The sequence below is a fragment of the Lepus europaeus genome, chromosome 10 (assembly GCF_033115175.1).
Source record: "Lepus europaeus isolate LE1 chromosome 10, mLepTim1.pri, whole genome shotgun sequence".
NCBI classification, from domain to species: Eukaryota; Metazoa; Chordata; class Mammalia; order Lagomorpha; family Leporidae; genus Lepus; species Lepus europaeus.
In genome coordinates, this window is record NC_084836.1 from 71,232,066 (window position 1) to 71,299,051 (window position 66,986).

A 66,986-nucleotide genomic window follows, 5' to 3' on the forward strand; every position below is an offset into this window, starting at 1 on the left:
CGGTACAATTCATGGCCCGCCTCAACTCTGTCTCCAGCACGTGGCTCCTTGCTGTCAGCATCCAGGCCTCTCCTCCGGAGATTGCACAGGTGTCTTGGGGCTAGACTTTCTCGTAAATCCTCTGTGCACCCATCTCACTCCCACTCCTGCCCTGTTCCTCTCCTGCTGCTGTTGTCTGGCTGCAAGCAGAGAGTGGAAGGGATGGTGCGGCCTTGGTGTGGGTGTGGTCTGGGTGAGCCAGGCAGCCCTTCCCCACTCTCCCTTTCTCAGGCTCTGAGAACAGACATCTTTCCTGCCTGCTGTTGTGCGGAGGGGACAGGATTCAGGCACATAAATTTGAGAGCCCCAAGCACCAGAACAAGATTTCAATTTTTATTCAGTGCTGCCTCCCCTGCCAATTTTTTTTTTTCCCTTCACTCCTTTTATTAATAAGTCATTATCCTCCAGGACAGAGCTTCTGTATGTATGTCACTCTCAACTACTCCAACCGGAATCCGCTTTGTCCAGCCCGTAGGTTCCAGTGTCACCCACTCACCTTAAAAGCAGAGGGCACTTTCCTCCTCCTGGGCTTCTAAAAGCCCTGCTTCGTGACAGCTTCATTTGCATATTAATAAATAGACATTCGGATGAGTATTTGGCACAGTGGTTAAGGTACCGCTTCGGTTCAAGTTTTTATTATTCAGCCGGGACCAGAACCCGGCGCCCATATGGGATGCCGGTGCTGCAGGCGGAGGATTAACCAAGTGAGCCACAGCGCCGGCCCCCTCAGCTCCACTTCTAATTCCAGCTTCCTGCTAAGGAGCTCCCTTGGAAGCATCAGGTGATGGCTCAGGTGCTTGGGTCCCTGCCACCTCTGTGGGAGACCTGGATTAAATTCCTGGCTTCTGGCTTAGGTCTGGCCCAGCCCTGGCTGTTGTGGGCATTTGGGAAGTGAGCCAACAGATGGGACATCTGTCCTCTCTGTCTCTCAGCCTTTCAAGCAAATGAAAATAAGTAAAACTTGAAAAAACTAAGACCTTCCAGAGCCACAACCGCTCATCAGATAATGACATTGGAGAGGCAGACATTTAGCGTAGCAGGTAAGATGCTGGTTAGGATGTGCATGGCCCACAGTGGAGTATTTGATAACCAGCTCCAGCTCCTGACTCGGTTCCTGCTGACGCAGACCCTGGGAGGCAACAAATGATGGCTCAAGGCTTTGGGTCCCTGCCACCTGAGTGGGAGACCCAGATGGAGTTCTCAGCTTCCAGGCCTTGGCTTGGCCCACACACCCAGTTCTTGCTGTTACACAAAGTCAAAATCCTTAACTTTCTTCACAGCCCTTTGTGACCTGAACTCCTCCTCCTTCTCTTCTTTTTAAGAGTTATTATTTCTTTGAAAGAACAATAGAGAGATGCAGATACACATCTGCCCTCTTAAAAAAAAGTAATAGAAAATAATTAATTTAAAAACAGGATAATGATAATTGAGAGTGCTTCAGCTAAATGGCAGGCCCCGAGCACCTAGGAAGAAGATAGCCCATTCCTCTCTGTCCTCAGTATTAAGTTTAGGCTGCCAGGAAGGAGTAGAGGGGTGCCCTCTTGTGGCAGTTGCTTAGAGCTTTGAGCTTCTTTGGGGGAACCCGGGATGAAGAGACTCACCTGGGAGAGAAAGGCTTTGCAAAGCCAGTTTATAGGACGAACAGCAACCCGGTCTTCCGCAGAGAACCTAAGAAGATCAGTGGGAGGGCTTAGATCGGCCCAGGTGAGATGCAGGGCATAATTATTCCCTGCGTTTCTTTGTATGTCTGTGTTGAGGTCTAAGGGCTGAAGGCCCTGAGAACGCCCTTGCACGCATCACTTCCAGTTCAGGCACCTCAATCGCTGAGAGAGCAGAAAGCAGACAACTCATTTTTAGTACCTTTTACATTTTTGGGCCCATGCTAAAAATGGGTCAGAGCACTGTGCTCGGGGAGGGGCCTAGGGTTCCATTTCTGGGATGCTCTGGAAACCTTGGGGTTCCAATCAGAGAATGGCAGTGTGGGAGGATACCTCTTCCTGTGCTGTTGCTAGCCCAGGGAGGCGTGTCTTCGGGTGGGCTGCTTTTCCAGCTCTGAAGGGGAATGAAGGCGGGAGGGCCAGATCCCAGCCCTGTTGTCTCACTTTAAATCTGTTTTTAAAATATTATTTATTTATTTGAAAGGGACAGTTACAGAGAGATCTTCCATCCGCTGCTTCACTCCCCAACTAGCCGCAAAAGCTGGAGCTGGGGCAGTCTGAAGCCGGGAGACAGGAGCTTCTTCCAGGTCTCCCACGTGGGTGCAGAGGCCCAGAGACTTTGGGTCATCTTCTGCTGCTTTCCTAGGCCATAGCAGAGAGCTGGATTGGAAGTGGAGCAGCTGGGACTCGAACCAGCGCCCATAAGGGATGCTGATGTCACAGGCAGAGGCTTGACCTGCTATGCCACAGCACCAGCCCCTCCAGACTTCTTAATAAAGAAGGACACTGTGGGCCTTTGGTTACCGATAGGAGGTGGGAGTCTCTGCCTCTGCCTGATCTTGCAGTGATGAGATGATGCCTTCTTGGTTAGAACAGCAAAAGGGGAAAAGTGCAGGAGGGAGGTAACAGCTGCATTCCTGGGAGAAAGTACATGAGGTATGTACATACCTCAGAACATCTAGTCAGGCCAGCACTGTGGCGTGGTGGGTAAAGCTGCCATATGCAGTGCTGGGATCCCATATGGGCACCAGTTCAAGTCCTGGCTGCTCTGCTTCTGATCTAGCTCTCTGCTATAGCCTGGGATAGCAGTAGAAGATGGCCCAAGCCGTTGTGGCCATTTGGGGAATGAATCATCAGATAGGAGATCTCTTTCTGTCTCTCTGTCTCTCTCTGCCTCTGCCTCTCTGCAACTCTGCCTTTCAAATAAATAAATAAATCTTTAAAAAAATCTAGTCAGCAGGGTATGGGTGCCCTTGAAAATGTGGCATGACATTTTTTAGTCCAGATTTGCATATATAACTGTTAACTCCTAGGCTTTTTATTTATTAACTTGCTACAAATATATTTTTAAAGACATTTATTTATTTGAAAGTCAAATTACACAGAGACTGAGGCAGAGAGAGGGAAATCTTCCGTCTGCTAGTTCACTCCTCAGATGGCCGCAACGGCTGGAATTGGGCTGATCTGATCTGAAGCCAGGAGCTTGCTCTGGGTCTCCCACGTGAGTACTGGAGCCCAAGGACTTGGGCCATCCTCTGCTGCTTTTTCCAGAAGTGGAGCAGCCGGGATTGAACTGGCGTCCATATGGGATGCCGACACTGCAGGTGGCGGCTTCACCTGCTACAACACAGCACTGGCCCCACAGATATATTTAAAACACAGAAAAAGCAGTAGCCTACTTCCTGTCTAGGACTTACTAGGCACAGAAACTTGATGAATGGATGGAGGAATAAACATCATTGTCCTTAACCAAACTGAGCACGGCTGTGGGGTGGGCGGGGAGGGGACTTTGTGATTCTTGGAAGCCAGGTGGCTGTTGCCTTCAAAAACGCCTTTGAGCGTAGAGGCTTTTCTCCTTGTGCCTCCAGCCAGGGTTGAGGTCCCCTGCTCTTCCCTAAGGGTCTCACCTTCCTGTCTCAGCATCCTCCAAGGAAAAAGCTCCTTCCCCGGTCCCTCCTGGTCCATATGGGCTGGTGCTGCCCCCTGTGGGTGGGCATTAGTTCTCTTAAATAGTTTTGTTCTTTATATTCCTGCTGCAGCCCACACCACCCTCCCCTTCAGGTTCCGAGCAAAGCCTCAGGCCTGGACAAGACAGTAACCTTCCACCTTTATGACACCATTCCGATCAGCTGATGCATCAGTGTGTCGTGCCCTGTCCCCACTCTGCTCAGAAATTTCCAGTGTGTTCCCGCTGCCTTGGTCTGCCATTCAGAGCTCTCTCCAGCTCCCTCAACTGTTTTGGCCAAATCCTATCTTTAACCAAATTGGTCCAATCATATTTTCCCTCTCCCTCACTTGTTTAAAAGCCCTCTCTAAGATCTAGTTCTAGTTTCACTTCCTCCACGAAGCTGCCCCTGACCTGGAGGTTAGAACCACAAGCAGTTTTTCTTCCTCCTCCCTGCCACCCCGTCCTCAACTCTGGCTTCTTCAGCTCTGTCAGCACAGCTCATTCAATACCACCCACACATTCTCTTGTTCATTCATCTAATTTAAAAATGATTTCTTCTTTTTTTTTGACAGGCAGAGTGGATAGTGAGAGAGAGAGAAAAAGGTCTTCCTTTTTGCCGTTGGTTCACCCTCCAATGGCCACTGCGGCCGGCGCATCATGCTGATCCGAAGGCAGGAGCCAGGTGCTTCTCCTGGTCTCCCATGGGGTGTAGGGCCCAAGCACTTGGGCCATCCTCCACTGCCTTCCTGGGCCATAGCAGAGAGCTGGCCTGGAAGAGGGGCAACTGGGATAGAATCCGGCGCCCCAACCGGGACTAGAACCCGGTGTGCTGGCGCCGCAAGGCGGAGGATTAGCCTGTTAAGTCACGGCGCCGGCCTAAAAATGATTTCTGTAACCAAAGTCCTTTTTAATGTAAAAGATCCAAACAAATCCACAGAGTAACCTGTGGTGCGTGTTCACCCTACCCTTGTCATTCCTCTCCCAAACCTCACCACCATCGGCTCTTACACGTACCTGAACACCTCAGAGGAGGGGTTCAAAAGTAAGTGGGCTCGAGGTCTGCATTGTGGTATAGCGGATTAAACTGCCACCTGCAGTGCTGGCATCCCAGATGGGCACTGCTCCACTTCCAATCCAGCTCCCTGTAATGTGCCTGGGAAAAGCAGCGGAAGATGGCCCAAGTGCTTGGGCCCCTGCACCCACGTGGGAGACCTGGATGAAGCTCCAGGATCTGGCTTAGCCCCACCCTGGTCATTGTGGTCATCTGGGGATTGAACCAGTGGATAGAAGCGCTCGCTCGCTCGCTCTCTCTCCCCTCTGCTGCTGCTGCTTCCTCCTCCTCCTCTCCCTTCCCCTACTTTCCCTTCCCTCCCTTCCCCTCCTCCTCCTCTGGTGGAAGATTCTCTCTCTCTCTCTCTCACTCTTTTCTCTAACTATCTTTCAAATAAATAAGTAAATATTTTTTTAAAAAGCAGATTGGCTCATATTACATGTATTGTTCTGCTACTTGCTTTATTAAGGGTATATGTATTTGTCTTAAAGATTTTCCATCTTATTATAGTTAGATTTTACAACTGTGACACGGGGACAGGGATTTCTGGAGTTCAGAAATAGCAGTGGTCACTCGCAGCTAAGGATCTCTCAGAACTAAAGAGGAGATGGTGTTTGTGCTTAGCCTGGAGGAAGCCTGACAGGTGGAAGAAGAGCCAGGGCAGAGATGGGGACACATCACACAGGTTCCTGGGCACCAGGTCACAGTCCAGGAACAGGAAGAGGATTCGGTTCAACTCAGAAACAGTCAGCGTGTGTGTGCCAGACACCACACTAGCAGTGAGCCTATAGAAATGAAACACTGGAGCTTCCTATCTTTAAAAGGCTTTCAGTGCAATGGAATAAAGACAAGTTAGGAAAAAAAAAAAAAAAATAGGGCCGGATGACAAGAGCTTTGAGTTGGGATAACAAGGAGTCGGAATTGTGTTCCTTGGGTAGTGTGGGTCCATGGTAGGCTATTTTTTTTTAAGCATTTTTATTTGAAAAGCAGAGTTATACAGAGAGAAAAAGAAAGAGATCTTCTATCTGGGCGCACTGCAATGGCCAGAGCTGGGCCTGGCTGAAGTCAGGAACCTAGAGCTTCATCTGGGTCTCCCACATGGGTGGCAGGTGCTCAACCTGCTGTGCCACACAGTGCCAGCTCCCATGATAAGGCTGTTTAATGGGCAGATTATACAGCAGCAATATACAGAATGGTCAAAAGTATGGAAAGACTGGGAAGGAAGGGCTTGTTACTTCAATAAGTTCATTTCTACCTCAGTTAAAAGGTTTCTGGGAGTTGGCGCTGTGGTATAGCAGGCTAGGCCATCACCTGCAATACCAGCATCCCATATGGGTGCTGGTTCGAGTCCCAGCTGCTGCTCTTCTGATCCAGCTCTCTGCTATGGCCTGGGAAAGCAGTAGAAGATGGCCCAAGTCCTTGGGCCCCTATACACATCTGGGAGACCCAGAAGAAGCTCCTGTCTCCTAGCTTCAGACTTGCCCAGCCCCAGCCAGTTGCAGCCATTTGGGGAGTGAACCAGTGGATGGAAGACTTCTCTCTGCCTCTGCCTCTCCCTCTCTCTAACTCCACCTTTCAAATAAATAAATCTTTTTCTTTTAAAGCGGTTTCTGGTGGGAGGCTCTCCAGTTACCAGGGACTTCCGTTTCTGTCTTTTTGCTTCACATCCTTACACACGGTTTCCGTCTTTGTGGTCACCTTGTGGTCTTTTAGTCACAGTTGCAGGTGCTAGAGCATAACTCACCCATCTTCTACATTCCAGGCAGCAGCAGAGAGGAAGGGAAGGTGCACACAGTAACGCTTCCCCTAGCTAATTAACCCTTTAAAGAGCTTTCTTGGAGGGCCAAGATGATACTTTCAACATGTGTGTTTATGGCTTATTGGCCAAAATGTAGTCGATGGTCATATCTAGTTTGAGAGAGACATGGAAATGTAGTTTTGTGTTCGTTTATTTTTTAAAAATTGATATTATAATTTGCATACAGTGAAATGTGCAAATATTACATGTATAGCTTGATAGGTTCTAGCAAATGGATACATCCGGGTAACTCACATCCCTCACAAGGTAGCATTCCAGGGGCTGGCACTGTGGCGTAGTAGGTTAAGCCTCCTCCTGTGATGCCCATATGGTTACCAGTTCATGTCCCAGCTGCACCACTTCCTATCCAGCTTCCTGCTAATGTGCCTGGGAAAACAGCTGAGGATGGCCCAAGTGCTTGGGCCCCTGCACCCATGTGGGAGACCTGGAAGAAGCTCCTGGCTCCTGGTTTCGGATCAGCTCAGCTCCAGCCATTGTGGCCATCTGGGGAGTAAACTGGCAGATGGAAGACCTTTCTGTCTCTTCCTCTCTCTATCTGTAACTCTGCCTCTCAAATAAATATTAACAACAACAAAAGACACAACAGAGTGATGACTGAGTAGTGGTAACTTTTGAGGGAGCAGAATCCAGATGTAAAGGCCTGAGTGATCAGTGAGGATTTAAATCATGCAGAGTGGGATCACCAGGGATAATTTTTAAGTCCTTGAGGCCAGCGTTGCTGCTGCTTGGAAGGCCAGCATCCCATATGGACACTGGTTTGAGTCCCAGCTGCTCCACTTCGAATCCAGCTCCCTGCTAATGGCCTGAGAGAGCAGTGGAAGATGGCCCAAGTCCTTGGTCCCCTGCACCCCCACGGGGGAGACCTGGAAGAAGCTCTCGGCTCCTGGCTTTGGTCTGCCCAAGCTCTGGCCATTGTGGCCATTTGGGAAGTGAACCAGCGGGTGGAAGATTGCTCTGTAACTCTGCCTTTCCAATAAATAAAATCTTTAAAAACTGCAGTGCTTGCACAGACACGCCCTCTTGTTAATGAAAGGGGAAAGGAATTGGCAGCCTCAGGGGAGATCAGGGATTCACCCTCATTGTACAAGAAAATAGGCTGTTGCCTTTTTCAGTTAGCTTTCCAAAGGCCAGAGTAGGACAGCTGCTGGCCTGCTTTCGGATAATACAACTTTTAAGAAATTCAAGCCGAAGAGGTGGAAGTGGGGAGAAGGATGGCAACTCTGATAATTGTGGGCACGGGGTGGGTCGACCAGGCCCTGCCAGGTAGGGCAGACACAGCAACGCACTTGGACTGAGTTTTGACTCCCTTTGGGCAAGTTCGCTTAACCTGAACGCCCTGCTCCCGAGCTGTAACCTCTCAGGGCTAGGCAGCAGTGAATGGCTCTGTTTTGCGGCCCCACCCCTCGTCGTCGTGGGACAGAACGGCTAACGGACGGGGGTCAGAATCTGCGACCTCCCGATCCGAGCGGCTAGGGGAGGGCCACCCGCCGCCCGCCCCGCGGCCTCCTCCCTCCAGGAGGTGGGGACTTAGTGGAGGAAGGGCTGTGGGAGGAGGAGGAGGAGGAGCTCGCGCTTCGCCGCCCGCCCGGTCCCGTCTGGCCTCGGCGCCGAGGGAACGCTGTCCCGGCGGCCGCAACGTTAGCAGCCTGTCCCGGCGCCCCGGTGCCTGCGCTGCGTCCAGCCATGACCCTGTGCCCCTCGCGCCTTCCGCTCCATCTGCTGCTGCTGCTGTGGCTCAGAGGGGCGGTGTGCCGGGCAGACGCCGGCTTCGAAACCGAAAGTCCCGTGCGGACCCTCCAAGTGGAGACCCTGGTGAGGCGGCGCTGGCCCCGGACCCCGAGAGCTGAGCTTGTGTGTGTGTGTGTGTGTGTTGGGGCGGGGGGAATGAAGGGGGCTTCAAAGAACTTGGGAACGGGGACCTGGGGGGAGAGCAAGTGCAGGGACCGAGTTGGGGGGGGGGGGAGGATGCTGGGTCTCGAGACCCAGAACGGGATCTTTGGAGGAGCTTCTGTGACCCCCGCAGTCCGGCCATAGGTGCAGCCCCCCGAGCCATGCGCGGAGCCCGCTGCTTTTGGAGACACGCTTCACATACACTACACGGTGAGGGGTCTCGGGGGAGGGGGGCGGGGGTGCCGGGGCGGAGCCTGGGAGGGGGCGGTGCCCTGCTGCAACACGTCAGCTTTGGCTTGGACACGTGGCAAGCGGTCGGGGAGAAGAAACTTGGGCTCCAGGGTCGTGGAGCACGTGGCGGCGGCGGGGTACGGGGGAAGGGGTGCTTCCCCCCCCCCGGCCCGTTCCCCCTCCTGCGTTTCCGCCAGTTCCTCCCGACACCGAGAAACGCAAGGTGGAGGGATCTCCGAGAAGTGCCAGCCCTTTGGGGCTTCCTGTTCCTTTCTGCCCCCGAGGGGAGCCGCTAGACTGCAGCGGTGGAGGAGGGGCCGCCGCTCCAGCGGTCCAGGTGTGTGTGGCCCGCCCCAGAGAGGGGGAGGTACCAGGTGTGTACTTGATGCTCTCGTCCCCCCAGGGCAGCTTGGTAGATGGACGCATAATTGACACCTCTCTGACCAGAGACCCCCTGATTATAGAACTTGGCCAAAAGCAGGTGATTCCAGGTACGTGACCCGTGCCTCCCATTCCCTCTTCATCCCTTAAGCTGCTCCGGAAATGCCCCCCCCCCCCCCAGGATGAGTGAGACCCCAGTGCTCCACCAGCTACCTTGCTTCTTTCTCTTATTTTACAGAGTAGGGGTGGGCATTGTGGTGCAGGGGTTGAATCGCTACCTGGGACGCCCCATGTCCCACGTCATAGTACCTGTTCTTACTCTTGGCAGATACGGCTTTGCATTAATGTGCCCGGGAGGCAGTGGACAGATGATGGCTCAAGTGCTTGGGTCCCTGCTGCCCATATGGGGGACCCGGATGGACTTCCAGGCCCCTGGCTTCAGGCTGGCCTAGCCGTGAGTGTTGCAGGTGTTTGGGAAGTGAGCCAGCAGGTAAAGGAGGCCTCTTTCTCTCTCTCTCTTTTTTTTTTTTTTTTTGACAGACAGAGTGGACAGTGAGAGAGAGAGTGACAGAGAGAAAGGTCTTCCTTTGCCGTTGGTTCACCCTCCAATGGCCGCCGCGGCCAGTGCGCTGTGGCTGGCGCACCGCGCTGATCCGAAGCCAGGAGCCAGGCTTCTCCTGGTCTCCCATGCGGGTGCAGGGCCCAAGCACTTGGGCCATCCTCCACTGCACTCCTGGGCCACAGCAGAGAGCTGGCCTGGAAGGGGAGCAACCGGGACAGAATCCGGTGCCCCGACCGGGACTAGAGCCCGGTGTGCCAGCGCCGCAAGGCGGAGGATTAGCCTATTGAGCCGTGGCGCCGGCCAGAAGTTTGTTTTTTAAATTAAACACTGGGGGCCAGCGCCGTGGCTTAACAGGCTAATCCTCCGCCTTGTGGCGCCGGCACACCAGGTTCTAGTCCCGGTTGGGGTGCCGGCCATCTCTCTCTCTTAAACGAGTTGAATGAATAATTCTTTTTTTTAAAAAAAAGATTTATTTATTTATTTATTTGAAAGGCAGAGTTACAGAGTGGCAGAGATAGAGAGAGAGGTCTTCCATCTGCTGGTTCACTCCCCAGATGGCCACAACAGCTGGAGCTGTGCTGATCCAACGCCAGGAGCTTCTTCTGGGTCTCCCACACAGGTGCAGGGGCCCAAGAACTTGGGCCATCTGCTACTGCTTTCCCAGGCCATAGCTAGATCGGAAGTGGAACAGCCAGAACTTGAACCAGCACCCATATGGGATGCCGGTGCTGCATACCGGGGCTTTCACCCACTGCGCCACAGCACCAGCCCTGTGAATAATTCTTTAAAAAAAAAAAAAAAAAAAAAGGCAGCCAGTGCCATGGCTCAACAGGCTAATCCTCCGCCTAGCGGCGCCGGCACAGCAGGTTCTAGTCCCGGTCGGGGCGCCGGATTCTGTCCCGGTTGCCCCCTTCCAGTCCAGCTCTCTGCTGTGGCCCAGGAGTGCAGTGGAGGATGGCCCAAGTGCTTGGGCCCTGCACCCTGTGGGAGACCAAGAGAAGCACCTGGCTCCTGGCTTCGGATCAGTGCGGTGCACCGGCCGCAGTGCGCCAGCCGTGGCGGCCATTGTGGGGTGAACCAATGGCAAAGGAAGACCTTTCTCTCTCTCTCTCTCTCTCTCTCTCTCTCACAGTCCACTCTGCCTGTCAAAAAAAAAAAAAAAAAAAGGCAGAGTGACACAGAGAATCTTTCCCCTGCAACTTCCCAAATGTTCCCCAGGGCTAGGGAAGCTGGGAGCCCAGGTAGGTGGCAGGCAGGGACCCAAGCACTTGGGCCATCAGTCACTGCCTCCCGGGAGCATTGGCAGGGAACTGGATTGGAAGCAGAGGAGTTAGTACTTGAACCTGGCACTCCGGTAAGAGACGTGGGCATGGCAAGCCCCAGGTCAACCACTGTGCCACGATGTCCATCCCCAAGCCCCACCTCTAATACTGCTGTTACCCACTCCTCAGTGGAAGCCAGGGGCTTGGGAAGTGAGGAAAAGCGCAATTGGAGGTCAAGCGGGAGTCTCTGAACCTCCTCCCCTGGCATTTGGGGATTGTGGATGGCTTCCGGTTCAGTTATGTCTTCTTCCTCAGGTCTGGAGCAAAGCCTTCTAGACATGTGTGTGGGGTGAGTATCTGGGCAGGGGCGGGCCTGGTTCTGCCTGTGCGTGGACAGAGGCTTTGTCTGCCACCCCTGTTCCCCAGTGAGGCAGGAGAATGTGGGAGAGAGGACCCTAGCTTTGCCTGGGCAGGTCCAGCCCCAGTGAAACCCCTGAGGGCATCTGGGTGTGGCTGGGGGGTTTGTTGGAGGAATGGAGGCCTGTGGGAAAGTTTGTGTTGGGGCGTGAATATGGAGAGGGTTGTGCTAGGAGAGCCTCAGCCGAGCCTGCTGGCCCGCCTTCCACTCGTGTTCCCTTCCCTAGAGAGAAGCGGAGAGCAATCATCCCGTCTCACTTGGCTTATGGGAAACGGGGCTTTCCACCATCTATCCCAGGTAATGTGGCGGGGTCTCTCTCCGGCCATCACGGTACCCAGTCCCGAAGAGCTGCAAGGAGCGACATGCTTTCTTGAGCTTGAGAAGGTCCAGGCTAAATTTGCTGGGCAGTACAAGAGTGGCTGTGACTCCTTCTGCAAGGGGGCTGTCTTTTTTCTTCGCAGCCTGCCAACAGGCTGGACACTCGTCACCTAGCCAGACCTCTGGCAGCTGGTATCTTTTTAGGAGAAAAAACAAAAACAAAAACACCTGCCTGGGCCGGCGCCGTGGCTTAACGGGCTAATCCCCGCCTTGCGGCACCAGCACACCGGGTTCTAGTCCCAGTTGGGGCACCGGATTCTATCCTGGTTGCTCCTCTTCCAGGCCAGCTCTCTGCTATGGCCCGGGAAGGCAGTGGAGGATGGCCTGAGTCCTTGGGCCCTGCACCTGCATGGGAGACCAGGAGAGGCACCTGGCTCCTGGCTTCGGATCGGCGAGATGTGCTGGCCACAGCGGCCATTGGAGGGTGAACCAACGGCAAAAAAGGAAGACCTTTTTCTCTGTCTCTCTCTCTCACTATCCACTCTGCCTGTCAAAAAAAAAAAAAAAAACACACCTGCCTGAGCCACGTGGGTCTGTGCCTGAACCACCCCTCCCAGAGCAGTCAAGTAATTCAAAAAGAAAAGCAGCCAAAAGCAACATTTTAAAACCAAGTTGGAAAAAAAAAAAAAAAAAAAAGTCAGGCTATCTCGTAATGTTAAAACCAGTCAAGATCACACTCACTTGCTACTAACTTTTCTTAAAGGACTGAAACCTGCAAAGCTTTCTCAAGATGCTTGTCTTTTGCCTTTGGTTATAACCGATGTTCTGTTAACTAAAATGGCTTGCACTCCACCAGCTGCTGGGGTCCTAACTCTTGTCCTAGTCCCAGCTTACAAGGAGGCCTGGCAAACAGGGTAAGGGGACCACAGAAACTGCTCTACCCAAGGCTCTGCAACCTCCCATCCCCGCGGCTGCTGCCCTGCCCACACAGTCCTGTTCCACCTGCTCCTCTTAAGCCACATTCTTTTCCCTCTCATGTTGAACATCCTATCTTCCTTGTAACCATCCTGAGTGTGCTCACTGGTGGGTGGATTTGAAAAAACATGAGTTATCGCTTCTAGGCCTTTTGGCTAAGATCAAGTGTAAAAAACAAACAAACAAAACAAAAAACCATGTCTAGTTTGAATCCAGTTAAAGCCCAGCAAAGATTCTGGCCCGTTCCCTGGTTGAAGTGGGGGCACAAAGGGTTCTGTCGCTTAGAAACGGAGAAGAGCCCATGCATGTCCTGGTTGCAGCCTTCCTCTGCCCTCACGCAGACCAGACACGTCCACAAGTGCGTCTGTCATGGGATGGCTCACGACTCCCCCTCTGCCTTTGCGCGTCTCAATCTTGCCAGCTTCTTTGGTTAGCTCTGCTGCGGCCCACCCTTCCTGTTTCCCTTCAGATTCGGAACCCTGCGCAAAACACTCAGAGATCCTAACCCTCACCTCCCCTCTGCCTCTCCAGCGGATGCAGTGGTGCAGTATGACGTCGAGCTGATTGCCCTGATCCGAGCCAACTACTGGCACAAGCTGGTGAAGGGTGTCTTGCCGCTGGTAGGCATGGCCATGGTGCCAGCCCTCCTGGGCCTCATTGGCTATCACCTGTACAAAAAGGCCAACACACCCAAAGTCTCCAAAAAGAAGCTCAAGGAAGAGAAGCGAAATAAGAGCAAAAAGAAATAAATAATGTCATTCAGAGAACAGCTTCTTCGCCTGATACTTCCTGGGGCTGTTTTTGTGAATGGGAATGAAGCAGGGAAAAAAAAAAGTGTTACGTTGGATCTTCCCTGGCCTGGGGGGTCGATGGCCGTCTTGGGTCCCCTCTCTGCCTGGCCTCCTCTTGTTGTCCTAACGCACCCCGAGGACCCAGCTGTGAATCTTCTAGGTCCTGCAGGAAGATTTTGGCTCCCATTGGTGCCCGACACCGAGCAGCAGTGTCACTGAGCGTCTGCTCGGGCCCAGAGTCCTCAGCACGGACTTCTCTGTCTAGTATGGCTCAGACGGCAGAGCTCACAGACATGGACGTTTTTAATAGCACAGTCCTCACGGCTCTGAGAGGGAGCACACGTGCGCGTGCACACACACATACACATACACGACTCAGGCTTGGGAAGAGACTTTTCTCCTGAGGGGGGGTCACAGGGTGTGGGCGATCACATGGGCTGCCTCGATGACATTGTAGGCGGCCGCAGGCTCTCTGTCAGGGGGCTGGAGCCCAGGTGCCGCTGGGGGCAGGTTGCTCTGGTGATTGACGATGAAGAGCGGGTTGAGCTGGCTCAGCACCTCATCGCTCACCGAGATGCCGTCCAAGTACTGCTTGAGCATCTCCCGCAGCTTCCCGTTGATCTCCAGGAGCCGCGCGCGCCGCTGCAGCAGGCTCAGTTTCTCCAGTTTCACCTTGTTGTACCTTTTCCAGAAGTTCTCCATCCCGACATAGTCTGCCATCACCTGGGGGGGGGGGGGGGGAGTCACAGGGACAGGCTGTGCGCAGGCTCCGCCATCTGTGGCTGACGCTGCCCAGTGTCCCGGACGCTGCCCAGTGCCCTGGCCGCCACCCCCACCCCAGCTCCTACCTCCACCAGCTCCTCGGTCAGCTCCTCTTGGTTCTGCTCCTCGATCTCCTGCTCCTGGGGAGTCAGCACGGATGAATAAAAAGGCAGCACCTTTTCTTCTTCCGTTTCGAATTTCCTACATATTTCAGCAAGTTTAAGGATCTTTTCGCCCTGGTGGGAGCCGGAAGGGGCTTGGTGTTAGGAAAGGGGGTGGAGTCGGCTCTTCTGCTTAAACCCAGGGGAAGGCAGCCTTACAGACACACCTCACGCAGGCTGCTTGCCCCTTGTCAGCACTATCTAAATAGCTCACTTTATACAATTAGGACATTATGGGACTGGTGTTGTGGCACAGCGGGGTTAACACCCTGGCCTGAAGCGCCAGCATCCCATATGGGCACCGGTTCGAGACCCGGCTGCTCCACTTCTGATCCAGCTTTCTGCTGTGGCCTGGGAAAGCAGTAGAAGATGGCCCAAGTGCTTGGGCCCCTGCATCCACGTGGGAGACCTAGAGGAGGCTCCTGGTTCTTGGCTTCGGATTGGCTCAGCTCCAGCCGTTGTGGCTATCTGGGGAGTGAACCAGTGGATGGAAGACCTGTGTCTCTCTCTGCTTCTCCTCTCTCTGTGTAAATAAATAAATAAATCTTTTTTTAAAAAAGTATATTACTAATTCATTTCATTTTCACTGTAACAGAGAAGCAAGGGACAAAGAAGGTGTTTCATTGTCTGCAACAACAGCATCCCATATGGGCATTGATTCTAGTCCTGGCTGCTCCATTTCCTACACAGCTCCCTGCTAATGACCTGGGAAAGCAGCAAAACAGTCCCAGGCTGCTAATAGGAAGCTGTATGGGAAGTGGAGCAGCCAGGACTAGAACCAGTGCCCATATGGGAGGATGAGGGGGCAGTGTTGCTGGCGGCAGCTTTATCTACTAAGCCACAGCACTGGTCCTTTTGTTTTGTTTTGTTTTGAAAGTGTTTCAAGTGTCTACTAGAGTAGGGAATAGAAGGAAGCCCTCTTCTAAACTCTCCCAAATCGCTTGCACCTTGCAGGAAATAAGCTTCCTTGGCTGTGTGCTGCCCCCCCCCCCCCCCCCCCCGCCCACACTCCCTACTCCCCCACCCCCACCCCTCACCCCTGTTACCTTATCCACGATCTTTCTCAGGGCCTTGAGGGTGGCGTTACTTTCCAGGGTTAGCTTCACTAAGTTCTCCTGGGCTATTTCCCTAGCCCGGGTCCTCTGGGCCTTAAGTTTCCGCAGTTGTACAAGGACCAGTTCCTTGTCACTACGGATGTACTGGTTCTGATCCTCACTCTCGCGGCTCTGCAGCAGGATCTTGCCTTTTGAAATGCTGATGGCCTCCTGGAGGAGAGGATGTGCCTGACCCCCGGCTTAGGGAGACAGGCCAGAGGGCAGCCCAGGGACTGAAATCAGAAGGCGTCATCTTTTCCCAAACTGAGGCCCACTGGCAACTGGCGCTGTGGCACGGCCGGTGAAGCCACGACCTGTGACACTGTTTACCCATATGAGCACCGGCTGGAGTCCTAACTGCTCCGCTTCTGATCCAACTCCCGCTAATGCACCTGAGATAAAAGCAGAAGATGCCGCTCCCCACCCCCATCCCCGAGAGCTTGGGCCCCTGGATGGAGTTCCTGGTGCCTGACTGCAACCTGGCCCAGCCCTGGCCGTCGTGGACATTTAGGGAGTGAACCTGCAGATGGAAGGCCTCTCCCTCTCTCCCTCTCTCCCTCTCTCCCTCTCTCCCTCTCTCCCTTTCTCTCCCTTTCTCTCCCTCTCTCTCCCCCTCTCTCTCCCTCTCTCTGTAACTCTGTCTTTCAAATAAATCTTAAGAAAGCAAAGGGGATAAAGGGGACGGTAGAGCACTGCTGTGTTGCTAACCTGCAGCTTCTGTATTTTCTTCATCTGAGCCTCAATCTCTTTCGAGCTCTTCTCATCCTTCACCTTCAGGGTCTCGAAGGCGATCTTCCGATCCTCAGTGGCGTCAGCGTAATTCTTGAGCGCGTCCTGGAATCTTTTCCACAGATCTTCCACTATGTTCTCCAGCTGCAGCCTTAGGAAATGCTTCTCTTCTAAATTCTAGGAAGCAGCCCCCAGACAGGCAAGGATTAGAATTGCCCTTTCATGGGGGCCAGATCTGTGGCATAGAGGGTAAGGCTGCCGCCTGCAGCGCTAGCATCCCATATGGGTGCTGGTTTGAGTCCTGGCTGCTCCACTTCCCATCCAGCTCTCTGCTACAGCCTGGGAAAGCAGTGGAAGATGGCCCAGGTCCTTGGGCCCCTGTACCCACATGGAGACCTGGAATAAGCTCCTGGCTCCTGACTTCGGATCAGCCAAGCTGTGGCTGTTGCAGTCATTTGGGGAATGAACCAATGGATGGAAGACCTCTTTCTCTCTCTCTTTTTCTCTGCCTTTCAAATAAATAAATAAATCTTTTTCTTTCTTTCTTTTCTTTTCTTTTTTTTTTTTTTTGACAGGCAGAGTAGACAGTGAGAGAGAGACAGAGAGAAAGGTCTTCCTTTTTGCCGTTGGTTCACCCCCCAATGGCCACTGTGGCCGGCACGCTGCAGCCGGTGCACCAAGCTGATCCGAAGCCAGGAGCCATGTGCTTCTCCTGGTCTCCCATGCGGGTGCAGGGACCCAAGCACTTGGGCCATCCTCCACTGCACTCCCAGGCCACAGCAGACAGCTGGACTGGAAAAGGAGCAACCGGGACAGAATCCGGTGCCCCGACTGGGACTAGAACCCGGGGTGCTGGTGCCGCAGGCGGAGGATTAGCCTAGTGAACCGCGGCGCTGGCCTAATAAATAAATCTTCAAAAAAATTTTAAAAGGCCGGCGCCGTGGCTCAACAGGCTAATCCTACGCCTAGTGGCACCGGCACACCGGGTTCTAGTTCCGGTTGGGGCGCCGGATTCTGTCCCGGTTGCTCCTCTTCCAGTCCAGCTCTCTGCTGTGGCCCGGGAGTGCAGTGGAGGATGGCCCAAGTGCTTGGGCCCTGCACCCCATGGGAGACCAGGATAAGCACCTGGCTCCTGGCTTCAGATCAGCGAGATGCGCTGTCCACAGCAGCCATTGGAGGGTGAACCAACGGCAAAAAGGAAGACCTTCCTCTCTCTCTCTCTCTCTCTCTCTCTCTCTATCCACTCTGTCAAAAAAAAAAAAAAAAAAAAAAAAGTACCTGGCTCCTGCCTTCGAATCAGCGCAGTGTGCCGGCCGCAGTGCGCCGGCTGCGGCGGCCATTGGAGGGTGAAACAACGGCAAAGGAAGACCTTTCTCTCTCTCTCTCTCTCTCTCTCACTATCCACTCTGCCTGTCAAAAAAAAAAAAAAAAAAAAAAAAAAACAAACAAACAAACAAACAAAACCACTGTGGGGTAAAATTGAAACAAATGACCCCACCCCCACCTCTAGGTCTGTAGGCTGGCTAAGTTTGCAGCCTCCAAGGTGGCTGCAAGCACTCTGGACCCAGGGGCAGGGGACCCATGTTCTCCTCTTGCTCTGCCACAAACCAGCAGCACGCCCTCTTGGCGGGTCAGTTTAACTCTTTGGGTCTTAGCTTCTTTGCCTGCAAATCACAGGGAGAAAGCCAGATGACCTCCTTGCTGCCCTTGTAGCTCCAAAATGCATTCCCTTGACATTCTAGAATGGTCTGCCCTCCTGGCCAAATGACTAGCAGCACCACGGAGGGGTGGAGGCGGGGGGAGGTCACCTGCAGCAGCAACAGTTTATCGCCTGCTTAGGCCGAAGGGGGCTTCTAGTGCTAGCCACCTTCGCTAAGTCTCTCACTTCTCTCCCGGCGCTTCCTCCTCCACTTGCCCCCTTTTCACCTTGTTTTTGAGGTCATCCCACATGCTCTGGAACTCCAGTTTGCTTTCATACTCGGAATCTATGTAGTTCTGCTCCATGGCCATGAAGACGTCCTGTAGGTAGTGGATCTCTTTCTCATGTTGTTCAAGAATTGTCTTCCTGTGGGGAAAGGAGAGGCTGTGAGGGGTAGAACATGTTGGACCTTGGACCAACAAGGACAACGTGCAGCAGTCGGGGATGCCATAAGGACTACACCGTGGGACAGATTCTATAGAACTGATGGGGGAGCCAGAAAGAATAACTAAGATGATTTTATTTTGGCTGCTGGATGGGAAGTGTCTACTCATATGGTACAAAAATCACAAAGTACCAAAGGCTGCAGTGAGAGCCTCTCCCCATCCCTGTCGCCTGCCAGATGTATTGGATTTCAACAGGTAAAAGTAGATCAGGGAGGGGCTGGTGCTGTGGCGCAGAGGGTTAACGCCCTGGCTTGCACTGCCAGCACCCCATATGGGTGCTGGTTCGAGACCTGGCTGCTCCACTTCTGATCCGGCTCTCTGCTATGGCCTGGGAAAGCAGTAGAAGATGGCCTAAGTCCTTGGGCCCCTGCACCTGTGTGGAAGACCTGGAAGAAACTCCTGGCTCCTGGCTTTGGATCAGCACAGCTCTGGCTGTTGCAGCCAATCGGGGAGTAAACCAGCAGATGGAAGACCTCTCTCTCTCTCTCTCTCTCTCTCTCTCTGCCTCTCCTCTCTGTGTAACTCTGACTTTCAAATTCATAAATAAATCTTAAAAAAAAAAAAAAAAAAGAGTAGACTAGTGAGGGCACATAGACGAGGGATGTGGCACAGGTAAGGGCAGGCTAGGGCCTCAGGCCTAAAACTGAGTTCACGGAGAAGGCACTAGGACCGTCTGAGAGCACGCCCTGGGTTCAGTCCCCCACCTTCGTTAGGCCTCCCCACCTTTCTGTCTCAAACTCCTTGGTTAGGGTCTCCAGCTCCATGACGTAGCTCTCCTCCAGGAGGCTCAGCCGGCGCCTCTGCAGGGCCAAGAGCTGGTCAATGTTGTGCAGGTGGCTGCGGAGGGCGTGGGCATACTGCTCCTCGGCTTCTGACAGGTCCTTTGCTAAGGACTGGAAGGAAGAGAGGGAGAGAGTCACCGCTCTGGCTGAGAAAATAAACGTGTACTCGGCTGGCCAGCCTGGCGGCACGATGGCATTTCCCCCTCAGTTCCTAATGCCAATTCTTCGGAGAGATTCAGACTCCTCTACTCTTTTTTTTTTTTTTTTTTTTTTTTGACAGGCAGAGTGGATAGTGAGAGAGAGAGACAGAGAGAAAGGTCTTCCTTTTTCCGTTGGTTCACCCCCCAAGTGGCTGCTACGGCTGGCGCGTTGCGGCCAGCACGCTGTGCCAATCCGAAGCCAGGAGCCAGGTGCTTCTCCTGGTCTCCCATGTGGGTGCAGGGCCCAAGCACTTGGGCCATCCTCCACTGCACTCCCTGGCCACAGCAGAGAGCTGGACTGGAAGAGGGGCAACTGGGACAGAACCGATGCCCCAACTGGGACTAGAGCCCGGAGTGCCGGTGCCGCAGGAGGATTAGCCTAGTGAGCCATGGCGCCGGCCCTCCTCTACTCTTGAACATAAAGCAAGAAGCCTAGGGCCGGTGCTGTGGCATAGTGGGTAAAGCCGTCACCTGCAGTGCGGGCATCCCATATGGGCGCCAGTTTGAGTCCCGGCTGTTCTACTTCTGATCCAGCTCTCTGCTATGACCTGGGAAAGCAGTAGAGGATGACCCAAGTTCTTGGGTCGCTGCACCTGCATGGGAGACCAGGAGGAAGCTCCTGGCTCCTGGCTTCGGATTGGTGCAGCTCTGGCTGTTGCAGCCAACTGGGGAGTAAACCAGCAGATGAAAGACCTCTCTTTCTCTCTCTCACACTCTCTCTCTCTCTCTCTGCCTCCCCTTCTCTCTCTGTGTAACTTTCAAATAAATAAATAAATCTTTAAAAAAAAAAAAAAAAGAAGAAGAAGAAGAAGAAGCCAGCCAGTGTCCTGTGGACAGTAAGCATTTACGCTGATTCGCTACCACTAAAGGGAACTGGTGGGGTGGGGGTGGGGGTGGGGGTGAGGGGTTCTTGGAGATCTGAGGCAGAAAATAAATTGAACCTGGACTAGAGTATCCTATCATATAAGACACCACCAAAAAAGCGATCTAGGACCAAGCAGGTCGTGTGGGAAGCATTCAGGGACCAACATGAAGTGGCTCACTGTGGAGGCTGTACCTTTCCCGAGACAAGCAAAGCTGGATCTCCCATCCCACAGTTTTGTGCAGGGTGATCTCGCCACTATCACCATCAGAAGGCTGAGTCTCCTCCATCCCCATGAACTGGGCAGACCCTGCGACTGCTAGAATCAACTGAGTATGGTGGCACTGCCCTTCGCTGGCCTAGCAACTTCTTCCTGCGCCTTCCAAGGCTTGCTCTTGGGATGCTCCCGCTAGAAGCCAGCCGTCCTGCTGTGAGGCACATGGAGGGGCCAGGTGAGAGCATTCTCAGCAGCCCCACCGACGGCAGAGTGAGCACCCAGCTCCTTGGCCATCCAGCTCAGTTAGGCCTTAAGTGACTGCAACTCCAACTGACATTTGACTGAAAACTTCTGGCTTAAGAGATCACAAGGGGCCGGCGCCACGGCTCACTAGGCTAATCCTCCAACTGTGGTGCCGCCACTCCAGGTTCTAGTCCCGGTCGGGGCGCCGGATTCTGTCCCGGTTGCTCCTCTTCCAGTCCAGCTCTCTGCTGTGGCCTGGGAGTGCAGTGGAGGATGGCCCAAGTGCTTGGGTCCTGCACCCGCATGGGAGACCAGGAGAAGCACGTGGCTCCGGGCTTTGGATCAGCGCGGTGCGCCGGCCGCAGCAGCCATTGGAGAGTGAACCAACGGAAAAAGGAAGACCTTTCTCTCTGTCTCTCTTTCACTATCTAACTCTGCCTGTCAAAAAAAAAAAAAAAAAAGAGAGAGAGAGAGATCACAAGGAAGAGCCATGCTGAGCTCGGCCAGCTGACAGAACCACCAGTGGTAACAAGAAGTTGTTTTAAGCCACTACTTTAGGAATGGTTTATTATGTAGCAATGGATACCTGGAACACTGCCACTAGCAAAAAGGATAGTTTGAATATCCATAAGATTTGGACTGCCACGGATTGAAAGGCAGCAATCATTTGATTAAAGTTCATAAGGGTACTTAAATCATTGACCATTGAAGGGTGTCAAACAGCCAAAACAACTAGTACATGAAGGGAAGAGAAAGCATCAAGCATTTCTTATATAAAACATACCTCTACGGGCTGGCACTGTGGTACAGCCAGTGAAGCTGCCACCTGCGGCTCTGGCATTCCATATGGGCGCCAGTTCGAGTCCCAGCTGCTCCACTTCCAATCCAGCTCCCTGTTAATGCATCTACTAATACAGCTGCTCCTGGATCCTGGCTTCGGATGGGCTCAGGTCTGGCCGTTGTGGCCATTTGGGGCATGAACCAGCGGATGGAAGACCTTTCTCTCTGTCTCTTCCTCTCACTGTCTATAACTCTACCTCTCAAATAAAATAAATAAAATCTTTAAGAAAAAAAAAAAAAGACTGATGAAAAGTGGCCACAATTCTAGATTGATGGCTTAGGCCAGGACCATTTCTTAGAGAGCAAGTGAGGATCGCTAACATTTGCACAATGTTGTAGGGGTTTTGTTTTTGTTTTTTTAATTGAATTTTACATTTTTATTTATTTGGAAAATCTCTTCCATCTGCTGGTTCATTTGCTCACAACAGCTGGGGCTGGGCCAAACCAAACAAAGCCAGGATCCAGGAACTCTATCCCAGTTTCTCATGGGGGTGGCAGGGACCCAAGTACTTGAGTCAGTCATCACCTGCTGCTTCCCAGGGTGCGTGTTAGCAGGAAGCTGGAATGAGCGAAGCTGGGACTCAGATCCAGGCATTCCCATACGGGATATAGGCATCCCAAGTGGCATCTTAGGGGCCGTGGCTACAGTGCCCTGGCCTACAGTGCCAGCATCCCATATGGGCACTGATTCGCGTCCCAGCTGCTCCACTTCCTATCCAGCTCCCTGCTAATGCATCTGGGAAAGCAGTGGAAGACGGCCCAGGGCCCCTGCACCTGTGTGGGAGACCTGGAAGAAGCTCCTGGCTCCTGGCTTCAGATCAGCTCCAGCTTAGGCTGATGCAGTTATATAAGGAGTAAACCAGTGGACAGAAGACCTCTCTTTCTCTGTCTCTACCTCTCTCTCTAACTCTGTCTTTCAAATAAATAAAATAAATCTTTAAAAAAAAATCTGGTGAGGTGAGGACTTCTGATGTATTACAATGGGTTCTGCAAACTCAGAGACTCTTAATGTACATTTCCTAAAACTGTTCAGAGCCTGCTGAATTTTCTCACTGGGGGACAGGCTGTGAAGGAGAGATGTGTGTGTTCTAGAGGTAATGCATACTTTCTCCTTACTTTAGGATTTTAAGATGGGAAAAAGGTTTTGTTGTTGTTGTTGTTTTTAACAGGTAGGATGTAAAAAGTAGAATGAAAGAGGGGATAGAGCACAATCCCTTAGAAGAAGAAAATGTGGTAGAATCCAGAACTCAAGAACCTCCTGAGGGGCCTCTGTTACGGTGTAGTGGGTTAAGCAGCTGCCTGGGACATCGGCATTCCATATTGGAGTCCCTGGTTCGAGTCCTGGCTACTCTGTACTTTTTTTATTTTTAAAGATTTATTTATTTATTTGAAAGTCAGAGTTACACAGAGAGAGAAGGAGAGGGAGAGGGAGAGGGAGAGGGAGAGGGAGAGGGAGAGGGAGAGAGAGGAGAGGAGAGGAGAGGAGAGGAGAGGCAAAGAGAGAGAAAGGTCTTCTATCCACTGGTTCACTCTCCAACTGGCTGCAATGGCCAGAGCTGCGCCAATCTGAAGCCAGGAGCCAGGAGCTTCTTCTGGGTCTCCCACGTGGGTGCAGGGGCCCAAGGACTTGGGCCATCTTCCACTGCTTTCCCAGGCCACAGCAGAGAGCTGGATTGGAAGTGAAGCAGCCAGGTCTCAAACCGGTGCCCATATGGGATGCCAGCGCTTCAGGTCAAGGTGTTAACCTGCTGCGCCACAGCACCTGCCCCTACTCTGTACTTTTGACCCAGCTTCCTGCTAATGGGCCTGGGATGCAGAGCAAGATGGTCCAAGTGCTTAGGGCCTTGCCACCCATGTGGGAGACCCCAATGGAGTTCTAGCTTTGGACTGGCCTAGGCCTGGCTGCTAAAGACTCTCCCACCCCAATCCCCTCCCCCTAGTACCCTGCCTTTAAAACAAATAAATAAATAAATCTTAGGGGGAAAAAAAATCTCCTGAGAGCATAGGGACGGCTGACTAAATGCATGACCCATGGAGATCTCCCAATTGACCCAGGGCTACGGAAGTTGAATCAAAGAAGCCAAACAATTTGGTTGAACAGAGCACTGGAGTGGAGTCGGGGCACCCCTACTCCAGACCTGGCTCTGACTTGTCATACCGTGGATCAGTCAACTCTGCTCTCGGAAACTGAGCCTTCTGATGCTGAAATGAAGGCATGGGACTGAATTCGAGTCACCAGCTGAGGTCTATGGTGTCTTATGGTATAGGACTGGGTTGGGGCAGTGGATGCCCGAGGGAGTGAGTAGTGCCAATGTTCAACTACTCGTTTCAGTAAAAACTCAGTACCACTAGCCTGTGTCTTGTGAAGGATTTAAGACTGATTAATTAATTCACTAGGCCCATTCTATCAAGAAGAGACCAGGGCTGGCGCTGTGGTGTAGCAGGTAAAGCCACCACCCGTGATGCCGGATCCTATATGGGCAACAGTTCGGGTCCTGGCTGCTCCACTTCCAATCCAGCTCCCTGCTAAGGCACCTGGGAAAGCAGTAGAAGATGGCCCAAGTGCTTTGGCCTCTGTGCCCGTGTGGGAAACCAGGAAGAAGCTTCTGGCTCCTGGCTTTGGCTTGACCCAGCCCTGGCTGTTTGGGGAACATTTGGGGAACTGAACCAGTGGATGGAAGACTTTCTCTCTCTCTCTCTCTCTAACTTTGCAAAACAAAACAAAACAGAGACCCAGGCAGCCATACTCGTGTCTCCTCGGAAAGAGCGCCCACCTTGATGACGCTGTCTTTGCAGTCCACCACACGCTCAAACGTCTGGCTGAGGATTTCAATGTCCCTGTGCAGCTCCCTGGTCTTCACTTCCCGCAGGACGGCTCTCCACTGCGTGTTGATTTTATTGAGGTTCAGAGCACTGTTGTGCTCCTCCTTGGCCAGCTTGTCCTGCGTGCAGGGATAAACACACATCCAGGAGGTCAAGGCCAAAAACCAGGCTGACTTGAACCCCTTCTAGGACAGGGAGCTGAGCACCTGCCGATGCAGCCGGCTGCAGTCTGCAGTGACCCCTCTCCAGGGAAAACGTCACCACTCCGGACGGCGTGAGTGACAGCTGGCGGCTGACCTAGCTCCCCGCCTCCCGAGCGGTGTCGCTGCGCGGGGTTCCCGGCCCTACAGGAGGTGGGGGGCCGCCATCACCTTCAAGAACTGGCTGAGGAGCCTCTCTTTCTTCTTGGCTATCTCTTCCTCCGCTAGCAACTTCTGCTGAAACAGCAGCAGCTGCTCCTCTTCCGACAAAGGGATCTTGGCCTTTTTCCCTCGTTTAGGCATGGCTGCGCGGGGCGGGGGTGGGGGGACTGGACGCAGGCACGAAGCTTCGGCCCGCCGCGGCCCGCGTTACAGGTGGGGCGGTGGAGGGGAGAGAGAAAATGCCCGGAGAGAAAGAGGCCTCCCGGAAGTACCCTCGGCTGGGCAGGGGACAGCACTGCTGCTGCCCCAGAGACCGCTTTCCAGGGAGAAAGCGGCGTCTCGTCTCCTAGCAACGAGTGTCTGGCCAAGATGGCGCGACCAGAGGCCTGGAGGAGGGGCTCTGTCTTGGAGCGCCCCCTGCCGGCTGGAGGACCGTAGTAAGTTTTGGAGAGGGTCTGTCTCCTGGGTGCTGTTTTTCATGGTATACTTTTTTTTTTTTTTTTTCAATTTATTGCTAGAACTTTATTTGGTTGTTACAAAATCAGTAAGGGTGTATATATTAAAAAATGGGAGGGGGGATGAAAGGCAGCCAGAAGAGTAAGAATTATCTTCACGTTTCCTAAAGTGCCAGGTTAATTTTATATTATATTTGAACTTTAATGAGAGAGTGAAATAGCACAGATGGGCAAGGGCAATGTTAAGGAAAAAAGAAATAAAAAAAGGAGATGCCTAAGCCATAATGAGACAAGACATATCCACGGGAAAAGACTTCCCCTTGCTGAAGCTAAACTTTAATACTTCTAGAAAAAAATGTAAGGTTGGCCAACACCAAGCTGAACATTGTGTAAAGAAACAAAACAAAGCAAAAACCAAAACCAGCCCTGAAAGGCTGAAGGGGACTACACCGCCCGACAGCTGATCCAGCAACGTGGACAAAGTTAGAACGGAATCGATCGCTACTCAAGAATCTGGTGCCATGAGAGCTTCCTTGCTTCCCCTCACTTGGCCTACAGCAACGTTGAGTTTCATGGTTTCTTCCTTACTGTGTTGCCCCAGAACTGCTTCTAGGACCACACAGCAAGTCCAGACTCGACATCGTATACTTTATTCACCATAACCAGAGAGACATTGTCTTCATGCCGTCACGCACACAGATACAGCGTGATATGCATATGTAGCTCAAGTGCGTTCCTCCTTGGACACACATACAAGTCTTCACACGCGCAGCCCATCGTTGCTGTAAATAATGGATATTTTCTTTTAAAAAAATAGATTTAGTTATGGATTTACTTACTTGAAAAGAGAGAGAGAGAGCTTCCATCCTCTGGTTCACTTGCTAAATGGCTACAATGGCTGGGGCTGGGCCAAGCCACAGCCGGGAGCCAGGAATTCCATCCAGGTCTCCCACATGGATGGCAAGGGTCCAAGTACTTGGGCCATCCTGTGCTGCCTTCCCAGGCACGTTAGCAGGAAACTGGGAAGCGTGGAAGCTGGGACTTGAACCAACACTCCAAGATGGGATACCAGTAGCAGCTTAGGCAACTGTGTCACAATACTAGCCCCAATAATGGATAGTTTTCTAGGCTAATTCCTTTGTTAGCTTTCTCAGTGTCATCTGCAAACATCTCAGGACTCCAACACACAGAGCACCTCCATTTTCCTTCTGCTCTGATTGCAACAATGATGTCCACTGCAGCAGGGCGAAGCTTAGCTCCAGCCCATGTTAAGCCTAGACATGATATTTGCTCCAAACTTAATGGCTCCCTTATCAACCTGCTGATATGGCAGGATAAAAGGATATTTGTGAAGTAACATTAAGATTAGATAAAAGAACTTCTTTGTAGGGGCCGGAGATGTGGCAAAGTGGGTTAAGCCGCTGTCTGCAGTGCTGGCATCCCATAGACACTTCCGATTCAGCTCCCTGCTAATGTGCCTTGGAAAAACAGTTTCCTTGGGCCCCTGCACCCATGTGGGAGACCCAGATGAAGCTCCTGACTCTTGGGTTCAGCCTGGCTCAGCTCTGGCTGTTGAAGCCATTTTGGTAGTGAGCCAGCAGATAGAAGATCGCTCTCTCTATATATATCTGGTCCTCTGTCTCTGTAACTCTGATTTTCAAATAAAGTAAATCTTAAAAAAGATTAACTTCATGGTGTGTAGTAATAGTTCCTCCTTTTGCTTTTATGGTGGGAAAGTTTCCAGGGTATTTTCCTGTCATTAGCAATTTCCTAAGAAAGATAAGGAGTAGGAAAAGCGTGTCAGCTGGAAATGACTCATAAGTGTAGGACAAAGTATCTTGTAGGCGTGTCTCAAGGGGTCGAAGTTTAATTATGGACAGAGGTACCCAGCTAAAAATTCCTGTAATTTTTACATTTTTAAATTAGATTTATTTTTATTATTTAACAGGCAGAGTCTCAAAGAGAGAAGGAGAGACAGAGAAAGAGATCTTCCACCTGCTGGTTCAGTCCCCAGATGGCTGCAACAGCCAGGGCTGGATCAGGCCAAAGCCAAGAGACAGGCATTCCATCTGGGTCTCCCATGTGGGTTTTAGGGGCTCAAGTACTTGGACCATCTTCCCCTTATTTACCAGGTGCATTTGCAGGAAGCTGGATGGGAAGTGGAGCAACAGGACTCAAACCAGAGCTCCAAAATTGCAGGCAGCAGCTTAACCTACTGTGCCACAATGCTGGCCCCTAAAATTCCTTTAATTTTTTAAAGGTGTACTGCCTTAAGCTAATGTTTGGTGTACTTTGTATAGCTTATTATTATTATTATTTTAAAGATTTATTTATTTATTTGAAAGGCAGAATTACAGAGAGGCAGAGGGAGGGAGGGAGAGAAAGAGAGAAAGAGCGAGAGCGAGAGCGAGAGCGAGAGCGAGAGAGAGAGAGAGAGAGAGAGAGAGAGAAAGTCTTCCATCCACTGGTTCACTCCCCAAATGGCTGCAATGGATAGAGCTGGGCCAATCTGAAGCCAGGAGCTTCTTCTGGGTCTCCCACATGGGTGCAGGGGCCCAAAGACTTGAGCCATCCTCCACTGCTTTCCCAGGCCATCAACAGGGAGCTGGATTAGAAGTAGAGCAGCCGGCAGTTCTAGTCCCAGTTGCTCCTCTTTCAATCCAGCTCTCTGCTATGGACTGGGAGAGCAGTAGAGGATGGCCCAAATCCTTGAGCCCCTGCACCTGTGTGGGAGACCGGCAAGAAGCTCCTGGCTCCTGGCTTCGGATTGGTGCAGTTCTGGACATTGCAGCCATTTGTAGAGTGAACCAACAGAAGGAGACCTTTCTCTCTGTCTCTGCCTCTCACTGTCTGTACTCTACCTATCAAATAAATAAATAAATAAATATTAAACAAAAAAGAAGAAGAAGAAGAAGAAGAAGGAGAAGGAGAAGGAGAAGGAGAAGGAGAAGGAGAAGGAGAAGGAGAAGGAGAAGGAGAAGGAGAAGGAGAAGGAGAAGTGGAGCAGCTGGGACTCGAACCGGCGTCCATATGGTGTGCTGGCACTTCGGGTGGTGGCTTTACCCGCTATGCCATAGCACTGGCCCCAAAATTCCTGTAATGTAACTGCAGTAGAAGCATTAGGTAGTTCGTGACAAGCAAAGGAATGGTAAGAAGCAAGTTTGCCATCTATTCCCACGGTGGCACACTCTTTGAGGATAGGAATTCAGAACACCTGGGAATTCAGAACAGAATCCATGGCTCCCACATCAATTAGAAAATCAATATTCTTGGGGTCAGCACTGTGGTGTAGCAGGTAAAGCCGCCACCTGCTGTGCCGGCATCTTATATGGGTGCCAGTTTAAGACCCGACTGCTCCACTTCTGATCCAGCTCTCTGCTGTGGCCTGGGAAAGCAGTAACAGATAGCCCAAGCCCTTGAGCCCCTGCACCCACATGGGACACCTAGAAGAAGCTCCTGGCTCCTGGCTTCGGATTGGCCCAGCTCTGGCCATTGCAACCAATTGAGGCGAACCAGCAGATAGATGACCTCTCTCTCTCTCTCTCTCTTTCTCTCTCTCTCTGCCTCTGCCTCTCTGCAACCCTGCCTTTCAAATAAAATAAATAAATCTTCAAAGGAATAAAATCAATATTCTTACCTGTGACATCCAGGGTCACCCGGTCCTCCAGGGGTTAGGTAGTTATGGGTTATGGGAGCTGCCTGAACACCCAGGAGCCTTCAGTCCTCAAGTAAGGGAGTACTCCCCTCCCCTTGGAGCTGAGAGTAAACCCATTTCCAGTGCCTTCTTACGTGCATCAGGGGCAGGGACCGGGTGGGAACATTTGTCTCCCCAGAGTCCAGCTTCCCACACCCGAAACGTTGTCTCTTGGGCTCCTCGCCCAGGGTTGGACGCTCCCTGGGTTGGCACTGAGGTCTCGGGGTGCTGGCTCTGATGCTGTCCTGATAACCTGTTGTCTGGACTACTGTTCCTTGTGCTCCTCCTCAGCCTGTCTCTATTGGTAACACCCCACATGCTACAGCATCTGGTTCATCTAGTCTAAAGGCTTCATGTGGTGAGTCCACGGGAATGGACGGGGAGTTATCCATGGCAGGAACAGCTTCTTTGTAACCTAAGGAGAAAAAGCATAAAAGGAAGAAGTGGGGGAGCCCTGCAGCATAGCAGGTAGAGCCGCCGCCTGCAGTGCTGGCATCCTATAGGGGTGCCGGTTTGCGTCCTGGCTGCTCTACTTCTGATCTAGCTCTCCACTATGGGAAAGCAGTAGAAGATGGCCTGTATGGGATGCAGGTAGCAGTTTTATCTGCTATACCACAATGCTGGCCCCTATTCTTCTTTAAAAAATTTTTATTTAGTGGCGTAGTGGGCAAAGCCGCCACTTGCAGTGCCAGCACCCATATGAGCACTGGTTTAAGTCCTGGCTGCTCCTCTTCCAATCCAGCTCTCTGCTATGGCCTGGAAAAGCAGTATAAGATGATCCAAGTGCTTGGGGCCCTGAACCTGCATGAGAGATCCATAAGAAGCTCCTGACTCCTGGCTTCAGACCAACCCAGCTCTGGTCATTTAGGGAGGGAACCAGCAGATGGAAGACTTTCTCTCTCTCTCTCTCTCTCTCCTTCTACCTCTCTGTAACTCTGCCTTTCAAATAATAATAAATAAATTTTTTGAAAGTGACAGAGAGAAGGGGAGAGACACAGGGAGAGAGGCCTTCATCTGCCGGTTCACTTCCCAAATAACTGCAACAGCTGGGGTTGAGCCAGGCTGAAGCCAGGATCCAGGAGCTCCATTTGGGTCTCCTACATGAGTAGCAGGGACCCAAGTACTTGGACCATCATCTTATGCTTTCCCAGGCACATTATCTGGGAGCTGGAGTGGAAGTGGAGCATCTGGGACTGGAAGTGGCACTCCAGTAGATGCCAGTGCCACAAACAGCTGCTTAACGCACTGCACTGCAAACACTGGCTTCCTACACATGAGTCTCTGTGTTTGCTTTTCCCTAGACAAAATTCTTTTGATGTTAGTTTTAGTGTAACTAATAAAAATAACTGTAGGAGCAGGTACCTTTAGCTGAACATCTACTATGTTCACCTGCTGTGCCACAATGCCAGCCCCTACTCTTCTTGACATCTCATGATGTGGGTGGGGGGTGTCCAAGGGGTCCAGGGTCTTGTCATCAGTGTAGGGACACAAAGGCCAGTGGAAAAGCAGGATTTATTGACAGAGCCAAGTTCACTCAAGGAGTGAGTGCGAGCGAGATGGGCTAGGTAGGGAGCTAGTTAGTGAACCAAGGAGGTAGGAGTCTGCCAGCTTCCTTCTTGCTGCAGCCCTGCCCTGCTGAAAGCCCCACCGCCTTCCATGCCAACTCAGCACCTCCTTCCCGTGATGCACTTGAACCTCATTCCTCCATTGGGCGGAAGACAGCTTGAAGAGCATGCATATGTGCTGAGCTGCAACGGAGATATCACGAAACCTTCCAAGAGGATCAACACGAACACTGAACCCTGCCCAACTCCGCCCCACGCGTATATTCAACGAGTGCACCCCCTACCCCATAAAAGGGGCAACTCTAACTTCAGTGGGGGCAGTGATGCTAGCAGATTCTGCACATGGAGTGAGGCTGCCCACATTCACCTCTGTGTGTGTCACCTCTTTTAAGAAATCCTGTTCTGTGTCCCTACTTTGAATCCTTCTGTCATGCTGAGACAAGGACTTGGAGTACATTCAGCTGGGGACACCCCATCACACAGCACGGGCACCCCTGAGAATGAGCTGGTGTGTGCGCAGGGCCTGAGGCAGATTCTTCAAGGATGGGTGAGTTTCTGATTGCACAGGTGCAGTAGGGGCACACGCTCTAACATAGATTGTGTGTGTCATTAGCATCCTCGGTCTCCTCCCAGGGGTGTGTTTTTACGATTATCATGAAGCAAAGGTTGGTCAGTGGATAAGATCACTTGGGAGTAATGGCACCTTATGGGTGCTGTGGTGTAATGGCACCATATGGGTGCACCAGCTGTTTCACTTGTGATCCAGCTCTCTGCTATGGCCTGAGAAAGCAGTAGAGGATGGCCCAAGTGCTTGGGCCCCTGCACCCATGTGGGAGACTGGAAAAACTCCTGGCTTTGGATTGGCACAGCTCTGGCCATTGTGGGCATTTGGGGAGTGAACCAATGGATGGAAGACCTCTCTCTCTCTCTCTCTCTAACTTTGCCTTTCAAATAAATAAATAAATCTTAAAAATATATATACAACCACACTTGATCTGGTAAAACCGGTTTTTGCTGGTCTGCTCCATCCATGGAGGGGGCTTGGGTCTGACTGCTTAATCACTGTTGGTCTGTCAAGAGATACCTGTGACGTCGTTAATGATTGTCACAAAGAGGTTGCCTGCCCTAGGCCTGTTTCTTCTCTGTCTTGCCTCACTAAGCCAGCTATGGTTCTTGCTCCAACAGCTCAAGTAAAATTAACAATACCTAAATACTATGACATAAAGTTGATAATTTATGTTCTATAAGGGAACAAGAGCTTATGTATACAAGAGTACACACACACACAAACATATTCATAAGTAAACAAGGAAGAGACACTCATGGTGGGGCCGGCGCTGTGGCGTAGCAGGTTAAGCCGCTGCCTGTAGTGCCGGCATCCCATACGGGCGCTGGTTTGAGTCCAGGCTGCTCCAATTCTGATCCAGCATCCCTGCTAATGTGCCTGGGAAGGCAGTAGAAGATGGCTCAAGTCGCTGGATCCCTGCATCCACATGGGAGACCCAGATGAAGCTCCTGGCTCCTGGCTTCAGCCTCGCTCAGCCTTGATTGTTGCAGCCACTTGGGGGAGTGAACCAGTGGATAGTAGAAGATTCTCTCTCTCTCTCTCTCTCTCTCTCTCTCTCTCTCAAGATTTTATTTATTTATTTGAAAGACAGAATTACACAGAGAGAGAAGGGGAAGCAGAGAGAGAGAGGTCTTCCATTCACTGGTTTACTCCCCATTTAATTGGCTGCAACAGCTGAAGCTGCACAAATCCGAAGCCAGGAGCCAGGAGCTTCCTCCAGGTCTCCCATGTGGGTGCAGGGGCCTAAGGACTTGGACCATCTCTGCTGCTTTCCCAGGCCATGGCAGAGAGCTAGATCGGAAGTGGAGCAGCCGGGACTAGAACTGGCGCCCATATGGGATGCGGGCACTGCAGGTGGTGGCTTTACCTGCTATGCCACAGTGCAGGCCCCGCTCAGCTCTCTTTGCTAGTCAGGATCACCCACACTGACCAGCACAATCATTCCTTTATTTGGCTGTTGATGCAGAGACATTAGGAGTCTAAAGGGGCCCTGTGTCAGGCTCAGCTTCCAGTTCAGTGCAGTCATTGCTGCGCCTCCTACTGGAAGTATTTCACTCCTTGGAATTAAGACTTTGACGCCAGCAGGGCATGAGACTGGGGAACAGCAAACATAAATTTACTGGTGGATCACTAGCGATAATTGAGATCAAGTCCCTATAATTCAAAAGGGGCACCTAGTGTGTCTCATCCGTCTGCCTTAGCTCAAGGTTTATCTGTGCATTGGGCAAGTGGACCCAGCTTTGGGGATTCTGTAGCAACACTTGCAACAAGCCTGGGAGATTGTTCTCAACATAATGGGAGCAGTGTCACTTCCATTCTACCTGCTTGATTCCTGGATCCTGGCTGTGGGAGGAATAGCCCTGAGTCAGAGCACCTTCTGAAAGACCCTGCCCATGGTGCTGGCATTGTTACTTGGGGCTTTAAAAGATCAGCCTGGGGCCAGTGCTGTGGCGTAACTGGTAAAGCTGCCGCCTGTGGTGCTGGCATCCCATATGGGCACCAGTTCAAGTCCCAGCTGCTCCACTTCCTATCCAGCTCTCTGCTATGGCCTGGGAAAGCAGTAGAGGATGGCCCAAGTCTTTGGACCCCTGCACCCACATGGGAGACCCAGAAGAAGCTCCCGGCTCCTGACTTCGGATTGGCGCAGCTCCAGCTGTTGCAGCCAATTGGGGAGTGAACCAGCAGATGGAAGACCTCTCTCTCTCTCTCTCTCTCTCTCTCTCTCTCTGCTTCTCCTTCTCTCTATGTGTAACTCTTTTTTTTCCCCCCCACAGGCAGAGTGGATAGTGAGAGAGACAGAGAGAAAGGTCTTCCTTTTTTTTTTTTTTGCCGTTGGTTCAGCCTCCAATGGCCGCTGCGGACAGCGCATCGTGCTGATCCGAAGCCAGGAGCCAGGTGCTTCTCCTGGTCTCCCATGGGGTGCAGGGCCCAAGGACCTGGGCCATCCTCCACTGCCTTCCAGGGCCATAGCAGAGAGCTGGCCTGGAAGAGGGGCAACCGGGACAGAATCTGGCACCCCAACTGGGACTAGAACCCTGTGTGCCGGCGCCGTAAGGCGAAGGATTAGCCTGTTAAGCCACGGCGCCGGCCTATATGTGTAACTCTGACTTTCAAATAAATAAATAAATCTTCAAAAAAAAAAAAATATCATCCTGCTGTTTTATCACGCCATCTACTTCAGCCTAATGAAGAACATAGTCAGACCAATGAATTCTGCAGGCACGGGCCCACGGTCACACTTAACTTGCCGCACAGCGAGTTCCTTGATCAACAGCAATGTTGCGTGGAATACCGTGAGGGTGGATGAGGAAGCCATGAGTCCATGGGTGGCAGTTTTGGCAGAAGCATTGTGCACAGGGAAGACAAATCCGGACTTGTTCTTTCCCTTGTTTATTTGCCATTTGCACATCCTCTTTCGTGTATATCTCTTCGCGTTTTTTGTCTGTTTTTATATCAGATTGTATGCCCTTTATTTATTTTTATCTTTATTTTCATCTACTTGAAAAGCAGAGTGACGGGGGAAAGAGAGGGAGATAGAGATGGGGGGGGGGGCTTCCATCTGCTGATTCACTTCCAAAAGTCTGCAACAGCCAGGACTAGGTCAAGTTGAAGCCAGGAACCTGAAATTCCATCTGAGTCTCTCTTTGTTTGGACTAACAAAATATCTTAGAAATGTAAAGTAATCTTTTTGTAGACTTGCTATTTGTTTTGTGCACTGTTTAGGAAGTCTTCTGGGGTCCTCATTGTCACACATCTGGTTAAGCCACCACCCGGGACACTGGTACCCCATAAGAGCAACGGTTCAAGCCCCAGCTGTTCCACTTCCAATTCAGCTCCCCGCTAATGCACCTGGGGTAGCAGCTGAAGATGGCCCAAGTGCTTGGACCTCTGCACCCACAAGGGAGACCCAGCTGGAGTTCTAGGCCACTGGTTCTGCCTGATCCAGCTCTGACCATTGCAGCTATTTGGGGAGTGCACTAGCAAATGGAAGATCTCTCTCTCTCTCTCTCTCTCTCTCTCTCTCAGTCTTTCAAATAAATGAATAAATGTTTTTTAAAAATAAACCAGGTGAATTAGATACAAATGTAAAAGGAAAAACTATTTAAAGAAAACCTTGAGAAAATAAGTTTGGAGCCTATTTTCCTGATGCATTAGCAGAGATCTGGATGGAAAGCAGAGCAACCAAGACTGGAATCCATGCTCATACGAGATGTGACGACGACACAGAAGGCAGCTTAACCCGCTGTGCCACAACGCCACTCCTGAAGATGATTTTTTTTTTAAATTTATTTATTAGGCTGGCGCCGTGGCTCAACAGGCTAATCCTCCACCTAGTGGCGCCGGCACACCGGGTTCTAGTCCCGGTTGGGGCGCCGGATTCTGTCCCGGTTGCCACTCTTCCAGGCCAGCTCTCTGCTGTGGCCCAGGAGTGCAGTGGAGGATGGCCCAAGTGCTTGGGCCCTGCACCCCATGGGAGACCAGGAGAAGCACCTGGCTCCTGCCTTCGGAACAGCGCGGTGCGCCAGCCGCGGCGGCCATTGGAGGGTGAACCAATGGCAAAAGGAAGACCTTTCTCTCTGCCTCTCCCTCTCACTAGCCACTCTGCCTGTACAAAAAAAAAAAAAAAATATTTATTTGAAAGGCAGAGTTACAGAGAGGCAGAGGCAGAGAGAGAGAGAGAGGTCTTCCATCTACTGGTTCATTCCCCAGATGGCAACAGCTGGAACTGGGCTGATTTGAAGCCAGGAGCCTGGAGCTTCTCTCATGTGGGTGCTGAGACCCAAGAATTTGGGCCATCTTCCACTGCTTTCTCAGGCCATAGCAGAGAGCTGAATTGGAACTGGAGCAGCCGGGACTCGAACTGGTGCCCATATGGGATGCCGGCACTGCAGGTGGCAGCTTTACCTACTACGTCACAGCACCAGCCCCCTGCAGTTGGTTTTTAAAAATGTACTTATTTATTCATTCATTTGAGAGACAGAGACAGGCAGAGACAGACAGATGGATAGACAGAGAACTCCCACCTCCTAGTTCACTCCCTGAAATGGCCCCAGTGGCCAGGGGCTGGACCAGGCTGAATCCAGGAGCCAGGAACTCAATTCTCATCTGAGTGGCAGGAACATATCTACTTGAGCCATCACTGCTACCTCCCAGAGTCTGTGCTGGCAGGAAGCTGGAGTCACATGAAGCAGGATCTTGAACAGGAACCGAGTATTGAACGTAGGCAGTTGATGTGGAATGCAGATACATTAACCAGTCTCTTGACCCTTAGGCCAATTTTATACATGCCTTGGGGATATTTCCTCACTGCCATGCAGGCCTGGGTCTGTGTTGGGTGCTTTTTTCTATTCCGATGACCAATCTGTCTCTCCTGTACCAATACTGCTCTGTGTCAATTATCATAGATTTGTTATAAAGTGTTGGTATGTGCTAAACAAAGAACTTACATTGTGTTCTTCTTGAAGGGAGTCTTGGTTATTCTTGGCCTTTTGGATTTCTATATAAATTCATGAATCAGCTGTCAGTGTTCAGGCTGCAGGGATTTTGTGGGAATTGCACCAAATCTCTAGATAAGTTTGGAGAGAATTATCATCTTTGTAAGAACAAGTCTTCTAATTCACGAACACACTATTCTACTTATTTATGTTTTTCTTTGATTTCTCTTAAAATTGTATGTTTTCATCCACAAGTGTAAACATATTTTGTTAGAATTATTATTAGATATTTGGTATTTTATTCCAATGAAAATGTCATTTTTTCTTTTTAAAGATTTATTTATTTATTTGAAAGGCAGGGTTACAGAGAGGCATAAATAGAGAGACAGAGAGAGAGATCTTCTATCTGTTGGTTCACTCCCCAAATGGCTACAATGGCCAGAGCTGGGCTGATCTGAAGCCAGGAGCCAGGAGCTTATTCTGGATCTCCTATGTGGGTGCAGGTTCCCAAGCACTTGGGCCATCTTCTACTACTTTCCCAAGGCATAGCAGAGAGAGGGATTGGAAGTGGAGCAGCCATGACTCGAACTGGAGCACATAAGGGATGCTGGCATCACAGGTGGCAGCTTTACTGGCTACACCACAGTGCCAGTCCAGAAAATACCATCTTTTCAAATGTTTTTTTTTGTTTGTTTGTTGCTGACATACAAGAACAAAATTGACTTTTTGAAAGTTAATCTTGTCTTAAGCAATACCCCTAAACTTACTTATTACCTCTTCCTAAAAAAACTAATTGACCTGTTTTGAAAGGCAGAGTAACAGAGAGAGACAGAGAGACAGAGAAAGATCTTCCATCTGCTGGTTCATCTCCCAAATGGCTGCAATGGCTGGGGCTGGGCCAGGCCTAAGCTAGGAGCCTGGAACTCCATCCAGGTCTCCCATGTAGGGGTGTATTTGGGCCACTTTCTGCTGCTTTCCCAGGCACATTAGCGGGGAGCTGGATTAGAAGTGGAACAGCCAGGACTTGAACTGGTTGCTCCCATTTGGGTTGCTGGTTTCAGACGAAGCTGCTTAACCCCCATTCCACTTAGTAATTCTTGCACCCTATTTATAGATTTCTCTAGATTTTCTTTTTTTTCTTTCTTTCTTTCTTTTTTTTTTTTTTTTGGACAGGCAGAGTGGATAGTGAGAGAGAGACAGAGAGAAAGGTCTTCCTTTTTGCAGTTGGTTCACCCTCCAATGGCTGCTGCGGCCAGCTCATCGCGCTGATCCGAAGCCAGGAGCCAGGTCTCCCATGCGGGTGCAGGACCCAAGGACTTGGGCCATCCTCCACTGCCTTCCCGGGCCATAGCAGAGAGCTGGCCTGGAAGAGGGGCAACCGGGATAGAATCCGGCGCCCTGACTGGGACTAGAACCCGGTGTGCCGGCGCTGCAAGGCGGAGGATTATCCTGTTAAGCCACGGCGCCGGCCTGATTTCTCTAGATTTTCTATATCACAATTGTATCATCTGTAAATAATAGCAAGTTTGTTTTTGCTTTTCCTCAAATCTTGTATTCCTTTGTCTTGCTTTCCTATGCTGGTTAGGACATTCAGGTCCTAATATTAAACAGTGTCAGTAGGGCTGGGCAAATGGTTGGGGGCGATTTGATTCAAATGTTTCAACCTTTCTCCGTTAAGCATCATGTTTGCTCACAGGAATTTCAAAGTTACTTTTTATTGAAATAAAAAAGCTTTCACTCCTTGATTTACTAGGAAAATCAATCAGCAGGCACAATGAATCAACATTGGATTTAATCCAACACCTTTCTGTATCTATTGCTCTGTAGTGCCCCTTCATCATAACCAAGAGTCCATTTACATGAACAAAATAATTGGGATTTTTCTCACGTGTTTGGTTAATACAGTAAATTACACTAATTTTCAAATGTTAAAATAACTTTCCATTTTGGGAATGAGGTAAAGGTGTTATGCTATATTATCCTTTCCATAAATGGATAGGTACCGTTGGCTTACATATTGTTTAGTTTTTGTGTCTGTAACCAGGAGTGTAATCTTCTATTTATGTAATGTTTTATCAGGTTTTGCTATCAAAACTGCACTTGCCCTAAAAATGAGTGGAAGGGAGCAGTCTTTGTTTCTATTATTTGGGAGAATTTGTGACAACTTGGCATTATTTCTTATTTGAAAGTGTGGTAGAATTTCACTGGTGCCACCTCTGGACCCGGAACCTGGCTTGTGACGATTATTTTTAAGTTACAGCTTTATCGAAACACAATTCACATTTAAAATGCACAGCGCAGTGGGCTTTGGTATATTCATAGCATTGGCCAAGCATCACTGCATGCAGTCCATTTTAGAATATTTTCACTACTCCATAAAGAAGCCCCACACCATTATCACTGAATTCCATTTTGCAGGAATCACAGAGTCATTCAATTACAAGTTTTTTTGTTTGTTTGTTTTTGCTTCCATTATGGTCAAATCAAATGACCACAGTAGGGGATAAGCTCTCCTCTGCCACTGTTGCTGCAGGACTCAGTTTCACTGATGAGGTGCTGCCTGTGGCATTGTGTTGGGTACAGGGACACACAGAAAAGAGGAGTGAATGGGGACACTGAGCTCTGGACTCTGCAGACCCCTGAAACTCCAGCCCCCCTGCGCGGGAGGCAGGAACCCAAGCACTTGGGCCATTATCTGCTGCCTCTCCAGTATGTACATTACTAGGAAGCTGGATCGAGGGCGGGGTGACCGGAACTCGAACCAGTCACTCCAACGCGGGATGCGGGTGTCCCAGGTAGGGGTTGCATCTGCTACGCCCATCGTGGGCCCCAACAACCGCATTTTTGAGCGCTGGCTCTTTGAAGTGCTGCGTATGCATTACCTCATTGGATTCTTACACTAACCCCGTGAAGTGGGTGCTACTATTATTTTTATCTCACAGGCGAAAAAAGTGATGCCTAGCGGGGGTTAAGCGATTCACTCCAGGGTATACAGCCCCTGGACAACGCCCCATGGGGAGGGGCCGGTCAGTTCGGAGGACTCCGTCTTGAGTCCTGGTGAGGAAGCCGAGCGATTCCCTGCCACCCCGGCTTCTCGCCATGAGCGTTTCCCTTTCACCTCTCCGGTACCTCTCTCTTCTCAACGTGGCGATGGATGCAGAGGTCCCCCGTTGTCATGGTGATGTGAGGAGGCTGGCGCGCCACACGCCGAGTGTAGGCGATGCTGAGAACCGGCTGGGGATCCAGCAGCGGACCTCGAGAAAAGAGATCGATGGAAAAGCCAGTCTGAAAAAGCCTGGCCTCCCGGGAGCCCCAGAGGGACCTCCACCCCTCCGCGTCCCCCTTTAGCCCCTGAGCTCCTAATCTGGGAGTGGAAGTCCAGGCCTGACCGGGACGGGGAGGCCGGTCCACTGCGGACGCCGGGCGGCTGCGCCCCGCCCTCCGACTGCGAACCACCAGGGGCTCCGCCGCTGGTGCTGAGGCGCGAGGGGCAGCCAGCAGGGGGCAGAGTCGCCCTCGGGAAAAGCGTCCCTCTGTACCCCGCCACCCCCCTTGTTTTCCGCGGCCGCCCCAGCCCTCCCTACCTGCTTTCACCAAGAATATTTTCAGCTGCCAGGCGCCCGAGGTGGATTTCAGGCCAGAAGATGGCTTCGGGCAGAAGCTGGGAGCCGCGGAAGCCTGGATCTCAAGCTGGGGGGGGGGGGGGCACAGGGTTAGGGGCTGAAGCCAGCGGCCCCGCCCAAGCAAAAGCTTCTTCTGAGGGTTTTCTTGACCCAAGGAAAACATTAAAAGCATCCTAACCCTGAAGAGGAGCCATAATCATAAACTCACTAACTGTGGGATACCAACTACCACAGTCACGGATGGCTGCACCCAATCAGAAACAAGAGTGTATGGGATGTCTACACAGTGGTCCACAAGCTTTTCCCCGAGCAGGGGAGGGGTGTCACCTATCCTTTGAGATTATGGGAAAAAATTCAGACTCGCACCCAGAAAGAAGCACTAGCAACCCCCAAACATTTTTTGCATGATTTGCAGGGGCAAGATCACCCACTGGCCCCAAGGCTTGAACTTCCTGCTCTCCCATGGGCCAGTCTTTGGTGCTGGGCGCTGGGGCTCCCAGAGGAGCTTAACAGGCTGGTGGCAGGCATAGGCAGGTAAAGAGATGCTTAAAACACAGGAGAGGGCCGGCGCTGTGGAGCAGTCAGTTAATCCTCTGCCTTCAGTGCCGGCATCCCATATTGGTGCAGGTTTGAGTCCCCGCTGCTCCATTTCCGATCTAGCTCTCTGCTATGGCCTGGAAAGCAGTGGAAGATGGCCCAAGTCCTTGCGCCCCAGCACCCACATGGGAGACCTTAAGAAGATCCTGGCTCCTGGCTTCGGATCAACCCACCTGTAGCCATTTTGGCCATTTGGGGATTGAACCAGTGGATGGAAGACCTTTCTCTGTTTCTTTCTCACTACATGTAATTCTATCTGTCAAATAAATTAATAAAAATCTTTTTAAAAAAATAACACTGCTAAAACCACAGCAGAGCAGGGGCTGGCACTGTGGTGTAGTAGGTAAAGCCAGGGCCTGCAGCGCCAGCATCCATATGGGCACTGGGCTCCCTTAAGGACACATAGAAGAAAGCTCGTGGTTGTCATGTGAAAGTGCAGGTTCCACGCTGGGGATGAGGGCAGGGTAGAATGGAGCTGGCGGGAGGGGCCCAAGATAGGGTTGGGGAGCTGTGGATCAGTGGTACCTTCACTGTATATTCAGATACCCTCTGCCTCTGACCACAGCTGGAGGGGAAAGGGCAGCATGCGCCCACCTGCTGTAGCCTCCCATTAGGAAAAGCTGATCTCAGGGTAAATTCAGCTCTGCCTATATCTTTTTTAAAATTTTCTTTCAATTTATGTATTTGAAAGGCAGGGAGAGAGAGAGACAGTTAGATAGAGATCTTGCATCCAAATGCCTGCAACAGCCAGAGCCCCAGAGCTTGAAACCAGGTAGATGACAAGAACCCAATTATTTGAGCTAGCCCAAGCTCCTTTATCAGCATCATCCGGCTTACTTTTCTTTCTTTTTAAAGATTTGTTTATTTATTTGAAAGTCAGAATTACACACAAAGAGAAGGAGGAGCAGAGAGAGAGAGAGAGAGATTTTCTATCAGCTGGTTCACTCCCCAGTTGGCCGCAATGCCCGGAGCTGTGCAGATCCAAAGCCAGGAGCCAGGCAGGAGCTTCCTCTGGGTCTCCCACTCGGGTGCAGGGGTCCAAGGACTTCGGCCATCTTCTACTACTTTCCCAGGCCATAGCAGAGAGCTGGATCAGAAGTGGAGCAGCTAGGACTTGAACTGGTGTCCATGTGGGATGCCCGCACTGCAGGCGACGGCTTTATCTGCTACACCACAGTGCCCACCCCCCAGCTTGCTTTTCTTCCCTCACTCACAGTTGCCCCGTCACACAATTCTTTCCCTCCCTAGGTCTGTCTTACCTGCTGTTGCCTCTGTCCTGAAACATCCCCCCCCCCCCAACAACACACTATACACACCCTGCCTTTCCCCCACTGACCTCCATGCACTCTGTAATCACTGCCAGTTCTTTGGGGATGCCTTTTAGGCTCCATCCCTTTATTAGATTCCTTCTGCGACTCCCTCATAGCATGCCCTACCATTTTCTTTTATAACCTGTATTATAATTTGCAGTCAACTATTTAGTTGTGCTTATTCATTTAATGTGTAATCCTCACCATACACTCGGGAGGGCAAGGACCCCATCTTGTTCTCTGCTGTGAACCTTGCTCCCTGCATAGTGCTGGGCACACGGAGATACGCTATAACATTTGGCCAAATTGGTACAAATGTCTCAGAGTTCTGCTGGTCCATAGTTCTTTCCCTCGACCACATGAGCAGTAGGCAGTCATCTTCCTTCTTCTTGCTTACTACCAGCAACAGGGAGCTCACTACTTCACCAAGAAAAGCGTGAATGCAGGTGCACACACACAAACCCCTATACTCACACAGCACTTCCATGTGCTGGAACATTCCCCAAAGGCCCCCAACAGCAGGGCTGGCCTGGCGCCAAAGAGAACTCTGTCCAGGTCTCCCACTTGGGTGGCAGGGACTCAGTCAGTTGAGCCATCACTGCTGCTTCCCAGAGTGAACACAAGCAAGAAGCTAAAATGGACAGTAGCGCTGTCCCCAGCACCTAACGCCCACCTCTGCAGGAACTGCTTAGATGGCACAGAGAAAGCTTGTGGGTGGAGGGGTGAGTGTGAAGCTGTCTCCAACCGTTCAAAAACGCAGCTCCACGGGCCAGTGTGCAACGCAGCAGGCCAAGCCAGCGCCTGCAATGCTGGAATCCCATATGGGTGCTGAGTCCCAGTTGCTCCACTTCTGAGCCAACCAACCCCCTGCAGCAAAGATGGCCCCAAGTATCTGGGCCCCTGCCACCCACATGGGAGATCCAGAGGGAGCTGCATGTTCCTGGCTTTGGCTTGGCCAACCCAGACCATTGCAGCCATCTGGGGAGTGAACCAGCAGTTGGAAGATCTCTCTCTTTGTCTCTGTCTCTGTTTCTCCCTCTCCCTGTAACTCTGCCTTTCAAATAAATTAATTAATTTAAAACAAACAAATAAAAAATGTATCTCCAGAGGGCCAAACAAGGACTTAGAGATGACAGTGCACCAGACTTTTCTTTTAAAAATCACTGCCTTTGGTCAGCACCCATATTTATGACATCGTCAGTCTCCTTGGCACTCTAGTAACTGGAATACAGATCCAGCCATATGTGGGAGGAGAAAGCAAAAAAAAAAAAAAAAAAAAAGCTTTGGGGCCCATGTTGTGATGCAGTAGGTTAATCCTCTGCCTGTAGCACCGGCATCTAATACGGGAGCCTGTTTGAGTACCGGCTGCTCCGCTTCTGATCCAGCTCCCTGCTAATGTACCTGGGAAAGCAGGTGAACCAGCGGATGGGAAACCTCTCTCTCTCTCTCCCCTTCTATCTTTCTATAACTCTATCAAATAACTAAATAAATCTTAAAAGAAAAGAAAGCTGTGTTTCTCTCCTAACATGTAAACACGGGCATTTTTCTTTTCTTTCTTTTTTTTTAAAGATTTATTTATTTATTTGAAAGGCAGAGTTACAGAGAGGTGGAGGGAGGGAGAGAAAGAGAGAGAGGAAGTCTTTGATCCGCTGGTTCACTCCCCAGATGGCTGCAATAGCCGGAGCTGGGCTGATCCAAAGCAAGGAGCCAGGAGCTTCTTCTGGGTCTCCCATGTGGGTGCAGGAGCCCAAAGACTTGGGCCATCTTCTACTGCTTTCCCAGGCCACAGCAAAGAGCTGGTTTGGAAGTAGGGTATCCGGATCTCCAACTGATGCCATATGGGATGCCGGCACTGCAGGTGGCGACTTTACCAGCTACGCTACAGTGCCAACCCCACAGGTACATTTTTTCTAGGAAATGGTCTTATTAGTGACAGTTGGGCCCAGGCTCATCCTGACCAGATGAGCTGTACCACTGTCAGCCACATTCTGGGTCAAGTGGCATTTCTAGACCCACTTAACATTTTTCTCCAAGAAAAAGATGCATTTGGATTCCAAACAATCAAGTTCTATAGGAACCCTTGAAATAGCAAGCTTCCAAATTTGGAACTGGCCCTGGAGATGTATTTAGGTAACACAGAGCAGGAAAATGAAGGGATGAGGACAGGCTGGGCCTGCTCAGAGAAGTCTCCAGGGTTGGCACTGTGGCGTAGCGAGTTAAGCTGCCACCTACAGTGCCAGCATCCCATATGGGTGCCAGTTCGAGTCCCAGCTGCTCCACTTCCAATCCAGCTCTCTGCTATGGCCTGGGAAAGCAGTAGAAGATGGCACAAGCCCTTGGGCCCCTGCACCTGCATGGGAGACCTATAAGAAGCTCCTGGCTGCTGGCTTTGGATCAGCGCAGTTCCAGCCATTGTGATCATTTGGAGAGTGAACCAGTGGATGGAAGACCTCTCTCTTGCTCTACTTCTACCTCTCTGTAACTCTGCCTTTCAAATAAATAAATAAATCTTTTTAAAAAGAAAAATTTCCAAGAGTTTTTGAGGCAAAAGTACGAAAAGGAGGGCAAGTCAGAAGAACCTGGGCTAAATCCAACTCTGTCAGTTACTGGCTTGGGCCCTTGCCTGCTTTCCCTACTCACCCTCAGATTCTTCTCTTTAGCAAAAGAGCATCATAATTTTTATCTCACCAAGTTGTAGCAACAGCACCATATGGCCTGGCACTTGATGCTCTCTGAACATGGGCATTACGATTTTTTCTATTTACATTTTCAAATGTAAATTTAAATTGTTTTCATTGTATTTGAGAGAGAGAGAAAGAGAGAGAGAGAGAGAGAATGTTCCATCCACTAGTTCACTCCCCAAATGCCTGACAACCAAGGGTGGGCCAGCTAGAAGCCAGGAGCTTGGCACTCCATCCTGGCCTCCCATAAGTGTGGCAGGCCCATCATCTGCTGCTTCCCTAATGCGCATTAATTAGCAGGGAGCTGAATGGTGATACGGGGGGGGGGGGGGCTTAAGCCATTGCTCCAAATGCACAGCCCTGTAATGTTTTCCAAATAGGAGTCTTTCCGGTCAATGTTGACAAGATCCGAGAGCTTGTGGGAGAGCTGGCATTCCCTAAACAGCAGCTCCCTCGTGGAGACCAAAAGGGGGCGCCCGAGCAGCGGCAGAGGCGAGGGGGCAGGTTGGCGGTGTCTGCAGCAGCTGGCTGCCCCGTCCTGCCTTCCTCCTCCTCCGCCCCCCACCTTCTCCTCCTCCGCCTCCCCCACCCCCCTCGGCTCAGGTCGGTCGCTCTGCTCCCGGCAGTCCCAGGCCTTATCGCTTAGCCGTCTGAACTCTGGCCTTTTCTCTTTGTTTGCCTATTTGGCTGGCTTTTTCCTCTGGGAACAAAGAAGGTGTTCAATTCTGGGCAATACCCAGCTTCTCTCCGAGGGGGGTGCGGGGGGCTGCGCCTGTCTCAGACTCCTGGATCCTGAGAGGCCCCTTCCCACGGTGCCAGGGAGCTGAGGGTCTGAGCCGTTTGGCTGGCACCCGTATTTTCCTCCCGCTCTGGCCCCATTCCCGTCCCCAGCAGAGGCCCGAAGCTGCACTTGGCTGGGCTGGAGACAGCGCCTCTCTCCCCGTTTTTGGGCCAGGATTTGGAAGTTCTGGTTTCCATAGCAACTCTGGGCATTTCATTAAGGGAGGAGGCCTTCAGATCTTCTGGGCTGGGCCCGTCCAAATCTCAACCGGGCCAGGAAGGGTACCCTGACCACGGTTCCGTGTCCATTGTGGCTTTCCCAGGCCACCCCTGACACCCCCCAGCCCACCTCACACCTGAGTGGGCTGCCTGCCCCAGACCTCTCAAACCAGCCACAGCAACGCCAGGTCTGAGGACCAGGATGTTTCCATCCTGAGCCACTCCCACCTTTCCTTTCTGGACTACAGGCCTGGGGCTAAGGGCAGGAGATAGCCCAACTTTGGGCCTGCCTCCAACTTCACTGTGCAGTGTGGTTACGTTGAACTTGAAGGGGAGGTGTGTTGCACAAGGTCATTAAGTTCAGCATTGCCTCAGAAGCCATCTGTGATCTCAGGCTCCAAAGCACTGCTGTTTGCTGGCTGGGAGACCTTAGGCAGATTCCTGCACCTCTCCAGCCCTCCCTATCCTCATCTGTGAAATGGGTATAACACCACTTCGCAGAATGGTTGGCATCTGAGAGCACTTGGGAAAGAGTGTTGTTGTTGCCTGTTGCTGCTGTTAACTGCTCTGAGAGGTGGCTGCAGGGAGAGCCCCCTCCCCCACTGCTGCCTTGGAGCCAACAGGTTGGGGGACTGCCCTTGGCATCCACCTGCGTCCTTTCCTGCCCTGCCCAGGCTGCTGGAAAGTGCTCCAAACCTGGATCGGAAGTTGGTGCTTTGGCGAGAGCCACGTCAGAGGCTGGAATTTCCAAGTTCAGGTTCCAGTTCCTGAAATTCCTGTCTTGCATTAGCTGTTGCTGTGACCACTTTCCCCCATTTCTGGCTAGGTTGGTGTGTATGTGTATTTTCTTTTCATTGTATTTTTAGACTTCGGAAAAAATAAACACAGTTCCCACACTGGCACCTTCCTGATCTTTTGGTTCTTGGTGGATGTGGGAGTAGGGCCCCTTCCCCTCCCCCACATTCCTACCTTCTGCTGAAAATTCCCGGATTTATCCCACCCACCTCCCATCACTGCCCCTCCCATCCCTAAGCACTGATATCTGAAGAGCATAGCTTGGTTCGGAATTGTATCCTCTGGGTCTTTTATCCTTTTTATGTTTTTTATCTTGTTTCCTGCCTTCTAGAAACTTCTCCCCTACCCTGCATTCCTGGCTGTGGCATTTCCCCCTCGCTTCAGCCAAGGCAGCTCCATCCCTGCAGGTCTGGGCTGTCCCACACAGTACTCAGATTCCAAGGATGAGCAGCACAGAGAGATGAACCCAGGACCCTGCACCCTACAGTTAAAAAGATAGTATTTAGTGTGGGTGCAAACTGTTGAAATCTTTACTTAATATATACTAAATTGATCTTCTGTATATAAAAAGAATTGAAAATGAATCTTGATGTGAATGGAATGGGAGAGGGAAAGGGCAGGGTTGTGGGTGGGAGGGAAGTTATGGGGGGGGAAGCCATTGTAATCCATAAACTGTACTTTGGAAATTTATACTCATTAAATAAAAGTTTAAAAAAAAAAAGATAGTATTTAACCGGTAGGCATTTAGCCTAGCAAGGTGCCAACCAACATCTGGGGGCCAGCATGGTGGTACAGCAGATTAAGTGGTTGCCTGAGTCACAGGTATCCCATATAAGCACCGGTTCAAGTCCTGGCTGCTCCACTTCTGAGCCAACTCCCTACTAATATGCCTAAGAAAGCAGTGGATGATGGCCCCCAACTGCTTAGGAGACCTGGACTGGATGGAGTTCCTGGCTCCTGGCTTCAGCCTGACCCAGCCCTGGCTGTTGTGGTCACTGGGGAGTGAACTAGCAAATGGAAGATTCTCTCTCTCTCTCTCTCTCTCCCGCTCTCTGTAACTCTGCCTTTCAAGTAAATAAATAAATCTTTGAAAAAGGAAAAAATAAAAAGATGCCCACATCCCATGTCACGGAGCCTGGGTTCAAGTTCTGGCTCTTCTCCTGATTTAAGTTCCTGGGAGGCAGCAGGTGTGAGGGTTCAAGTACTTGGGTACCTGTGATCCTCAAAGGAGATCCAGCTTGAGTTTCCAGCTCCCCACTGTTGTGGGCATTTGGGGACTAGAACAGCGGACGGAACTCATGCGCTCTTGCTTTCTCTCCCAACCTCTCCCTCTCCCTGTCTCTCAATTTCTTATTTTATTTTTTTGACAGGCAGAGTTAGACAGTGAGAGAGAGAGAGACAGAGAGCAAGGTCTTCCTTCCATTGGTTCACCCCACAAATGGCTGCTACAGCTGGCGCGATGCACTGATCCGAAGGCAGGAGCCAGGTGCTTCCTCCTGGTCTCCCATGTGGGTGCAGGGACCCAAGCACTTGGGCCATCCTCCACTGCACTCCCAGGCCACAGCAGAGAGCTAGACTGGAAGAGGAGCAACCAGAACAGAATCCGGCGCCCTGACAGGGACTAGAACCAGGAGTGCTGGCGCCGCAGGCGGAGGATTAGCCTAGTGAGCCGCAGCGCCAGCCCCTGTCTCTCAATTTAAAAAGCAAATAAAACAAACAAAAAACAAACAGGGGTCAGTGCTGTGGTGTAATGGGTAAAACTGCTGCTTGCAGTGCTGGCATCCCATATGGGCGCTGGTTCCAGTCCCGGCTGCTCCACTTCCAATCCAGCTCTCTGCTATGGCCTGGGAAAGCAGTAGAAGATGGCTCAAGTGCTTATCCCTGCACCCGCATGGGAGACCCAGAAGCTCCTGACTCCTGGCTTCAGACCAACCCAGCTCTGGTCATTGTGGCCATCTGGGGAGTGAACCAGTGGATGGAAGACCTTTCTCTCCATCCCTCTCTCTCTCTCTCTCTGTCTATAGCTCTATCTCTCAACTAAATAAAATTTTTAAAATTACTAAATAAATAAAAAAGAACATTTAAAAAAGAGACACAGAAGTGATAAAGGGAAGTGACAGAGGAGAGGTGTGGGATGAGCTTCCGGCACAGGAAAGAAATTTGCATTTTCCTGGAGAGCGCTGTGTGAGGAAAGACAGTCAAGTCCTCAGTCTCTGGTGAGTCTTGTCTCCTTCAGGGGAGAGGAGGTGCTGGGCTTGGGCAGACTGAGGCTGGTTATTGGAAGGATGTCACAGCTGTGCCAAACCCTGGCTGCTGGCTGGGGAAATCCGGAGTCCCTGCTAGGAAGCTGAAACTCCCAGAGGTTGTGTCACAGGTAGCAAGTGCTGAGCCCGGGGCTCACAACACCTGCAGCCCCTGTGCTGCCTGCACTGGGTGGTCAGGAGCCCCAGGGAGTCAGGTGGGATGCCCAGTCCAGCTTCAGACTCCTAATCCCCGTCAGCCTTCCTGGAAAGAGCTGGAGGTGGTATAATTCTCGCCCTTCCCACTGGAGACTTAAAGACTTAAAGAGTGATTCTCCCAAGGTTGCACAACTAGTAACTGGTAGGGTCAGGCTTCAAACCCCGGGCAGTGTAGCCAGAGCCTGCACTCCCCTGCCTGTCACAGTTTCTGGATTGGACCTGGCTGGTTCCCCGGCCAGAGCCTCAGGGCTTTCCCACTCCCACAGGACTGGGACTGAGTGAACCGAAGGCGGGAAGCCCTTGAGCACTCTGGTGGCACATGGACTGGGCTCTCTTCACTGGGTCTCTCTGCTGCCTGCCGTCCGTGATTAGTTCTATGCCAAGGTTTATGCTCTTGGCCTTCAGCAACCTGAAACAAGGCCCTTCCTCAATATCTGTCCTCTGTGGGTCCTCAGGATTACAGGAAAACAAGTGACTGCCTAGTGAGGCTTGCCCCAAGGCACTACGGGAAAGTCCTAATGCTGAAGGTGGTGCAGGCTCCCCAGATCCACCCAGAAATGCAAATCACCTACCTTTTGGATCTTGGGAAAAACTCACCCTAACTAAGAAAGAGTTCCAGTTAGAGGTTTACTGCTTTGGGTTCCAATCTCTTCCTTTTTTAAAGATTGATTTACTTATTTGAAAGGCAGAAATACAGAGGAGAGAGAGAGACAGAGAGAGAGAAAGAAAGTCAGTCAGTAAGTTTGTGGAGAGGCAGGTGTTTGGGGCAGTGGCTTAAATCCCTTCTGGGGACTGCTATACCTCACATTGGAGTCCCTCCGCTTCAAATCCAGCTTCCTACACATCTTGGGAGGTGGCAGATTACAGCTCAAGTACTCTGGTCCCTGCCACTCATGCGGGAGACCTGGATTGAGTTCTGGGCTCCTGGCTTTAGACTGATCCAGCCTTGGCTCTTGCTGGTGTGAATCAGAAGATGGGAGCTCTCTGCCTCTCTGCTTCTCAAATAAGTCAGTGTCAATTACATACAAAATTTTAAGAGATCCTGCTTGCTGATAACATCCAATCCAGAACAAAGCTGTACCTCACTGGCCCCTCGACCAGATCACAGGTCTAAGTCCAGATCTCACTCTTTCCTAACCCTTTTCACTGTACTCATTTTGAAAGGAATCAATAAACCCAGTGTTGTTCAGCAACAGGTGTCTGTCATGGTCTTTGGCTACAGAGCACTGACAGTCAAGATCAACATGTACATATTCTCTTTGTTAATTTCAAATTTCCACAAACTTTTTTTTAAAAGATTTTAATTATTTGAGAGGCGGAATTACAGAAAGAGAGAGGGAGAGACAGATAAAGAGGTCTTCCATGCACTGGTTCACTCCCCAAATGGCCGCAGTGGCAGGAGATGGGCCCATCTGAAGCCAGGAACCAGGAGCAGCTTCCGGGTCTCCCACATGGGTGCAGAGGCCCAAGGACCGGGCCATCTTCTACCACTTTCTCAGGCCATAGCAGAGAGCTGGATCAGAAGTGGAGCAGCTGGATCTTGAATTGGTGCCCATGTAGGATGCTGGTGCAGAGGCTTAGCATCAGCCCCCATATGTATTCTCTTAATACTATAAGCTCTTATATATCTTTGGACTTGAAGTGCATTCTATATGTTTGCCACATAATTCCCTTCCTGAATATGCTCTCCGCAAACTGCTCTACTCTCAACCCTTAAATCTTTCTCTCTCTCTTTCTTTCTCTCTTTCTTTTCCTTGCTTCCTTCCTTCCTTCCTTGCTTCCTTCCTTCCTTCCTCCCTCCCTCTCTCCCTTCCTCCCTTCCTCTCTCCCTCCTTCCCTCCCTCTCTCTCTTTCTTTCTTTTAAAGATCTGTTTGTTTATTTATCTGAAAGGCAAAGCTACAGAGAGCAGAGAGAGAGAGAGAGAGAGAGAGAGAGAGATCTTCCATCTGCTGGTTCACTCCCCAGATGGCCGTAACAGCCAGAGCTGCACCAATCCGAAGCCAGGAGCCAGGAGCTTCTCCCGGATCTCCCACGCAGGTGCAGGGTCTTAAGCACTTGGGCCATCTTCTACTGCTTTCCCAGGCCATTACAGAGAGCTGGATCAGAGGTGGAGCAGCTTGGACTCAAACTGGTGCCCATATGGGATGCTGGCACTACAGGCGGCGTCTTCACCCGCTTCGCCACAGCACTGGCCTCAATCCTGAAATTTCTGTTCTAGGAAACCAGATTGATTCTGTAGCCCTTGCTGTAGCACTGAGTCAAATCTGGTATCAGAGTGAGGCCCAGGTGAAGCCATCCTCTGCTAGGACCACCTACCCAGAGCTGGCCCCTGCCGCCTCAGCACCTCTACTACACTTGGTCTAATTCCTTGTCAGGCTCCTTGCCTTTCACCCCTGTTTGCCGCAAACTCGCCAAAGGCAGGGACTGCTCCTGAAACACTTGGTCAGGGCTGGCATTGCGGCACACAAGGTTAAGCCACTTCTTGTTTCGCTGGATCCGTCACTTCCTATACAGCTCCCTACTAATGCACTTGGGAAACCAGGGGAAGATGGCCTATGTAATTGGGCCCCTCCACCCAGGTAGAAGATCCAGATGGAGCTCCAGGCTCCTAGCTTCTGTCTGTTCCAGCTCCAGCTGTTGCAGCCATTTGGGGAGTGAACCAGCAGGTGGAAGAATTCTTTCTCTCTGTCTGTCACTCAGCCTTTCAAATAAAGAAATCTTAAAAGCAAAGCAACTTGGAGGTCGGTGCTGTGGTATAATGGGTAAAGCCACCGCCTGCAGTGCTGGCATCCCATATGGGCACCGGTTTGAGTCCTGGATGCTCCACTTCCCATCCAGATCTTTGCTATGGCCTGGGAAAGCAGTGGAAGATGGCCCAAGTCCTTGGATTCCTGCACACATATGGGAGACCAGGAAGAAGCTCCTGGCTCCTGGCTTCGGATTGGTGCAGCTCTGGCTGTTGCAGCCAATTGGGGAGTGAATCAGCAGATGGAAGACCTCTCTCTCTCTCTTTCTCTCTCTCTCTCTCTCGCTCTCTCTCGCCTCTGCCTCTGCCTCTCTGTAACTCTGCCTTTCAAGTAAATAAATACATCTTAAAAAAAAAAAAAAAAGCAAAGCAGTTTAGTCAGCTCTCCATTGGCTGGGCCAGATAAAAACCAGCTGTCAAAATGTATTTTACATCAAGTGTTCCCAGGTGCCAGGGGCCGAGAGCCCTGTGCTCATGAGAAAAATGGCTCACCCCGAAGAATGGCCAGCTGATCAGACCAAGGGACGGGAGGATGGACCTTACCCTGCTAGCCTCCTGGGAGATGAAGGCATAGGGTGCCAGTGAGCTCTTTGCAAAAATCCTCAGGACAGAGAGAGCATGGGCTTGTGTAGCTGCTGGTAAGAGTCATGGTGAATTTTAATTTGCTACCTCCTCAGGCTTCTTTGTGCATTCTGCTAGTGTCCCAGATAGGGAACTTATCGAGGGTAATCAGAACCAAAAGAGATAAGGCAGCTCTGAGCTTGGAGCATGAGGCCCACATACACTGCTCCTCTCTGTCTCATGTTGCACTAGAAGGTATTATCCAGGCTAGAAGTTTTAAAGTTATGTTCCTTGGGGCCAGCACTGTGGTGTAGTGAGTAAAGCTGCCGCCTGTAGTGCTGGCATCCCATATGGGCACTGGCTCGAGTCCCAGCTGCTCCACTTCCAATCCAGCTCTCTGCTATGGCCTGAGAAAGCAGTAGAAGATGGCCCAAGTCCTTGGGCCCCTGCATCACTGTGGGAGACCTGGAAGAAGCTCCTGGCTCCTGGCTTCGGATCAGCTCAGCTCTGGCCATTGCGGCCAACTGGGGAGTGACCCAGTGGATGGAAGACCTCTCTCTCTCTCTCTGCCTCTCCTTCTCTCTCTGTTTCAACTCTGACTTTCAAATAAATAAATAAATAAATAAATCCTTTCTAAAAAAAAATGTTCCTCGGTGCTCTTTCCTGGAAGGAATCCAAGGAGGGCAGGGAGGCTGAGGGAGCCCCACACCATGATCCCCATCCTGATTCAACCACAGCAACTTTTTCATTTTTTTTGTGCTTAGGGATTTGATTTATAAAGAGAGTATACATTCCACATGTAAACAACACCACTGGAGACGTAGTCAGCAAAATCTAGAAATATGGAAGACACAAAAACATCCAACCTGATTTCCTCAACAGATCGATTGCAAGAAAAGAAAAGAAAAAAAAATAGGACAGTGATGTGATTAAGACGCCACTTTGGGGGGCAGTGCTCTATGGCATAGCCGGTAAAGCTGCCACCTGCAGTGCTAGCATCCCATGTGGGTGCCAGTTTGAGTCCTGACTGCTCCACTTCTGATCCAGCTCTTTGCTACAGCCTGGGAAAGCAGTAGAAGGCAGTAGAAGATGGCTCAAGTCCTTGGGCCCCTGCACTCACTTGGGAGACCTGGAGGAAGCTCTAGGCTCCTGATTTCAAATCAGCCCAGCTCTTGTTGTTGTGGCCATCTGGGGAGTGAACAAGTGGATGGAAGACCTCTCACTCTCTCTCTTTCTCTTTTTCTCTCTCATCCTCTGCCTCTGCCTCTCTGTAACTCTGCCCTTCAGATAAATAAATCTAAAAAAAAAAAAAAAAAAAGAAAGGTGTCACTTGCAGTACCTATATCCTGGATAAGAGTGCCCAGTTTGAGTGCTGGCTCCACCTCCGATTCCTGCTTCCTGCTTCCTGTTAATGTGGACCCTGGGAGGTCATGGAGATGACTTGGATAGGTGGGTCTCTGCTGCCCACATGGAGGACCTAGACTGAGTTTTGGGCTCTAGATTTCAGCTTGGCCTAGTCCTGGCTGTGGCAGGTGTTTTAAGGAGATGAACAAGCAGAGTCTGTCTGTCGGTCTGTCTCTGCCTTTCAGAAACAAAAATAAATGATTAAGAGGGTCTGGCATTGTGGCACAGTTGGTTAAGCCACCACCTCTGACACTGGCATCCCATATGGGTGCCAGTTTGAGTCTCAGCTGCTCCACTCTGATCCAGAGCCCTGATAAGGCACCTGGAAAAGCAGAGGAAGATGGCCCAAGTACTTAGGTCCTTGCACCCATGTGGAGACCTGGACAGCCTGGGCCAGTCCTGGCCATTGCGGCCACTTACGGAGTGAACCAGCAGATGGAAGACCTCTCTCTCTGTCTCTATCTCTCTCTGTAACTCTGACTTTCAAACAAATTAACCCATCTTTAACAAATAAATAGTTGTGGAACTGTTAGGTAAAAAGTTAAGAGATTAGCCTATGCGTTTAGGAGGGGCCTATAGAAAACAAGGCACCCAGGAAGGGAAAGGAAGCCATACCCAGGAAGCCATCCAATATTTTACATGACAAATTCCTGCCCATATCACCATAACTTCATAGGTGCTCCCAGTATTCCCTCAAGGAATGCTAGAATGCTCTCTGCCCAGCACCCACGTGGGCTCCCCAATCTGATTACACTGGTTAATAAAACTCTGAGAGGAATTTTACCCATTTCACACCCAGCAAACCATTTGTCCAGAAGAGGGAGGGAGGAAGGAGAAATGGAGAGAAAAGTGGACCCCATTCTCTTAGAAGCCCAAGCGTGGATACAGACTGCATGCTCAGCTCTCAGCTCTTTCCTAAGCTGCCCACCTGGCCTGTTGGGTGTATTCTCTCCAACAAACCATGTAACCTTACTTTCCCCATCTGAATGCCTGGGCATTCTTTCTCAGATTCCTTCATATCCTTTCTGATGGATTCCCTATCTCATTAAACCTTGCTCCCTTGCTGACTGCTCCTCTCTATCTCATATTTGAATTCTTTCTTTATTTTTTAAAAGTTTTATTTATTTTTTTTTGAAAGTCAGAGTTACACAGAGAGAGAAGGAGAGGCAGAGAGAGAGGTCTTCCATCTGATGGTTCACTCCTCAACTGGCTGCAATGGCCTGAGCTGCGCCGATCCAAAGCCAGGAGCCAGGAGCTTCCTCCTGGTCTCCCATATGGGTGCAGGGACCCAAGGACTTGGGCCATCTTCTACTGTTTTCCCAGGCCATAGCAGAGAGCTGGATCAGAAGAGGAGCAGCTGAGACTCGAACTGGCACCCACATGGGATGCCGGCCCTGAGGCAGTGGCTTTTTACCCGATACACCACAGTGCTGGCTTCAGAATTCTTTCTTGTGTAAGGATAAGAATCTATTCCACTCATCTCTGCTAATAGAACCTATAAAGTCAAGTCACTTAAGGACCTAGTCGGGTGAGCATTGTGATACAGCAGGCTAAGTCTCCGCTTGGGAGACTGGTTCTAGTCCTGGATTCTATGCTTCCGATCCAGCTTCCTGCTAATAATGGGCCTGGGCAAGCAGCGGAAGATGACCCAAATGCTTGGATTCTGCCATCCACATGGGCAACCTGAACGGAATTCCAGGCCCCTTGGCTTTTGCGTGGTGCAGACCTGGCTGTTGTGGGCATTTGGGGAGGAAACCAGTGAAATAGGATTTGCCTGCCTGTCCTTCTCCTCCTCTTAAATAAATATTATTTGACTGCCTACGTTAACTTTTTCTACCCTCTGGTGATTCCAACCCTTGGAGGTGGGTGGAGCTGGAGGCGGGTGGAGGGCACACAGGCCCCCCTGGTCCCAGAACCTTCCACCAAGCAACCTTGTTAGACATCAGCTTATAAGTGCAAGAGGGTGGGAATTCAATGAGGGAAGAAATGTAGAAGCAGTCCGATATTTGCACATCAGAAGTCTTGCCTTTGTTCCATACTCTTGTTAGGTGGGTCCCAGCCTTCCCCTGGGGGCAGCTTAGGGGAATCTCCCCAGCTCAGTGTGTGTGTGTGTGTGTGTGTGGGTGCTATTAGGTCCAATAACTTCCCTCCTACTGTCTGCGGTGGGCCTTGGAAGGAAGACATTTAAACATCCTTTATCATGGGCAGTTGTCCCTGGGTGGGGGCAGCAATGATGGAGTTCAGATGCAGCAAGGGTTTGGAAGTCAAAGCAACCTGAACAGAGCCTTGGATTGCTCTGTTTTGCCCAATTCCCAGGAGGCCTTGTTGGGCCTGTCTTGGTTGCTGGATAATCAGTGGTTCACATAGCTGTGTGCATCCATCCATGGTTCTGCTTAGTGTACCGGCTCCCAAAGACACCTGGGCTCTGAAAGGGTGGGCTGGTAGGCAGCTCCAGTCCCAGGCCTGGTCTTTCCAGCCTGGACTTTAACCAGGTGACACAGAGCAGTGCGTCCGTATCCATGGATGTCAGCCTGGCCCTGCACCTGTGTGATTCATCCAGGAAGCTGTCCCAGGCAGAACAAATGCTGCTGCCAGGCCTTGGGTGGGAGGGTAGCTGGCCAAATAGTCAGTGGCTTTGTTTGCTTTCTTCTCTCCCTCTGTCCCATCCCCATAGGTGGGAAGTGGCTTGGATGGGAATTAGAACAAAGGTACAGGAGTCCTAGCTGGGATCTCTGCCCCCTCCGCCCCACCCCTGCCCACCACGCCCCCCTGCCTGCCCATCGTTTCCTGCTCTTCTCCTGGGACAGTCCCTACAACTCTGGCTTCACCCCACTTTCTGCTTCCACGGTAGTTTATGGTTTTTGACACTCACTGATGGACACTCGAGATCTCTTCCTCGCGCTGCAAGTCTCCTGCCCTCTTCCTAATACAAATGCACAACAGCGTGGGAATCCCCTGTCCAGGGGGAAGCAACTGTGCAGCTTTAAGAGAAAGGGGCGAGAGGACGAGAGCGCTGACTCAGATCCTCCTACCATTGGCTGCCTGAGGGGATCCCACCTCGGTGATTGGCCGAGACAGAGCCCGCCTACTCTTGCGATTGGCTCCGCTAGGCCTATATAAAGGGCCGCGCGCCGTCCCCTCGCTCAGTCGGAGGGAGGCCGAGGATCCCGGTGGAGTTCACGTTTCGAGACGCCCCTAGCGGCACCCTCGCCTCCCCGCGTCTGAGCGCCCGTTCCGCGGCGGCTGCGACCATGAAGGAGAGACGCGCTCCCCAGCCAGTCGTGGTCAGGTGCAAGCTTGTCCTAGTGGGAGACGTGCAGTGCGGGAAGACGGCGATGCTGCAGGTGCTGGCTAAGGACTGCTACCCGGAGGTGAGCGCAGACCCCACCTGGCCGGCCCCCGCCGCCCTCTAGCTGGAGGGCCGCCCGGCTTAGCTTCCCCCTGAGACCTGTCCCACTTCTGCTGCCCCGCTGGCTCCTCCTCACCCACAAGGCCCCGATCAACCCCCGCCCGCCTCCCTCCGCCCCGGAGTCTGCTCTCAGGAGAGCGAACTGGACGCATTTGAGTCTGGGGTTTCTGGACCGAATCGCTGCTGTCCCCCCCTCTTCGAAGGTTCAGGTTTTGCTCCTCTTTGCTGCTGCCCTGGGCCAGGGGCTTGCAGGGGGAGAGCAGACCACGGCAGGATTGGCTGAAACTGGCAGGCAAATATGAGTGTGTGCGCCCCCTAACCATTTAGGTTCGGGGCTTGTCTCTGGCTGGGGGTCCATCACATGTCTCCTGCCATACAGCAAAGTGCCTCTGTCTCTCTAACCTCTTCTTCCCACGTGTCCCACGTGGGCCTCCCTGCACCATGCATCCCCTCCTCTGGCTCCTGATCTGCTGTCACCTTGATGTTTTCGGTGGGTGGGTGGTTTCTGGTGTGGCCAGCACTGACCAGAGGATTATGGGGGTGGGGGGCAGGGGCCCAGTGCCCAGGTGTCACTGGTCTCTCTCTTTTCTCAGACCTATGTGCCCACCGTGTTTGAGAATTACACAGCCTGTTTGGAGACAGAGGAGCAGAGAGTAGAGCTCAGCCTCTGGGACACTTCGGGTAAGACGTGGCCCCAAATGCCCCTTTAGTACCTGTGCTGGTCACTACCACCTTTTAGGGGGTGGGCGGTGGTAGAAGGGAGTGTGGCGCTTGCGAGGCCAGGCAGAGAAGGAGATCTGTGGGGTGGGGGCAGTTGGATGGCCCAGGGGTTGCAGAGTGGGTGAACCTCAGAAGCCACTCACTTTGGGGCCAGTTATGGGACTGGGATGATGATGAGGAAGAGGGAGCCCGTGATACTCCTGGTGGGGGGCGGTCAGAGAGGGCTTCTCCCTTTCACTGCCTGCCGCCCAACACGCAGGCACACAGCCCCAGCCAAGCCAGGACAGAGGCGGGGAGACAGGAGCCTGCCTTGAGGGAAATATTGTTCTGGCTCCACACTCCCCTGCCTGCCTGCCTGCCTGCCTGCCGCAGCTCCAAGCTCGCCACACCGCTGCGGATCAGGAATGAAACGATGCATCATCGGGTGTTTGGGGCTGGTGGGGGAGATGGCTTAATACAGGGCAGAGTCCCGCTGTGCGTGGTGGCTCATGGGGCAGAGGGGGCTTGGTTGGCACTGACTGTTTCCCCTGGACAGGGTGAGGCAGGAGACGCTGTCGTTCTAGAACATAGAAAGCAATGTTTCTCAGCCTCCTGGCCCTGAGCCCTTCATGCCCGGCTATCCTTTGCTTTGATCCTGAGCCTCTCCCGCTATCTTTGTATCCCGGTTTCTTTCTAATAGACTGGCTGAGAGTCACAATGAAGGAGTAAATATCAGGAACAGGAAAAAAGAAAAAAGCCCCCTGCTCCCCCCAAATACATTTTCAGGCTGAGTTTAAGGGGAATGCCAAATCACTAGAGGTTCATGTTACATATATTTAGTACACTGTCCTGCTCTTCCAAATATCTCCAATGTTGAGATGACTGGCGGTAGGGAAGCGGGGTGGGGGTGGGGGGACAGAAAATGAGACTCTCCCCTTGCTCCACATGCTCCCCCACCCCCTCCCTGCCAAACAGAAATTCCTCAAGCCGGTGTGCTTTCCCCTAGGTGGAGGTTCCAGGGGTGGGGAGGCGGGGTCTGCTCCGGGACCGCGCTGCTGTGCCGGTTGGCTGGGACTGGAATGCAGGGCTGCATGATGTATGGTTTTTCTTCCGCTGTGCCCTCCCACCTCCCGGTCTTACTGCAGCTCATCTCCCGTTCACTACCACCGCCCTAAAACCTCCACTGCTTCCTTGCGCACCCCCCACCCGCCCCCCGCAGCAGCTCTTGAATCCCAGTCCGGTAATGGAGAATTGGGCAGCGAGTGAGCTCTCTCCCTGTGTCGTAACCCCACGCTCCAGTTTCCAAAGGCAGGCAGGCTCTCAGTCATCCTCAAACTCCCCTCTTTCAATAAGGTTCCCCATCAGAAAGGAGGAAGTGGCAGCGTCTATGGGATGGGCTTCCCAGCCTTGCGGCTGGGCCCCCTCTTCCCATCAGTCCCTGGCTCATCTTAGGGGAGGGAGATTGCTTGGAGCCCAAGCAAAGGCCCTGCCCTCCCTCCCTCCGCCCCCAGGACTGCAGCGCTCTCTTCACCTTGCCGTGGGAAGACCACCCCCCACCTCCCGGCTCCAAGAGGGATACGGGCAGATTGCTGAAGGAGTGGGCAGCTATCCCAACTCCCCCTTACTGCTTTTATTGTAATGACCAACGCCCCCCCAAGCTTGGATTCCCCCCAGTTTCCATGGCAATTGCGGAGTAGGGAGAGGGGCTGCTTGCTGTTCTGAGCAGGGATTGTCTGGATCCAAATCTGCCACTATTCCTTCTCCAGGGTGGAGAGGGGGCAGGCTCTGTCCCTAGCATCCACCCAGGTAAGCCCACTGGTGCCTCCTTGCCCAAGAAGGATCCTTGCTCTAGCCTAAATCCCCAGCAGTTGGGTGCTTCTGTGCCTTTGAGGTTGCCACCCTGGCATCTTAGCATGTAGGGGCTGGAGCCTGCCTCTGGTCCTTTTCAGGGTAAAGCAGATTTGGGTGAGTGGAGAGGGAGCCGCTGAATCCTCTCCTGCCAGCCTCCTAGAGTTTGGACCCCATAGCAAATAAGCAGGGCCGCTGCCCGTTATGTAACAGGCAGCTTTGTTTCTTCATTGGAGCCCTGGGGGCCAAAGAACGGAGCAGAGGTTGGGCTGCAGGTGAGCCCCAGAGAAGAGCAGGCCTCCCTGTTGGGGGGTTGGGAGCATCTTTTGAGACGCAGAAAACGAGTGGACCTTCGGCTGACCCCACTGCTGGAGACCCAGGCAGCGTCTCACGCCATGTCCCATCCCTTTTTATCTTGCCTTCCTTCCCCTTCTCAGGGAGTCGCAAGGACTTTGGGCAGGTGGTCGTGGCCTAGGCTTGCAGGCTGCAGTGTGTTTCCCCTGGAAGATGGGTGGGTCCTAGAGGCTCAAGGATGGCATTCCCAGGGCTCCTTTGGACCGGAGCCTGTAGAGGAAGGAAGATGACATGACTCACCATCAGCCTTTTCCCCCTCCTACCAGGCTCTCCCTACTATGACAACGTCCGTCCACTCTGCTACAGCGACTCAGATGCGGTATTGCTGTGCTTTGATATCAGCCGTCCGGAGACGGCGGACAGTGCACTTAAGAAGGTAAGGCCGGAGCAGAGAAGCTCTGTCATCTCTAAGTCAGTATGGGGACAGGGAGGAATTTTGGAGAACTTGTCATCTAATCCTTTCTTGAAACTGAGGCCAGAGGGGGGGAAAAAAAAAGGAGAGAGATTTGCATGAGGCCGCACTGTTAACCACAGCCTGCGACAGGAGCCCAAGGTGCCCCAGTCCTGTGCACCTTTCTGTGCACCTGTACTGTTCTGCCAGGGGACCCACCAGGGAGGAAGGTGTTGAGGGCTTGGGAAGCGAAGGTTTTGGTGGCATTGGTCTGGAGGCTCAGGGATGGGCCCTCAGGCCCTGGCAATCCATGCAGTTTAGAATTGAAGTGCTGGTAGGATGCACCTGGGTGTGGGTCACCAGATCTGCCTATGCTGAGCACAGGGAGCCTTGTGGGAAGACTCTGGGAGTAGGTCCTTCCCTTGGAAAGGAACTGGGTGGCATCGCCCTGCACCCTAGACTTGTGAGGTCCTTTGACTGGCAGGAAGGGCACATTCGACCTTGGCACAGAGTGTGTGGGAGAATCGCCCCCATACTCTCTTGGGTGTCCAGCCTCTTGACAGAGGGGACAGGCTCCTGGGTCAGCACTCTGGTGGGCCCAGAGGTCTCTTGAGCAGGAAAATGATGTAATTAAATATCCATGTGGAGGTGTTGTGACTCAGAGGGAGGACTGGGCTGGGGACGGGGGTGTGGTGTTGCCAGTTGGGCTCCTTGTACCACTCACCGACCTTACTTCTGTCCTTCCCTTTCCTTTCTCCCTGCTTGACCCCCAGTGGAGGGCAGAAATCCTAGATTATTGTCCCAGCACACGTGTTTTGCTTATCGGCTGCAAGACAGACCTGCGAACAGACCTGAGCACTCTGATGGAGCTGTCCCACCAGAAACAGGCCCCCATCTCCTATGAGCAGGTGTGTGTGGGGAGTGGGGGGAGGCTACAGGCAGAAATAATGAGATAATGACCCTTGCTCAAACTCTCCTGCCATGGCTAGAGACAGCTGGAGTTAGGGGCCATCTATAGTTAGCAAACTTGGGGTAGGCGTTTTGGCATGGCAGCAAAGTTGCCTCTTGGGACACCTGCATCCCATCTCAGAGCACCTGGTTCAAGTTCTGGCTCCTCTGCTTCCAATCCAGTTTCCTGCTAATGTGTTTCCTGAGAGGCAGCTGGTCTTGGGTCTCTGCCACCCATGTGGGAGACGGGTTTGAGTTTTGGGTTCCTGACTCAGCCCTGCCTGTTGCAGGCATTGGAGTGGCCAGAAGATGGAAGATCTCTGTTCCTCTTCCTTTCGAATAAATGAAAACAAATAAGTAAAATTGTCACCTAGATAAGAGATACTTGTCTCCTTGAGTGTGTACTATACATTAACAGGTCAGCCATTCCTGTGTGGGTCAGCATTTCGAGACCACCTGTGCTGGAATCATTCTGGCGGGGGGGGGGGGGGGGTTGCCAAAATTTCAGATTTCTGGCTCTATACTCAGTAAAGAAGATTTGGGAATCTTACCTTTTTTTTTTCTTTACAGATTTATTTTATTTATTTGAAAGACAGAGTTATAGAGAGAGGTAAGGCCAGAGAGAGAGAGAGAGAGAGAGAGGTCTTCCAGTCTGCTGACTCACTCTGCAAGGGCCAGAGCTGGGCTAATCCAAAGCCAGGAGCCAGGAGCTTCTTCCGGGTCTCCTACACAGGTGCAGGGGCCCAAGGACTTGGGACATCTTCTACTGCTTTCCAAGGCCATAGCAAGGAGCTGGATCAGAAATGGGGCAGCTGGGACATGAACCGGCACCCATATGGGATGCTGGCACAGCAGGCTGGGGCTTTAACCTGCTATGCCTCAGTGCTGGCCCCTCCTCATCTGATTTTATCAGTTGAGAGAGAGCAAGCTCCCTGCTGCTGGTTCACTCCACAAATGCCCATAATGGCCTGAGTGCTGAAGCTGTGAGCTGGGAACTCAGTCTGGGTCTCCCATGTGGGTGGGAGGAATTCAGCTACTTTTGAGCCTTCTCCTGCTATCCCCCACGGTCTGCATTAGCAAGAAGCTGGAATCGAGAGTGAAGCTAGGACTCCATCCAGTGCACTCTGATGGGCCATATGGACATCCTAACTAGCATCTTAACCACTAAGCCAAACGCCCACCTCTCCAGAATTTGCATTTTTAAAGAGAGCTTTGGTTAATTTCTTATGCACATAGGAGTGTAAGGATCCTTATATGTATTTAAAGATTTATTTATTTATTTGAAAGTCACAGTTATATAGGGAGAGGGAGAGAGAGTTCTTCCATCCACTGGTTCACTCCCCAGATGGCTGCAATGGCCAGGCAGAAGCCAAGAGTCAGGAGCTTCCTTGTGGTCTCCCATGTGGGTGCAGAGGCCCAACCACTTGAATTGTCTTCCACTGCTTTTCCTCGGGCCATTAGCAGGAAGCTGGATCAGAAGTAAAACAGCCAGGATTCGAACCGGCAGGCACCTGTATGGGATACCAGTGCTGCAAGTGGCAGCTTTACGATATACTATAATGCAGCCCCCAGTTATTTGTTTTAAGCCACATTTCACATTAGAATTCTATGGGGAGCTTTTATAAATGCTAAAGCCTTGGTGTGGGCTTTTGGTGTGGTGGTTAAATTGGTAGCTGGGATGCTAGCATCTCAGAGTGCCTGGTGAAAGGCAGAGTTGAGAGAGAGAGAGAAAAAATTGTCCACCTGCAGATTCACTCCACAAATAGCTGCAACAGCCAGGACTGGGCCAGGTTGAAGCCAGGAGCCAGGACCTTCCTCCTGGTCTCCCACATGGGTGAAGGGGCCAAACACTTGGGCCATCTTATGCTGCTTTTCCAGGCCATTAGCAGGGAGCTAGACTGGAAGTGCAGCAGCCGTAACACAAAACAGCACCTGTATGGGATGCTGGAGTTGCAGGTGGTAGCTTAACGTGCTATGCTACAACACCAAGCTATTCCACTTCTGATCCAGCTTCCTCATTGAGTGTGTACCCTGGGAGGCAGCAGGTAATGGCTCAAATACGTGGGAGACCTGGCTTGACTTCTAGGCTCCTAGTTTCAGCCTAGCCCAAACCTGGCTGTTCTGGGCATTTGTGGAGTGAGCCAGCTGTTGGAAGATCTCTGTCTCTCTCCATCTTTGCCTTCCAAATAAAAACAATAGGTAGTTTTTTTTTCTTTAAGATTTATTTCTCTATTTGGAAGGCAGAGTTACAAAGGGGCAGAAAGAGAGGTCTTCCATCTGCTGGTTCACTCCTCAGATGGTCACAACAGCCAGAGCTGTACCAATCTGAAGCCAGGAACTTCATCCAGGTCTCCCACGCGGGTGCAGGGGCCCAAACACTTGGGCTGTCTTCCACTGCTTTCCCAGGCCATAGCAGAGAGCTGGGTGGGGACCAGCAACCCAGCCCTACAGGTGGCAGCTTTACCTGCAGGCCACAGCACCGCTCCCAGTGGGCAGTTTTAAAAATGCTAATACCTAAGCCCTGGGTTTTCAATTGTCTCAGGGGATCCTATTGTGCAGTCTGGGCTCACAGTTCAGAAATCTCACTGGCTGAGGTGGGGGTGGGAGACTGGACCCCTGCTTAATTAACAACCTCTCCCTCTCCCACAGGGCTGTGCAATAGCCAAGCAGCTGGGCGCAGAAATCTACCTGGAAGGGTCAGCTTTCACCTCTGAGAAGAGCATCCACAGCATCTTCCGGATGGCCTCTATGGTGTGCCTGAACAAGCCCAGCCCAGCGCCCCCACGGAGCCCCGTCCGGAGCCTCTCCAAACGGCTGCTGCACCTCCCCAGTCGCTCCGAACTCATCTCCTCCACCTTCAAGAAGGAAAAGGCCAAAAGCTGTTCGATCATGTGAAGTGGGAGCTGCGGGGGAGGGGAGACAACCCCCCACTTCCTCCCTTGGGGTGCAGAGGCACAGGGCGAGGGAGGATGAGACAACTTGAGGACACTGGACATGAGATTTTCAGGTGGCCATGAAAAGGAGACAGGACTGGGACAAGGACCTGACGCTGAGAAGGAACCATCACACCCAAGCCAGGTACTAGACTGCAGGGGGCATGTGCCCCAGTGCCCTTGGCTCCAGAACAAGGGAAGATGTGGGGGTGCGGGGAGGCATTCAGGGGCTTGGGGGCCCACGGGGGGCCTCCATGCCTCTTCCACACAGCTCTTCCATGCAGGCCAGGGGACGAGAGGGGTCCTTGACCCTTCTCCTCCCCCTCCAAGGAGGTGTCGAGTGAAGAAGCCAGCGGGCAGCTCCCTTGGGAGCATGGCCCAGGTGCTTCATAACCGAAACCGGACAGGCAGGAGCTGGTCAGAGCTGATGAGAAGCGAGTCTCATCTTTGCATAGCTCATGTCTCATGGGGAGGTGACATCACACATCCACACACGCTTCTCACCCAAGTCCCCAGATCTTTGCGGAGTGTGGGGGTGGTGGTGCTGCAGGGGCAGGGCTGGGTGAGGGGGTCACCAGACTTCTTCTGCCCTTGGGGCAGTATAGCTGGCGTCTGTTTTATAGACTCTTGTCTTTGGAATTGGGGGGAGGGGGGAGTCTTTTCATCTGTTCTATGTTCTGTGTTTAAAGAAGAAAACCTATTTATTAATGAAAAATATAATACATAGAAAGAGTGGGCGCCTTTGGTTGTTTTTGTTTTTCTGTTTTCTTGGGTCATGAAAAAGAAGGAAAAAGCTGGAGCTCTTTCATCTTCCTCCAACAAGGCATCCCTTCCCCCACCATCCTCAGCCCCAGCCCCAAGCCCACCCAAGTCCTACTAAGCCAGAGTAGAGCTCTGAGCCCTAGAGCAGGGTCTCCCAACCTTGGAATGGTTGTAGTGGTAAGTTTCACAGCCTCTGTCCACCAATGGCTTCAGATACTGGTAAGGGTCCCTGAGGGCCAAACCACTCCCCACTGGAAACCCTGGCCCTGGAAAATCTAGAAATCTCTGCCAACACTGCACCCCATACCCCGCCCAGCAGAAGGGGCACAGATTTAAAAAGTTGGAGGGTAGAGGAGAGGTTCCGGGGGTTCCTGTCTCTGAGTTCAAGGAGAGGTGGCATCTTCTGCCTTCAAAACCTGCCGATCTCAGTGCAACAGCTGGGGCTGGGCCAGGCTGAAACCAGGAGCCCGGAACTACATTACGGTCTCCCACATGGGTGACAGGAACCCAGGTTCTTGGCCATCAGCCATTACCTTCCCAGGTGCATTAGCAGGAAGCTGCATCAGAAACCGAGTAGCTAGCACCACCAGTGGCAACTGAGCCTGATGCAGCACAATGCCAGCTACCAAGCAAAATGTTATTATGTACTGAGTACTTACTGAGCTCGCAGCACTGTGCTGAGGGCTTCATGCACATTGTTTGATTGAACCCCATAGATTATAGCTACCATCAGTTAAACGTTTCCTATGGGGGCCCAGCACTGTGTTGTAGCTAGTTAAGCTGTGATACCAGCATCCCATTTGGGTGCCGGTTTGAGTCCCAGCTGCTCCACTTCCAGTCCAGCTCTCCGCTGTGGCCTGGGAAAGCAGTGGAAGATGGCCCAGTTGCTTGGTCCCCTGCACCCATGTGGGAGACCCAGAAGAAGCTCCTGGCTCTTGGCTTCAGCCTGGCCAAGCGCTGGCTGTTGTGGCCATTTGGGAGTGAACCAGCAGACAGAAGATCTCTGTCCCTGTCTCTGTCTCTGTCTCTGCTGCCCCTCTCCTAACCCCAGCCTGGTAACTCTGCCTTTCAAAATAAATGAATCTTAAAAAAAAAAAAAAATGTTTACCATGGACCAGGGGCACTGGTGAATTATTTAGGTTGTTTATTCCTGTGGGAACCCTTTGAACTTTGTAGACAGGAAAAAACGGTTCAGATGATGGGAGAACCTGGATACAAAGGCGGGTGGTCTGGCTCCAGAACATGCATGTTTAACTATTGTTCTATCCTATCCTGTGACATAAGTGGCAACATTAGCCTCGTCTCATAAATGAGAAAAGAGAAAAGCCAAAAATGCTATATAACTTGTACAAAATTATATTGCTCATCGGTAGTTGGGTCAGAATTCAAACCAGTTCTCACCATTAACTGTATAATCCAACGGGCCTCTTACTGCTAGCTGTGCTGTACCTAGGTAAGGGACCCACATATGGTCCTTACTTGAGCACAGTCTGTCCATCTCCAAAGATGTGTGTGAGAGAACTAACAGAGTAAGATAAGTGACTAGCCTTTTTTTTTAGATTTATTTACTTGAAAGTCAGAGTTACACAGAGAAGGAGAAGCAGAGAGAGAGGTCTTCCATCTGCTGGTTCACTCCCCAATTGGCTGCAATGGTTGCAGCTGCACCGATCTCAAGCCAGGAGCCAGGATCTTCTGGGTTGGTCTCCCACATGGGTGCAGGGGCCCAAGGACTTGGGCCATCTTCTGCTTTCCCAGGCCATAGCAGAGAGCTGGATTGGAGATGGAGCAGCCAGGACTCGAACCAGTGCCCATATGGGATGCTGGCACTGCAGGCTGCAGCTTTACCAGCTATGCCACAGTGCTGGCCCCAATCTTTTTTTTTTTTTTTTAAAAGATTTATTTTATATATTTGAAGGGCAGAGTGACAAACAGAGAAGAAGACACACAGCAAGAGAGTTTTTGCCCATCTGCTGGTTCACTCTCCAAATGGCCATAATGGCTAGGGCTGGGCCAGGCTGGAGCCAGGAGCCCAGAACTCCCTCTGCATCTCCCATGTGGGTGGCAGGGGACCCAAATACCTGGATCTTCATCTGCTGCCTTCCCAGGTTCATTAGCAAGGAGCTCAGTGGAAATGGAGCAGCCAGGGCTTGAACTGGCACTGAGATATGGGATGCAGGTGGCAAATGGTGACTTAACACTTAACAATGCCTACCGCCTAAGTGAGTGTCCTTTCACCCCAATGTCTTATATATGTTATGAGAGAGATGTGCACAGGTATTAGGAGAAGCCTGCCATTATGAACCTAGGTAAGCTTTATCACATTTCTGGGTCCTGTCTTACTCATTGTGAAAGACGATGAGGGGCTGGTGCTGTGGCATAGCGGGTAAGGCCGCTATCTGCAGTGCCGGCATCCCATATGGGTGCCGGTTCAAGTCCTGGCTGCTCCACTTCCGATCCAGCTCCCTGCTATGGCCTGGGAAAGCAGTAGAAGATGGCTCAAGTCCTTGGGCCCCTGCAGCTGCGCGGGAGACCTGGAAGAAGCTCCTGGCTTCTAGCTTCAGATCAGCCCAGCTCTGGCTGTTGTGGCCATTTGAGGAGTGAACCATCAGAAGACAGACTCTCTTTCTCTCTCTCTGCCTCTCCTCTCTCTGTGTAACTCTTTCAAATAAATAAATGAATAAAGGAAA

The 66,986-nt window shown here is 51.6% G+C and overlaps 3 protein-coding genes across 7 annotated transcripts; 2 read left to right on the forward strand and 1 right to left on the reverse strand.

Annotated features, from left to right (window-relative positions):
* Window positions 1-8,085: 8,085 nt before the first annotated feature.
* On the forward strand, window positions 8,086-13,319 carry FKBP11 (FKBP prolyl isomerase 11). The gene is made up of 6 exons (XM_062203744.1): window positions 8,086-8,327; window positions 8,550-8,615; window positions 9,040-9,127; window positions 11,157-11,190; window positions 11,486-11,556; window positions 13,084-13,319. Exons 1-6 carry the CDS (start codon window positions 8,199-8,201, stop codon window positions 13,299-13,301), a joined length of 606 nt encoding a protein of 201 aa, XP_062059728.1. The 5' UTR covers window positions 8,086-8,198; the 3' UTR covers window positions 13,302-13,319.
* Window positions 13,320-13,619: 300 nt separating this feature from the next.
* CCDC65 (coiled-coil domain containing 65) lies at window positions 13,620-24,885 on the reverse strand. Of its 5 annotated transcripts, none has more exons than XM_062202231.1 (8): window positions 24,573-24,885; window positions 24,153-24,320; window positions 18,958-19,127; window positions 18,016-18,154; window positions 16,069-16,266; window positions 15,313-15,531; window positions 14,192-14,245; window positions 13,620-14,066 (listed from the first exon to the last, which is right to left on the reverse strand). In XM_062202231.1, exons 1-8 carry the CDS (start codon window positions 24,702-24,704, stop codon window positions 13,755-13,757), a joined length of 1,392 nt encoding a protein of 463 aa, XP_062058215.1. In that variant the 5' UTR covers window positions 24,705-24,885; the 3' UTR covers window positions 13,620-13,754. The 5 variants fall into 5 exon arrangements, with proteins under 5 accessions (XP_062058215.1, XP_062058214.1, XP_062058219.1 ...); XM_062202230.1 differs by having other exon boundaries at window positions 14,192-14,341; XM_062202232.1 differs by having other exon boundaries at window positions 13,814-14,066; window positions 14,192-14,306.
* Window positions 24,886-56,118: 31,233 nt separating this feature from the next.
* RND1 (Rho family GTPase 1) lies at window positions 56,119-64,209 on the forward strand. Its single transcript, XM_062202236.1, has 5 exons — window positions 56,119-56,326; window positions 56,958-57,045; window positions 59,532-59,641; window positions 60,430-60,564; window positions 63,254-64,209. Exons 1-5 carry the CDS (start codon window positions 56,207-56,209, stop codon window positions 63,497-63,499), a joined length of 699 nt encoding a protein of 232 aa, XP_062058220.1. The 5' UTR covers window positions 56,119-56,206; the 3' UTR covers window positions 63,500-64,209.
* The last annotated feature ends 2,777 nt before the right edge of the window (window positions 64,210-66,986 follow it).

What these genes read in the sequence shown, in the direction of transcription:
- FKBP11 (XM_062203744.1), top strand. Translation starts at nt 8,199, where the DNA reads ATGACCCTGTGCCCCTCGCGCCTTCCGCTCCATCTGCTGCTGCTGCTG. An exon ending in CCAAAAGCAGGTGATTCCAG is followed by an intron (nt 9,128 to 11,156) that starts GTACGTGACCCG and finishes CTTCTTCCTCAG; the next exon opens with GTCTGGAGCAAAGCCTTCTA. An exon ending in CTTTCCACCATCTATCCCAG is followed by an intron (nt 11,557 to 13,083) that starts GTAATGTGGCGG and finishes CTGCCTCTCCAG; the next exon opens with CGGATGCAGTGGTGCAGTAT.
- CCDC65 (XM_062202230.1), bottom strand. Translation starts at nt 24,704, where the DNA reads ATGCCTAAACGAGGGAAAAAGGCCAAGATCCCTTTGTCGGAAGAGGAG. An exon ending in TGAGAAAGATCGTGGATAAG is followed by an intron (nt 14,342 to 15,312) that starts GTAACAGGGGTG and finishes GGCTCCCACCAG; the next exon opens with GGCGAAAAGATCCTTAAACT. An exon ending in TGACCGAGGAGCTGGTGGAG is followed by an intron (nt 14,067 to 14,191) that starts GTAGGAGCTGGG and finishes CCCCCCCCCCAG; the next exon opens with GTGATGGCAGACTATGTCGG.
- RND1 (XM_062202236.1), top strand. Translation starts at nt 56,207, where the DNA reads ATGAAGGAGAGACGCGCTCCCCAGCCAGTCGTGGTCAGGTGCAAGCTT. An exon ending in CTAAGGACTGCTACCCGGAG is followed by an intron (nt 56,327 to 56,957) that starts GTGAGCGCAGAC and finishes CTCTTTTCTCAG; the next exon opens with ACCTATGTGCCCACCGTGTT. An exon ending in CAGCCTCTGGGACACTTCGG is followed by an intron (nt 57,046 to 59,531) that starts GTAAGACGTGGC and finishes CCCTCCTACCAG; the next exon opens with GCTCTCCCTACTATGACAAC.